This window comes from Scyliorhinus torazame, chromosome 5, assembly GCF_047496885.1.
Source record: "Scyliorhinus torazame isolate Kashiwa2021f chromosome 5, sScyTor2.1, whole genome shotgun sequence".
Lineage (NCBI taxonomy): Eukaryota > Metazoa > Chordata > Chondrichthyes > Carcharhiniformes > Scyliorhinidae > Scyliorhinus > Scyliorhinus torazame.
The window spans coordinates 68,790,303-68,856,645 of NC_092711.1; the positions used below are offsets into that span (position 1 = coordinate 68,790,303).

At 49.2% G+C, this 66,343-nt stretch overlaps 2 protein-coding genes across 7 annotated transcripts; both read left to right on the plus strand.

The window, feature by feature from the left end:
- Positions 1-2,238: 2,238 nt before the first annotated feature.
- LOC140418258 (uncharacterized) lies at positions 2,239-35,280 on the plus strand. 6 transcript variants are annotated; one of them, XM_072501709.1, is made up of 2 exons: positions 2,239-2,274; positions 31,606-35,280. In XM_072501709.1, the coding sequence occupies exon 2, from the start codon at positions 32,197-32,199 to the stop codon at positions 33,208-33,210; it is 1,014 nt and encodes a 337-aa protein (XP_072357810.1). In that variant the 5' UTR covers positions 2,239-2,274; positions 31,606-32,196; the 3' UTR covers positions 33,211-35,280. The 6 variants fall into 6 exon arrangements, with proteins under 6 accessions (XP_072357810.1, XP_072357809.1, XP_072357807.1 ...); XM_072501708.1 differs by lacking the exon at positions 2,239-2,274 and adding an exon at positions 5,672-5,769; XM_072501706.1 differs by lacking the exon at positions 2,239-2,274 and adding an exon at positions 16,920-17,013.
- Positions 35,281-54,243: 18,963 nt separating this feature from the next.
- LOC140418277 (uncharacterized) lies at positions 54,244-62,090 on the plus strand. The gene is made up of 2 exons (XM_072501738.1): positions 54,244-54,363; positions 60,962-62,090. Exon 2 carries the CDS (start codon positions 61,078-61,080, stop codon positions 61,945-61,947), a length of 870 nt encoding a protein of 289 aa, XP_072357839.1. The 5' UTR covers positions 54,244-54,363; positions 60,962-61,077; the 3' UTR covers positions 61,948-62,090.
- Positions 62,091-66,343: the final 4,253 nt, after the last annotated feature.

The following is a 66,343-nucleotide window of genomic DNA, read 5'->3' on the forward strand; positions in this document are numbered from 1 at the left end:
ACCAGTTCCCGAGAACTTTTAAAGCACTTCCCGCATTTTCTGCATTTAAAAGGTCTCTCATCATTGTGAATCGGCTGGTGTGTCAGCAGTTGGGATGACTGAGTGAATCCATGCCCACACTCTGGACAAGTGAAAGGCCTTTCCCCAGTTTGAACTCACTGGTGCATCAACAGGCTGTATGACTGAGTGAATCCACGCCCACACTCGGGGCAGGTGAAAGGCTTCTCCCCAGTGTGAATGTGTCGATGGGGTGCCAGGTCAGATGGGTAATTGAACGCTTTGCCACAGTCCCCATATTTCCATGGTTTCTCCCAACTGTGAACTGTGCTTTTTCCTTCCATGTTCAAAATCTGATGATATTTAGGTTACGATCAGTTACACGACTGTCAGATTTTGATGTGGTGCTTGGTTGGAGTTTCCCAATTGCACATCCTTCCCTGCTGATACCCTGTGAAATTGAGTTAAAACAAACAAAAGGGAGAGAGAGATCCCACAAAAACACAAAGGCAGGTTGTGAAATTGTGCTGAATCAATCTGGTAACTTGTGGGGCCGGCACTGGGAAAAAGTGACCACGAAAACTGTTGAACCTTTTGTGAAAAGTGAACTAGTTTGTTAATGTCCTTCAGGGAAGGGAACCTGCCACCCGGTCTGAGCCCACACAAGATTTGGGCCTCTGCAAGAACACAAGAAATAGGAGCAGAAGTAGACCATTTGGCCCTTCAAACCTGCTCTGCCATTGAACACATTTGTGGCTGATCTCAGTCTTCAATTCCACTTTCCCGTTAGCTCTCTATGTCCTTTGACTTCCTGAGAGACCAAAAATCTCACCATCTCAGCCTTATATATATTCACTGATGGTCACAGTAACTTCATTGCAATGTTAATGTAAGCTTACTTGTGACAATAATGATTATTATTAACATCCACAACCCTCTGGGCTAGAGAATTTAATATGAGAAACAGAGTGAGAGAAAGAGGGTGAGTAGTGGGGGAGAGAGAAAATCAAAAAGATTGATGGAAAGGGAGAGAGTGAGAAAGGAGTGAGGGTAACAGCAAGCAATGGACCAACAACTGAATCACAATTTGACAGAATCTCCTGAACCCTTAACCTCCACCACCTGGATGGAGCAGGGCAGCAGATGTATGTGAACATCACCACCTGCAAGTTCCTTTCCAAGACACACACTGTTGAACTTGTCTGACATCCAGGGCCGGATGAGCAGAACTTTCCTCCATTTAAATATTGACAAGACTGAACCCATTCCCTTTCAACCCCGCTACAAACTCCACTCCCTTGCCACCAATTCCATCCCTGTCCAATGTCTGAGGCTGAAGCGGACTGTTCACAACCATAGTGAAATATTTCACCCCTCGATGAGCTCTTGACCACATATCCACACTGTCACCAAGATTGCCGATTTCCACCTCAGGAACACAGCTCGACTCCACCTTAGTCTCTGTTCATCTGCTGCAGAAACCATCATCCATTCTTCTGTTACCACTTAACCAAATTATTCCAACGCACTCGCAGCCGGACTGCAACATTAAACAACCCCCTCCATCCCATCCCAAACTCTGCTACCCATGTGCTTACTCACACCAGCCCCTGTGCTCACTGGTCTGCAAATGCTTCCTTTTAAAAGGCACACAGAAGTTTACATTTCTCATTCTTTTACTCCATGGTAATGATCATCCTGATCACTGTAATCTCCTCCACACACACCCCTTTGAGATCGCTGCACTCATTTAATTCCAGCCACTTGAGAATTCTTGATTTTAATCTCTCCACCATTACTGAGTTGCCAAGGCCTCAATTTCAGGAATTTCCTCCTTAAAACTCTCCGACTCTCTGACTCAATTTCTTCCATTAAGATTCTCCTTCAAATCTAATATCTCCTCATGCGGCTCAGTGTCAATTGTTATTTTGTAACATTTCTCTGAAAGTCTTAAAAGTTATATTCTGTTCAAGTCACAATATAAATTCGAGTTATTGTCACTGCCCTCGGCATATATTCTGCCCCATAAATAAGAATTTGTAACTCCGAGTGAAAGTCTGTCATGAAGACATTACAAAAATGTTGCCCCCAACAATGATGGCGACTGAGCCTGCGCTCTGCTGCTCGTGCCCCAATAAAGATGGTGGGTGCGCGTGCGCACCTCTGCCAGTGAGCCAAATAACGAGGGCGCATGCGCACCGCTGCCAGTACCAAATAAAGATGGCGGGTGCACAGGCTCGTATGTAACAAAGCTGCAGCCTCCGCCCAGATCCCCAGGTACCGGTGGTTTATTTTGTCAGATGTTCAGTTCATATAACATGTTTACGAAGCGTGCCTAACAACCCGCATGATCCAGCTCGCCCTCCGTCCCGCCATTCCCACCTTCACGGATTGTGGATCCGAGAAAGAAACTTTTCTGCGTCACCATTAATCACACTGCGCATGCTTCACTCGGCCCAGTCCCGCCCCTGATTCACTCCGATTGGCTGGAGGACCTGTCACTTCCAACCCCCCCCCCCTCCAGGACCCGTCCACTCTTCTATTGGTCGCGCGATGCCGTCAATCATTGTCCGGGAATTATGAGGGGTCAGGTGAGAGGTCAGTGTTGGGGGCGGGGTTTACAAATCCCGAGTGCGGCCCCAGAGCTGAACAATGAACATTCTCCACTCTCACTGTCCACCACTTCCGGCTTCTCTCCACAAACAACCTCATGGAGACCAGGGGGGAGACACTGACCCAGTGACAATGTCACTTCATTAGTCACCCAGAGAGACAGGAGAATGTTCTGGGGACATTAAATTAATAAAATCTGGAATTTAAAGTTCGTTTCAGTGATGGTGACTGAGGGTCACTGAGAAAATCTCCAATGTCATTGGATTAGGTCAAAAAGGCAGAACGTAGGAAACTAGTTATTTTAAAGCCTGTTGTTGGGAAACTGTTGGAATCCATGATTGAGGAAGTAATAACTGGACATTTGGAAAGTCAAACTGCAATCCATCAGAGTCAGCGTGGTTTTGTGAAGGGTATATCGTGCTTGACTCATTTCTTGCAGTTCTTGGAAGATGTAACAAGCCAAGTGGATAATGGGGTCCTGTCGATGTATTTTGACTCCCAGAATACATTTGATAAAGTGTCACATAAAAGGTAATAATAAAGGTAAAATCCCACGGGGTTGAGAGATATTAGCTTGGATAGAGGATTGGCTAACCAACAGACAACAGAGAGTGGGGTTAGATTTATTGACACATGTACTGAAGAAAAATGTTTTTACCCAGAGGGTGGCGAGGGTCTGGAATGCACTGCCGAGGAGGGTGGGAGAGACGGTTGTCTCACATCCTCTAAAAAAGTACCTGGATGAAGACTGGCATGTCATACCATTAAAGGCTATGAGCCAAGTGCTGGCAAATGGGATTAGGTAGGTGGGTCAAGTTTATCATGTGTTAGTGCAAACTCGATGGACCGAAGGGCCTCTCCTGCACTGGGAAATAAATGAAATGAAAATTGCTTATTGTCACAAGTAGGCTTCAAATGAAGTTACTGTGAAAAGCCCCTAGTCGCCACATTCTGGCGCTTGTTCGGGGAGGCTGGTACGGAAATTGAACCGTGCTGCTGGCCTGCCCAGTGTGCTAAACCAGCCCCTCTGTGTTGCTGATGATACAAAGTTCGGTGGCATCATAGACAGCATAGTTGATTGCATTATATTGCAAGAAGATATTGACAGACAAGGTCAATGGGCAAGATTGTGGTAATGTAAACATGTGTGAGGTTATCTGTTTGGAACCAAAAAAGGATAGAACTGAGTACTTTCTAAATGGAAAGATGTTAAGTATAGTGGATGTCCAAAGAGATTTGGGGTTCATAGAATCTATGGCACGGAGACCGGCCCTTCAGCCCAAACCGGTCCATGCCAACCAAAAAGCTCATCTAGGTCAATCCCATTTGCCTGCATTTGGTCCATATCCCTCTGAACCTTTCCTAACCATGTATCTGTCCAAATGCCTTTACAATCTTGTCAATGTCCCTGCCTCAACTACTTCCTCCGGCAGCTCATTCCGTACCATCCTCTGTGTAAAACCATTGCTCCTTAGGTTCCCATTAATTCTTTCCCCTCTGAACTTAAACCAAAGGCCTCTAGTTCTCGATTCCCCAACCCTGAGAAAAAGACTGAGTGTATTCACCCTGTCCACGCCTCTCATGATCTTATACATCTCGATAAGATCACCCCTCAGTCTCCTACGCTCCAAAGATAAAGGTCCTGGCCTGTCCAATCTCTCCCTTTCACTCAGTCTCTTGAGTCCTGGCAACATCCTTGTAAATCTCTTCTTCACTCTCTCCAGTTTAATAACATCTTTCCCATAGCAAAGCAGCCAAAACTGAACACAATACTCCAGGTGCGACCTCACCAACGTCCTGTACAACTGCAACATAACTTCCCAACTTGTATACTCAGTGCCCTGACTGATGAAGGTCAGCACGCCAAAAGCCTTCTTCAGAGAATTTATAGTGCAGAAGGAGGCTATTCGGCCCATCGAGCCTGCACCGGCCCTTACAAAAAGCACCCTACTCAAGCCCACTTATCTACCCTATCCCCGTAACCCAGTAACTCCCACTTAACCTTTTTTTTGGACACTAAGGGCAATTTAGCATGGCCAGTCCACCGAACCCGCACATCTTTAGACTGTGGTAGGAAACCAGGGAACACACGCAGACACGGGGAGAACGTGCATACTCCGCACAGACAGTGACCCAGCTGGGAATTGAACGGGGGTCCCTGGAGCTGTGAAGCAACTGTGGTAACCACTGTGCTACCGTGCTGCCCTATCGACCTGTGACTCCACCTTTAGAGAACCGTGCACCTGAACTCCAAGATCCTTCTGTTCCATGATACACCCTCAGGCCTTACCATTCACTGTGAAAGTCCTACCTTGATTTCTGAAATGCAACTCCTCACACTGATCTGTATTGAATTCCATTTGCCATTTCTCGGCCCACTTCCCCAGCTGATCAAGTGCCCGCTGCAATTTTTGATAACCTTCCTCACTGCCGACAATACCACCTATTTTAGTGTCATCTGCAAACTTACTGATCATGTCTTGTACATTCTCATCCAAATCGTTGATTATAGATATAAACAGCAATCTCCTAGTTACTGATCTCTGAGTTACTCCCTATTTAGTTAATTACTCCAGTTTCTCAAATTTAGAACAGATTCCCAATCAGCCAATCAGCTTTACTCTGAGGTAAGTTATTTATATTTACTGTTCAAAGCTTCTCCTCCCCGGATTCGGGCCAAATCCGCTCCCTGCTGAATAGGCCGTGAATCCCTGAGGTAAGTTATTTATATTTACTGTTCCGAAGCTGCTCCTGCCTGAGTTCGCACCAATTCCACTCCCTGCGTTGGTGAGGTTCATCCCTGGGTGTCTGGAAAATCATTAGGACAGTAACTGTCCTGTTAGGTAATGAGTCATTTTGCTTCCCAATTGGCCGAGGAAGGCAGTGTGTCACAAGGATGGATGTGTTGACCGATTAATGGATGGAGGATGGGGGCTGGGTCATGTGATCAAACCTCCAGGAATACATTTAATCAAAGTTGGCGAGGAGAGAATGTTCTGAATTTCTATCCTAAACTGACAGTGAGGTTTCTGTAAATTTACAGGACACTGGAAGTAGAGGTTTAACAGGCGGGAACTGCAAACCAAACGTCATATCGCAATCTGACAGAGTCACTTGATTCATTAGAAACTGAATTTCAGCAGCATCTGGGTGTGGAAGGTAAAAGGTGTGTCTGTTCTGTCTGTGAGGGAAGATTTCAGGTCTCAGTGTGACTGGAAAAGCCCCAAGATTCACAAACCCTGGTTCGACCAAACCTGGAGAACTGTGTTCAGTCCTGGGCAATAAACCTGAGGAAGGATAGAATGGCCTGGGGGGAGTGTAGCACAGATTTACCTGAGTGATATCTGAACCCCCTGGGGTTAAATTACAAAACTAGATTACACAAAGGAGTCAGAGACATGATGGCACAAAGGGCATTCGGCCCATTGAGACCATGCTAGCTCACTGGGGCAATCCAGTCAGTGCCATTCTCCTGCTCGATCCCTGTATCCTCGCAGTTTTATTTCCCTCAGATGTCTATCCAATTTCCTTTTGAAATCAAATCATTCATTGTTTCTATTTTCAAACTCCCTCATAGGCAGCAGGTTTCAGGTCATTGCCACTCGCTGTGTAAAAACATAAATCTCATATCACCTCATATCTCCTGTACCTTTGACATACAAACTCGGAACAGGCCACTCGGCCCCTCGAGCCTGCTCAGTATTAAATAAGATTGCAGCTGATCTCATTCTAACGTTAACTCCACATTCCTGCCTACCCCTGATGACCTTTCACCTCCTTGCTCATCAAGAATCTATCCAGCTCTGCCTTAAAAATATTCAAGGACTCTGCTTCCGCTGCCTTTTAAGGACGTGAGTTCCAAAGTCTTCCAACCCTCAAGAGAATAAAAAATCCTCATCTCCATCTGAAATGGGTGACCCCTTATTTTGCAACAGTGATGCCCTCGTTCTCGATTCCCCCACAAGAGGAAACATCCTCTCCACATCCACCCTGTCAAAACCCCTCAGGATCTTATATAGATCAATCCAGGTTTTACCCAAAACTTTACATCTTTGTCCCTAGTTCTTGGACGATCAGTGAATGGAAACAGAGTTTCTTTGTACACCTGATAGAAATCTGGCATAATCTTGAGTTCCTGAATCAAATCTCCCCTCAACCTCCTTTGCTGGAACTATTCTGGTAAATCTCCTCTGCACCTTCTCCAAGAACCTTCAGATCCTTCCTGAAGAGTGGTGACCAGAGCTTTATAAAGATTCATCGAATAGAATTGGAATCATAGAATTCCTACAGTGCAGGAGGCCACTCGGCCCATCGAGTCTGCACTGATTCTCTGAAAGGGCACCCTGCCTCGGCCCACACTCCTACCCTGTCCCTGTAACCCCATAGCCCCACCTAACCTGCACATCCCTGGACACTAAGGGGCAATTTATCAAGGCCAATCCACCTAACTTTCCCTTCATTGGACTGTTAGAGGAAACCTGAGCACCAGGTGGAAACCCACGCAGATACTGGGAGGAAGTGCAGACCCCACACAGACAGTCACCAAGGCCGGAATTGAACCCGGGTCCCTGGCGCTGAGAGGCAGCAGTGCTAATCACCATGCCACCAGAAGCATAGTTTTGGTGTCAATATTACTCTTTATGAAGCTCAAGGTCGAATTTGCATTGCCAACTATTCTCTTTAGTATGACTTGTAGATATACTAAATCCCTCTTCACCTCTTTCTCTCTCCTCCCAAAGAGGACAGTTGGGTTTTTATGACAATCCAGCAGTTTTCATGGTCACTTTTTCCCAGTGCCGGCCCCACAAATGACCAGCTCAATCATTCAGCTCAATTTCACAACCTGCCTTTGTGTTTTTGTGGGTTCTCTCACTCCCTATTTTCTGTTTTAAATCAGTTTCACAGGGTGTTCGAAGGGGAGACTTCAAAGTCCGGAAACTCAAACCAAGCATCACATCAGGATCTGACAGAATCCTCAACTTATCATATCCTGAATATCAGCAGATTTTGAACATGGAAGGAAAAAGCATCATTCACACTGCGGGGAAACTGTACACGTGTTGTGTGTGTTGTCGAGGATTCAGTCAATCATCAGGCCTCACAAGCCACAAATGCAGTCACACTGAGGAGAAACCGTGGAAATGTGCGGACTGTGGGAAAGGATTCACTTCCCCATCCCAGCTGGAAACTCATCGACGCAGTCACACTGGGGAGAGACCATTCCCCTGCTCCAAATGTGGGAAGAGATTCACTCGTCATCCGCTCTGTCCACACACCAGCAGGTTCACACTGGGGAGAGACCATTCACCTGCTCCAAGTGTGGGAAGGGATTCACTCGGTCATCCGCTCTGTCCAGACACCAGCAAATTCACACTGGGGAGAGACCATTCACCTGCTCAGAGTGTGAGAAGGGATTCAGTGATTCATCCAACCTGCAGAATCACCAGCGAGTTCACACTGGGGAGAGGCCGTTCACCTGCTCAGAGTGTGGGAAGGGATTTGCTATTTCAGCCCACTTGCTGAGACACCAGCGAGTTCACACTGATGAGAGACCGTTTAAATGTCCAGACTGCGGGAAGCGCTGTAAAAGTTCTGGGGATCTGATGTACCATCAACGTGTTCACACTGACGAGAGACCGTTCAGGTGCTCTCACTGCGGGACTGGGTTCAGACGATCATGTGACCTCACTGTACATCAGCGAATTCACACTGAGGAGAGGCCATTCACCTGCGCCGAGTGTGGGAAGGGATTCATTCGGTCATCCGCTCTGTCCACACACCAGCGAGTTCACACAGGGGAGAGACCATTCACCTGCTCCGAGTGTGGGAAGGGATTCACTACTTCACCCAACCTGCTGAAACACAAACGAGGCCACAAGTAACCATAGTGATTGGATTTTGCTGATCCTCACATTCAGGACTGAACCATATTCATTTGGGTCTCTTTCTGCTTATGACTCCGGCCCATTTACAGGGGCTAATATTCTGGCTTATAAAGTCAAATAAATTGACTGAAGACCATAAGACATAGGAGTGGAAGTAAGGCCATTCGGCCCATCGAGTCCACTCCACCATTCAATCATGGCTGATTTCAACTCCATTTACCCGCTCTCTCTCCATCGCCCTTAATTCCTTGAGAAATCAAGAATTTATCAACTTCTGTCTTAAAGACACTCAATGTCCCGGCCTCCACTGCCCTCTGTGGCAATGAATTCCATAGCCCCACCACTCTCTGGCTGAAGAAATTTCTCCTCATCTCTGTTCTAAAGTGACTCCCTTTTATTCTGAGGCTGTGCCCCCGGGTCCTAGTCTCCCCTGCTATTGGAAACAACTTCCCTACGTCCACCCTATCTAAGCCATTCATTATCTTGTAAGTTTCTATTAGATCTCCCCTCAACCTCCTAAACTCCAATGAATATAATCCCAGGATCCTCAGACGTTCATCGTATGTTAGGCCTACCATTCCTGGGATCATCCGTGTGAATCTCTGCTGTACCCGCTCCAGTGCCAGTATGTCCTTCGGAGATGTGGGGCCCAAAATTGCTCACAGTATTCTAAATGGGGCCTAACTAATGCTTTATAAAGCTTCAGAAGTACATCCCTGCTTTTATATTCCAAGCCTCTTGAGATAAATGACAACATTGCATTTGCTTTCTTAATTACGGACTCAACCTGCAAGTTTACCTTTAGAGAATCCTGGACTAGGACTCCCAAGTCCCTTTGCACTTCAGCATTATGAATTTTGTCACCGTTTAGAAAATAGTCCATGCCTCTATTCTTTTTTCCAAAGTGCAAGACCTCACACTTGCCCACGTTGAATTTCATCAGCCATTTCTCCATCCCAGCTGGAAACTCATCGACGCAGTCACACTGGGCAGAGACCATTCACCTGCTCCAAGTGTGGGAAGAGATTCACCAGTCATCCGCTCTGTCCACACACCAGCGAATTCACACTGGGGAGAGACCATTCACCTGCTCAGTGTGAGAAGGGATTCAGTGATTCATCCAACCTGCGGAAACACCAGCGAATTCACACAGGGAGAGACGGTGGCGTTCGCGAGCGGAGCGGCCGCGATGAGGAGAAGCTCCTGCTGGTCCACGATATCGCGGTCTTTTTCGGGGGGCTCCCCGCTGTTTAAAATAAAATTAAACTTCTCCGGGGTCGGCCCTGCCTCCCTCGCCCGTCAAAGCTCCGTTTCAGGGAGCCGGAGGGTTGGAAGGGTGGGGGGGGGGGGGGGGGAGACTGGTCCCGGCGGGTTCGGTGGAGCGGCTGCACGTGGAGGAGGAGCGGGACAACCTGAAAGCCGGACCTGAAAATTTGAAAGGAGCAGCGGGGGCGGAGCCAAACAGGCCGAGGCGGCAGGCCCGAAGCCAGGGCGTGATGTAGGTGAGATGTCCCACATCGGATGTCCCGCCTAGAATGTAATAAGAGGACTGAAGCCCGGTCCCAGGGAAATTCTGGAGGAATACAAAAAAGAAGAGAAAGATGTTTTAAAGAAATTTGGTTGAAAAAAATGTTTTCTCCCTTTTTTTATGAAGGAAGAAATGTTTTTGTTTTTTCGATTTATAAAAAACAAAAAGGATTGAAGAAGGAAAGAAGGTGGGAAAAAAAAGGAAAAATAATAAGCCGTTAAAGGATGTGAAAAGCAGCGTTGAGAAAGGTTGGAAACGCGGGCTCGTCGTTGAATGAGAAGACGAGCAAAAGTGCTGACAAGATGGCGGATGCCGGACCGCGTGGTGGGTCAGCACTACTTACGGTGGAGAAGATGACCGAGGTGATGGTGGTGGAGCTGGAAAAGCAGTTTGTGAGGCACATGGAGGCGTTGAGGAAGGAGACGGCGATCGCATTGAAGTCATTGGTGGAGGAGGCAATCGCCCCGGTGAGGATAGCTGTGGCAATGACATCGGCCGAGGTGAGAGCAGGGCGAGAAGATGAAGGAAGTGGAGGAGGCCGTGTCGCAGCACAGCGACCAGCTCACCTCGATGGGGGACGAGCTGCGGAGGATGGTGGAGGTCAACAGAGAACTCCGAGCAAAGCTCGAGGACTTGGAGAACCGCTCGAGGCGGCACAATCTGAGAATTGTGGGCTTGCCCGAAGGGACAGAGGGTCCAAGGCCAGCAGAGTACTTCGCTAAGAAGCTGGCGGAGTTGATGGGGGTGGGTGAGAACCCCTCCCGGTATGAGCTGGACCGAGCTCATCGGTCATTAAGGCTGAAGCCCAAAGTGAATGAGCCGCCAAGAGCAGTAATTATCTGCTTCCATAAGTACTGCATGAAGGAGAAGGTGTTAAGCTGGGCGAAGGAGAAGCGCAAGGTGCAGTGGGATGCTGCTGGAGTTTGGATCTACCAGGACGTGACGGTGGAGTTGGCAAAAAGACGAGCGGCGTTCTGGCGAGTGAAAGCGGCACCGTACAAAAAGGGGGTGCGAAGCTGAGGGTGACGTATGATGCCAAAGACTTTTATTTCGAGACAGCGGAGGCGGCTGAGGCATTCGTGCGGGCAGAAGGCTTGGGACAGACGTGAGGAGCGGAGCTGGAAGAGGGACTGGGCTGTGATTGGGGAGCTGGAAAATGTATCAATGCTATAACTTTCTTTTTACTGACGTGTATTGTAATTTAATTCTCTTCACATTGTTGCAGAGTTCAGGTTATTGGTTGGGTTGATTGGCATTCTGTGTTGCGACGGTTATATCTCAGTTTAGTGAATTGTGTGGGTTGGATTGTTGTTCTTGCTTTTTCTTTCTCTGGGACTGGGTAGGAGGGGACGGTATTTCTTGGCGGGGGAGCCACTCGCGCTAGCTAATTAAAGTCAGCTAGTGAACGGAGGTGAGGTGCGAGGAGGGCTGCGGACATTGGAGCCTGGTTAGCAGGTTTCGATGGGCCTACGAGGCAAGCGGGGGGAGGGGGGGAGAGATTGATGCTGGGAGATGTTTTTTCGAGAGGAAATGTTGGGGGGGATTTGTGGGGGGGGGGGAGGGGTTTGATGTTAATGGATCGGGGCAGGTCAGGCTCATGGGGCAGGGCCCGGTGGTATGATGATGGCGGATAAGAAGGGTGGGGCGGGGTGAGAGACCCCCAGTTGGGATAGTCATATGGAATGTGAGGGGGTTAGAAGGTCCGGTCAAGAGGTCAAGGGTGCTTGCGCATCTTAAAAGTTTGAAAGCAATGTAAAAGATGTAGCAATGCTGCAGAAGACTCACTTGAGGGTGAAGGATCAGGTGAGACTTAAAAAGGGCTGGGTTAGTCAGGTGTTTCACTCTGGATTTGACGGAAGGGCTCGAGGGGTAGCGGTGCTGGTCAGCAAAAGGGTACGCTTCCAGATGGAGAAGGTGGTGGCAGATCAGGGGGGTAGATATGTGATTGTGACAGGGACACTGGAGAGGAGGTTTGTGGCGCTGTTCAGTGTATATGGCCCCAATTGGGACGATGTGGGATTCGCAAAGAAGGTGCTTGGGGCCATCTCCGACTTGGACACACACAAACTGTTGGTGGGGGGGACTGGAACTTGGTGCAGGAGCCTAGGTTGGACAGGTCACGGCCGCGCTTGCTTGTCCCATCAGGGGGGGCGGGGGCAAAGGCGCTGGCTGGGCTAATGGTGGAAATGGGAGGGGTGGACTCTTGGAGGTTTCTGCACCCAAGGGAATGGGAGTACTCGTTTTTCTCAGCAGTCCATAAGGTCTCGCAGATCGACTTTTTCATGGTGGGAAAGGCTTTGCTGGCTGGGGTTAAGGGGTCGGAATACTCGACAATTGCAGTGTCAGATCACGCTCCACATTGGATGGATATGGTACTGGAGAAGGGGGCAGCGCAGAGACCGGGGTGGAAATTAGATGTGGGACTTTTGGGGAACGAAGTGTTCTGTGACAAAATTGAAAAGGTAATTAAGGAATATGTAAGTTTCAACTGATGAGATGTTGGAGGTAGATAGGAGTTATGCCGAAGATGGGGACTAAGCAAAGCTGGAAAAGAGGAAGGAACTACAGGCGAGCTTTGACCAACTATCTACCAGGAAGGCAATGCACCAGCTGAGACGAGCAAGGGATGCAGTTTACGAACATATGTTAGCAGGTCACCTCCGGAGGGAAGCAGCAGCAAGGGAAATAGTTCAAGTGAGGGATAGGGCGGGGAAGTTGGTGGTAGCTCTGCAACTGATTAACAAGGTTTTTGAGGAATTTTATGAGGGGTTGTCCAGGTCAGAGCCACCTGGGGGAGACCGTGAGATGCAGGAATTTCTAGATGGGTTGGAGTACCCGAGGTTAGGGGAGGGGAACAGGACTACATGCGAGGGAGCGATAGTGGAGCAGGAGATAAAGGATGCGATTGGGAGGATGCAATCGGGGAAGGTGGCAGGGCCGGATGGGTTTCCGATGGAATATTATAAAAAATTTAAGGATAGGCTGGTACCCCTGATGGTGGGGATGTTTGAGGAGGCGATAGGGAAGGGGGTGTTGCCACAAACTTTGGGGCTGGCATCGATTTCACTGTTGCTAAAAAAAGATAATCCGATGGAGTATGGGTCGTATAGGCTCGTATCGCTTCTGAATGTGGACGCAAAAGTATTGGCGAAGGTACTGGCCGGTAGGCTGGGGGAGTGCCTCCCGAAGCTGATATGTGAAGATCAGACGGGGCTCGTGATAGGGAAGCAGCTCTTTTCAAATGTTAGAAGTGTATTGAACGTCGTTATGGCGCCGGCAGAGGGGAAGGAAACAGAGGTGGTTGTGGCATTGGACGCTGAGAAAGCGTTTGACCAAGTAGAATGGGGGGACTTGATGGCAGTTCTGCACCGATTTGGGATTGGACCAAAATTTGTGGACTGGGTAAAGCAACTGTATAAGGAGCCGGGGCCAGTGTCCGCACAAACAACATCAGCTCGAGATACTTTTCTCTCCACCGTGGGACTAGGCAGGGATGTCCTATGTCCCCCCTGCTGTTTGCACTTGCAATTGAGCCGTTGGACATCACATGAAGAGTTTTGGGGGGTATGGAAAGGAATAGTGTGGGGGTTGGGGGGGGGGGGGGGTGAATAGAGCCGATGACTTGCTGTTACACGTGTCGGAACCGAGTGTGTCGATAGGGGGAATATTGGAGCTGCTTCGGGGGTTTGGGTCTTTCTCGTGGTCTAAACTAAATCTAGACAAGAGTGAGTATTTTGTGGTGTCTTGGCGGTGGGTGGGGGCCGGTGTGTCGGGGCTGCCATTCCGTAGGGCAGGGACTCACTTTAGATACCTGGGGGTGCAGGTTGCACCGGAGTGGGGGGGAGGGGGGCTCCGCAAGTACAACATTTCTAGTTTGGTGGAGAGAGTGAAAGCTGACCTGGCAAGGTGGGATGGTCTCTGTCGCTGGCGGGCCGGGTACAGCCGGTTAAAATGAACGTGTTGCTACGATTTCTGTTTATTTTCCAATGCCTGCCGATTTTCCTACCAAAGGCTTTTTTCAGAGAGATTGAGGGAAGGATTACTTCATTTTAATGGAGGGAAGGTGGCCAGAGTTAGAAAGGTGCTTCTACAGAGGGGAAGGCAGGCCTTCCGAACCTGATGTATTACTACTGGGCAGCGAATGTGGAGGAGGTGCGGAGGTGGGCCAGAGGGATTGATTCCCAGTGGGTCAGAATGGAGGAGAGTTTGTGTAGGGGGTCAAGATTGAAAGCACTAGCAACAGCGCCGCTCCCGATGGCCCCGGGGAAATACTCAGGGAGTCTGGTAATAATAGCTTCTTGTAAATCTGGAGGCAGTTTCGCCAACACTTCGGGTTGGGGCACGGTCAAGGGAAATGCCGATTCGGGGGAACCACAGATTTGAGCCAGCAAAGTGGGATGGAAATTTTCAGAAATGGGAGGAGAAGGGGATTAAGTCACTAAAAGATTTGTTTCTTAGGGGTCGGTTTGCAGGATTGAAGGAGCTGGAAGCGATGTATGGGCTGGAGCAGGGGGAAATGTTTAAATACATGCATTTTCGAGATTTTGCCAGAAAGGAGAATCAGAGCTTCCCGGTGGAGCTGGCCTCCACATTGCTGGAGGAGGTAGTGTCAGCAATGTAAGGAGCTATTTTGGAAGAGGAGAAGGCACCACAGGAAGGGATGAAAGCAAAGTGGGAGGAAGAGTTGGGAGAGGATATGGAGGAGGGGTTCTGGTGTGAGGTGCTCCGGAGAGTGAATGCCTCCACCTCGTGCACGAGGTTGGGGCTGATGCAGCTGAAGGTGGTATACAGAGCACACCTCACGAGGGCGATTCTTTGAAGGAGTAGAAGATGTATGGGAACGTTGTGGAGGAGGTGTGGGGGGGGGATCACATTCATATGTTTTGGTCCTGTCCAAAGCTAGAGGATTACTGGAAGGAGGTTTTTAGGATAATTTCTAAAATGGTGCACGTGAAACTGGACCCGGGTCCCCGGGAGGCCATATTCGGGGTGACGGACCAGCCACGGGTGGAAACGGGTGCGGAGGCAGATGTTGTAGCCTTCGCCTTGTTGATCGCCCAAAGGCGGATCCTGATAGGTTGGAGAGCAACCACTCCACCCTGTGCCCTGGCGTGGTGGGGGGACCTGTTGGAATTCTTGACTCTTGAGAAGGTTACGTTTGAACTGAGGGGAAGGATGGAGGGGTTCTACAATTCATGGGCATTATTCATTATGCACTTTCAAGAACTCAATAACATTGCACATGGGTTGGGGGGAGGGGGCTGTGTGTTAATGGCGACTATGGGTGATCCCTAATATCTTTTTGTCATTTGTTTGTGTGAACATGGTTTGGTGGGAGGATGGGATTGTTGTTATTGATATGGGGATTTACATATTTGTTACTGATTATTGTTTATTGTTGGTGGGTGTAAATTTGGGAGAAAATGTGAAAAAGGAGGAGAATAAAAACCCCTAGTCGCCACATTCCGGTGCCTGTTTGAGTACACAGAGGGAGAATTCAGAAAGTCCATATTACCTAACCGCACATTTCGGGACTTGTGGGAGGAAACCGGAGCACCCGGAGGAAAACCGATGCAGGCATGGGGAGAACGTGCAGACTCCACACAGACAGTGACCCAAGCTGGGAATCGAACCTGGGACCCTGGAGATGTGAAGCAACAGTGCTATACACTGTGCTACCGTGCCGTCCATCCCACCCAGCAACAATGCACTGTTTTATCCAGACCCAAGAGTAGATTCAAGATGTCACGTTCGGCACAAGGATACTAGATATTACAGACTGTAAGATCCACAAACTCTGCCAAGACGGCTGCAACTTAGCATGTTATTGTGACATTAAACTGTGGGCAACATTCGATTCTGTGACCAATATTTAGTTAAACATGGACCTAAATAAGGAAACTTTGCAGCCACCTGTGAAGTTTAAATGTCTCGTTGTGTCAGGATGAACCAGCATTTTAGGAATATGGAATCTCTGGACTGTTGGTCTCCAAGTGCCGTATTGAACACAGGAGAATGAGCTCGAATTGGGGCAGAGATAAGCGTGAGTGAGCATCGTAAACTGCTATTGTATCGGGGTGTTCTGGGTCTGAGTTTTAACCCTGCAGTTAATTGTCAGGGATGCAGTTTAATAAACCCTGAACAAAGCAAATGTGTGTGTGAGAAGCATCTGAAGCACCAGGAACCAGCTGAAACAGCAGAGCTGAATGTTTTCCAGTGCAGCCACAGTACTGAACTTATTCCATCTTCCAAGTCCACCTGAGAACCAACCTCCTGGCGATTCATCTACAGAAAGCTTCAGAACCTCGTGAGAATTATTTGTTTCTAAAAATGCTTCACTCCAACTAAAGGATTAGTTCAACAAGAAGACAACAGACCTGCAGCAATATAAAGATTGCAGTCTACATTCCATTTCCATCATTACAGCTTCAACTTGATCTGTACCTAATTTCTGTGTATGTGTCAGTCAGTGTGAAAGAGATGAGGAGCTGAGATGTTCAAACATCCAGGGAAATAGTGTGATAATAAATAAACTTTATTCCTTTAAAAACCACCAGTCAGCCTGCTGCTGAAATGTATTTTAAATAAAGAAATATCACACTGAGGGTAAGAAAATATCACATAAACATCCTGATAATGAACAGGAAAGGACCACTAAATGTAATCAAACGCTGTATAACCCCCTTAGATAGAGGCTGCAGCCTCTCACACTGAATGTCTACGTGATCCATAGGCACCTCCAGGCCACAAACATCAGCGTCAGCCTGGGAGTGGGTGAAACATTTAAAAAACCTGTTGCTGCCTAACAGTTCGACGGGCACTAGGACCCGGCTGGGAACAGAAACGTTCAGGCCCCGCCCACTCGCTGTTGCAGCACCAATACGCCAGCGCATGCGCTCTGCTTCCCCAAGATGGCGGCTGTGAACCGGGGCCTGGTCCCGGGAGAGAGCTGACCGGCGGTGATGTGACCTGAGGATCACCGCACCTCAGGCAAGGGGCCAGGTTGGGAAGGCGGTGCCTTCAGGAATAACTGGGAAGGTGATGTTTGGTCAGTTGCTGCAGTCTGTGTAGTGAAGGTGCTGTCACAGTGGTGTGAGGTCAGGAAGTACAGGATTATCACCCAGCAATGATCAATTAAGGGGAATGTAAATCCAGCTCAGGCTGCTTTCAGATTGGAAAGGGAGCTAAGGTGTGTCCTCAGAGCTGGTGAATGTTGTGGCTTTGGCACTTTCTCTATAAATTCATTCCCTCCCTCCCTCTACCTTTAAAGTCGTAGAATTTTACAGCACGTAAAGGGGCCCTTCGGCCCATTCACAATCTTTATTATTGTCACAAGAAGGCTTACATTAACACTGTAATGAAGTTACTATCAAAATCCCTGAGTTGCCACATTCCGACACCAGTTCGGATGCACTGAGGAATAATTCAGAATGTCCAATTCACCTAAGAAGCTCGTCTTTCGGTACTTGTGGGAGGAAACCCACACAGACACGGGCAGAATGTGCAGACTCCGCACAGACAGTGACCCAAGCCAGGAATCAAACCCAGGTCCCTGGCGTTGTGAAGCAGCAGTGCTAACCACTATATTACTGTGCCGCCCATAAGATTATTAGATTACTAGGTCTGCATGAATTGTGTCCCAAGATGCTGTGGGAGGCAAGGGAGGAGATTTCAGGAGCTCTGACCCAAACTTTTAATTTCTGGCCACGAGGGGAGTTGCCAGGTGACTTGAGAACAGCTAATGTGGTCCTATAATTTAAGAAAGGTTGTAGAGATAAGCCAGGGAACTGCAGCCCAGTGAGTCTTACATCAGTGGTAGGGAAACTATTGGAGAAAGTTCTGATGGACTTATGGGCAGCACGGTAGCACAAGTGGATAGCACTGTGGCTTCACAGCGCCAGGGTCCCAGGTTCGATTCCCCGCTGGGTCACTGTCTGTGCGGAGTCTGCACGTTCTCCCCGTGTCTGCGTGGGTTTCCTCCGGGTGCTCCGGTTTCCTCCCACAGTCCAAAGACGTGCAGGTTAGGTGGATTGGCCATGATAAATTGCCCTTAGTGAACAAAAAGGTTAGGAGGGGTTATTGGGTTATGGGGATAGGGTAGAAGTGAGGGCTTAAGTGGGTCGGTGCAGACTCGATGGGCCGAATGGCCTCCTTCTGCACTGTATGTTCTATGTTCTATGACTCTATTTCCACTTGGAGAGGTTTGATCAGGAATAGTCAGCATGACTTTGTCAGAGGGAGGTCATGCCTAACAAATTTGATTGCATTTTTTGAGCATGTGACCAGGTGTGTAGATGGGGGTTGTGCAGTTGATGTAGTATACATGGATTTCAATAAAGCTTTTGACAAGATCCCACATGGAAGACTTGCAGATAACTCAAAGATTGGCCAGATGGTTAACAGTGAGGTTGAGTGTCTTGGGTTACAGAAAGATATAGACGGATTGGTCAAATGGGCAGAAAAGTGGCAAATGGAATTGAACCCTAAAAAGTGAGGTGACACACTTTGGAAGGGGTAATGTGACAAGGAATTATTCAATGAACAGTGTGACACTGAGAAGTTCTGAGCAACAAAGGGACCTTGGCGTGTTTGTCCAGAGATCTCTGAAGGGAAAGGACATGTTAATAGGGTGGTGAAAAAGACATATGGGACATTACTGTTCGCATTTCTGGTTGCTACATTATAAGAACTAGAACTAGAAGCAGGAGTAGGCCATCTGGCCCCTCGAGCCTGCTCCACCATTCAATGAGATCATGGCTGATCTTTTGTGGACTCAGCTCCACTTTCCGGCCCGAACACCACAACCCTTAATCCCTCTATTCTTCAAAAAACTATTTATCTTTATCTTAAAAGCATTTAATGAAGGAGCCTCTACTGCTTCACTGGGTAAGGAATTCCATAGACTCACAACCCTTTGGGTGAAGAAGTTCCTCCTAAACTCAGTCCTAAATCTACTTCCCCTTATTTTGAGGCTATGCCCCCTAGTTCTGCTTTCACCCGCCAGTGGAAACAACCTGCCTGCATCTATCCTATCTATTCCCTTCATAATTTTATATGTTTCTATAAGAGCCCCCCTCATCCTTCTAAATTCCAACGAGTACAGTCCCAGTCTACTCAAACTCTCCTTGTAATCCAACACCTTCAGCTCTGGGATTAACCTCGTGAATCTCCTCTGCACACCCTCCAGTGCCAGTGCGTCCTTTCTCAAGTAAGGAGACCAAAACTGAACACAATACTCCAGGTGTGGCCTCACTAACACCTTAGACAATTGCAGCATAACCTCCCTAGTCTTAAACTCCATCCGTCTAGCAATGAAGGACAAAATTCCATTTGCCTTCTTTTTTTTTTTTTTTTATAAATGTTTTATTGAAAATTTTTTCCCAAACAACAATTTTTCCCCTCTTACAAAGCAAACGCAACAATAACAATACAGAAATTTTAAACAATACACAAGTAACAAAACCCCTTTATCTTTGACCTAAACTAAACCCCCCCTCCCCCACCCCCCCCCCCCGCCCCCCTCCCCCTGGGTTGCTGCTGCTGGTCATCTGTCTTCCCTCTAACGTTCCCCTAGGTAGTCGAGAAATGGCTGCCACCGCCTGGTGAACCCTTGAGCCGATCCTCTCAGGGCAAACTTTATCTGCTCCAGTTTAATGAACCCCGCCATATCATTTACCCAGGCCTCCAGTCCGGGGGGTTTCGCCTCCTTCCACATGAGTAGGATCCTGCGCCGGGCTACTAGGGACGCAAAGGCCACAACGTCGGCCTCTTTCGCCTCCTGCACTCCCGGCTCTTCCGCAACTCCAAATAGAGCTAACCCCCAGCCTGGTTTGACCCGGGCCTTCACCACCCGCGAAATCACTCCCGTCACTCCCTTCCAATACCCTTCCAGTGCCGGGCATGCCCAAAACATATGTGCGTGGTTTGCCGGGCTCCCGCCACACCTCCCACATTTGTCCTCCACTCCAAAGAACCTGCTCAATCTTGCCCCATTTGCCTTCTTAATCACCTGTTACACCTGTAAACCAACTTTTTGCGACTTATGCACTAGCACACCCAGGTCTCTCTGCACAGCAGCATGTTTTAATATTTTATCATTTAAATAATAATCCCTTTTGCTGTTATTCCTACCAAAATGGATAACCTCACATTTGTCAACATTGTATTCCATCTGCCAGACCCTAGCCCATTCTCTTAGCCTATCCAAATCCCTATACAGACTTCCAGTATCCTCTGCACTTTTTGCTTTCCCACTTATCTTAGTGTCGTCTGCAAACTTGGACACATTGCCCTTGGTCCCCAACTCCAAATCATCTATGTAAATTGTGAACAGTTGTGGGCCCAACACTGATCCCTGAGGGACACCACTAGCTACTGATTGCCAACCAGAGAAACACCCATAATCCCCACTCTTTGCTTTCTATTAATTAACCAATCCTCTATCCATGCTACTACTTTCCCTTTAATGCCATGCATCTTTATCTTATGCAGCAAACTTTTGTGTGGCACCTTGTCAAAGGCTTTCTGGAAATCCAGATATACCACATCCATTGGCTCCCCATTATCTACCGCACTGGTAATGTCCTCAAAAAATTCCACTAAATTAGTTAGGCACGACCTGCCCTTTATGAACCCATGCTGCGTCTGCCCAATGGGACAATTATAGGAAGGATATGATTGGAGACGGTGCAGAGGAGATTCACCAGGATGTTGCACGGGATGGAACATTTATGAAGAGAGGTAGGATAGAACAAACAAAGAAAGTTACAGCACAGGAACAGGCCCTTCGTCCTTCTAAACCATGCTGCCCGTCTAATCTAAAACTTTCTACTCTTCTGGGGTCCCCCATCCTATTCATCTATTTGTCAAGGCGTCCCTTAAATGCCACTTATACCTGCTTCCACCACCACCTCTGGCAGTGAGTTCCAGGCACGCACTACCCTCTGTGTAAAAGAATTTCCCTTGTACATCTCCTCTAAACTTTGCCCCTCTCACCTGAAACCTGTGTCTCCAAGTAATTGACTCTTCCACCCTGGAAAAATGTTTCTGACCATCCTCTCTGTCCATGCCCCTCATAATTTTGTCGACTTCTGTCAGGTCACCCCTCAACCTCCGTCGTTACAGTGAGATCAAACCAAGTTTAGACCATAAGACCATAAGACATAGGAGTGGAAGTAAGGCCATTCGGCCCATCGAGTCCACTCCACCATTCAATCATGGCTGATTTCAACTCCATTTACCCGCTCTCTCTCCATAGCCCTTAATTCCTCGAGAAATCAAGAAATTATCAACTTCTGTCTTAAAGACACTCAACGTCCCGGCCTCCACTGCCCTCTGTGGCAATGAATTCCATATACCCACCACTCTCTGACTGAAGAAATTTTCTCCAACTTTCTCGAACTTTCTGAAATAAAGTTTCTCCAACCTCTCCTCACAGCTAATGCCCTCCATACAAGGCAACATCCTGGTAAATCTTTTCTGTACTCTCTCCAAAGCCTCCACGTCCTTCTGGTAGTGTGGCGACCAGAATTGAACACTATATTCCAAGTGTGGCCTAACTAAGGTTCTGTAAAGCTGCAACATGACTTTTCAATTTTTAAACTCAATGCCCCGGCTGATGAAGGCAAGCATGCCGTATGCCTTCTTGATTACCTTCTCCACTTGCGATGCCATACTCTTAATGGTTCTGCCATTTGCTGTATCTTTCCCTACTGTATTAGACCTTCCAGAATGCGTTACCTCACATTTGACTGGATTAAACTCCATCTGCCATCTCTCTGCCCAAGTCTCTGACCGATTTCTATCCTGCTGCATCCTCAGACGGTCCACATCACTATCCGCAATTCCACTAACCTTTGTGTTGTCTGCAAACTTACCATCAAACCAGTTACATTTTCCTCCAAATCACTTATATATACTACAAACAGCACAAGTCACAGCAGTGATCCCCACGAAACACCACTAGTCACAGCCTTCCACTGCTACCCTCAGTCTTCTATGACCGAGCCAATTCTGTAACTATCTTACCAGTTCAGCTCTGATCCTGTGTGACTTCACCTTCTGTACCAGTCTGCCAAGGGGCTTACTACCTTCATCAATCATCTTCGTCACTCCCTCGAAAAACTCTTATCAAGTTAATGAGACACTACCTCCTCTTCACAAAACCATGCTGCCTATCACTAATAAGTCCACATGCTTCGAAATGGTAGCAAATCCTGTCTCGAAGAATCCTCTCCAATAATTTCCCTACCACTGACGTAAAGTTCACCGGCTTGTAATTTTCTGGATTATCCTGCATTTTCCTTTTAATTTTCTGGGTTATCCTTAGGCTTGGATGGTTTTCATTGGAGCCGAGAAGGGGGCCCGTGTGTGTGTGTGTTTGGGGGGGGGGGGGAGCTGATTGAGGTGTACAAGATTATTAGGGGCTTGGACAGGATGGATAGGGAGCAGCTGTTCCCCTCAGGGGGTGGGGGGGGGGTGGGGGGTGGGGGGGGGGGTGGGGGGTGGGGGGGGGGGGGGTGGGGGGGGTGGGGGGGTGGGGGGTGGGGGTGGGGGTGGGTGGGGGGGTGGGGGGGGGGGGTGGGGGTGGGGGGGGGTGGGGGGGGGTGGGGGGGGGGGTGTGGGGGTGGGGTGGGGTGGGGGGGTGTGGGGGTGGGGGGGGGGGGGGGGTGGGGGGGGTGGGGGGGGTGGGTGGGGGGGGGGTGGGGGGGTGTGGGGTGTGGGGGGGTGGGGTGTGGGGGGGTGTGGGGGGGTGTGGGGTGTGGGGGGGGGGTGTGGGGGGGGGGGGGGTGTGGGGGGGGGTGGGGGGGGGGGTGGGGGGGGGTGGGGGTGGGGGGGGGGGTGTGGGGGGGGGGGGGTGGGGGGGGGTGTGGGGGGGGGGTGGGGGTGGGGGGGGGTGGGGGTGGGGGTGGGGGGGGGGGTGGGGGGGGGGTGGGTGTGGGGGGGGGGGGGTGTGGGGGGGGTGTGGGGGGGGGTGTGGGGGGGGGTGGGGGGGGTGTGGGGGGTGGGGGGTGTGGGGTGTGGGGGGTGGGGGGGTGTGGGGGGGTGTGGGGTGTGGGGGGGGGGGTGTGGGGGGGGGGGGGTGTGGGGGGGGGGGTGTGGGTGTGGGGGGGGGGGTGTGGGGGGGGGGGGGTGTGGGGGGGGGGGGTGTGGGGGGGGGGGGTGTGGGGGGGGGTGTGGGGGGGGGGTGTGGGGGGGGTGGGGGGGTGGGGGGGGGGTGGGGGGGGGGTGTGGGGTGGGGGGGTGTGGGGGGGTGTGGGGTGTGGGGGGGGGGGTGTGGGGGGGGGGGGGGTGTGGGGGGGGGTGTGGGGGGGGGTGGGGGTGGGGGGGGGTGTGGGGGGTGGGGGTGGGGGTGGGGGGGGGGTGTGGGTGTGGGGGGGGGTGTGGGGGGGGGGTGTGGGGGGGGGTGGGGGGGGGGGTGTGGGGGGGGGGGGTGGGGGGGGGGGGGTGTGGGTGTGGGGGGGGGGTGTGGGGGGGGGTGTGGGGGGGGGTGGGGGGGGTGGTGGGTGGGGTGGGGGGGGGGGTGGGGGGGGGTGGGGGGGGGGGGGGGGGGGGGGTGGGGTGGGGGGGGGTGGGGGGGGGGGGGGGTGTGGGGGGGGGGGTGTGGGGGGGGTGGGGGGTGGGTGGGGGTGGGGGTGTGGGGGGGGTGGGGGTGTGGGGGGGGTGGGGGGTGGGGGGGGGTGGTGGGGGGGGGGTGGGGGGGGGGTGTGGGTGTGGGGGGGGGGTGTGGGGGGGGGTGGGGGGGGGGGGGGTGGGGGGGGGGGGGTGTGGGTGGGGGGTGTGGGGGGGGGTGGGGGGGGGTGTGGGGGGGGTGGGGGGGGGTGGGGGGGGGTGGTGGGGTGGGGTGGTGGGGGGGGGGGGTGGGGTGGGGGGGGGTGGGGGGGGGGGGGGTGTGGGGGGGGGTGGGGGGGGGGGGGTGTGGGGGGGGTGGGGGGTGGGTGGGGGTGGGGGTGTGGGGGGGGGTGGGGGTGTGGGGGGGGGTGGGGGGTGGGGGGGGTGGTGGGGGGGGGTGGGTGGGGTGGGGGGGGGGGTGGGGGGGGGGGGGTGGGTGGGGTGGGGGGGGTGGGGGGTGGGGTGGGGTGGGGGGGGTGGGTGGGGGGGGTGGGGGGTGGGGTGGGTGGGTGGGGTGGGGGGGGTGGGTGGGGGTGGGGGGGGTGGGTGGGGTGGGGGGGGGGGGGGGTGGGGTGGGTGGGGTGGGGGGGTGGGGTGGGGGGGTGTGGGGGGGTGTGTGGGGGGGTGTGGGGGGGGTGTGTGGGGGGGGGTGGGGGGTGTGTGGGGGTGGGGGTGGGTGGGGGGGTGTGGGGGGGGGGGGGGTGGGTGGGGGGGGGGGTGGGGGGGGGGGTGGGGGGGGGGGGGTTGGGGGTGGGGGGGGGGGGGGTGGGGGGGGGGGGTGGGGGGGGGGGGGGGTGGGGGTGGGGGGGGGGGGGTGGGGGGGGGGGGGGTGGGGGGGGGGGGGGGTGGGGGGGGGGGGGGGGTGGGGGGGGGGGGTGGGGGGGGGGGGGGTGGGGGTGGGGGGGGGGGGGGTGGGGGGGGGGGGGGGTGGGGGGGGGGGGGGGGGGGGGGGGGGTGGGGTGGGGGGGGTGGGGGGGGTGGGGGGGGGGGGTGGGGGGGGGGTGGGGGGGGGGGGGTGGGGGTGGGGGGGGTGGGGGGGTGGGGGTGGGGGGGGTGGGGGGGGGGGTGGGGGGGGGTGGGGGTGGGGTGGGGGGGGTGGGGGGGGGGTGTGGGGGGGGGGTGTGGGGTGTGGGGGGGGGTGTGGGGTGGGGGGGGGGGGTGGGGGGGGTGGGGGGTGGGTGTGTGGGGGGGGTGTGTGGGGGGGGTGTGTGGGGGGGGGGGTGGGGTGGGGGGTGGGGGGGGGGGGGTGGGGGGGTGGGGGGGGGGGGGGGGGGGGGTGGGGGTGGGGGGTGGGGGGGGGGGGTGGGGGGGTGTGTGGGGGGGTGTGTGGGGGGGGGGTGGGGGGGGGGGGGTGGGGGTGGGGGGTGGGGGGGGGGGTGGGGGGGGGGGGGGGTGGGGGGGTGGGGGGGGGGGGTGGGGGGGGGGGGGGGTGGGGGGTGGGGGGGTGTGGGGGGGGGGGGTGGGGGGTGGGGGTGGTGGGGGGGGGTGGTGTGGGGGGGGGGGGTGGGGGGTGGGGGTGGGGGGGGGGGGTGGGGGGGGGTGGTGTGGGGGGGGGGGGGTGGTGGGGTGGGGGGGTGGGGGGGGGGGGGTGGGGGGGTGGGGGGGTGGGGGGTGGGGTGGGGGTGGGGGGGGGGGGTGGGGGGTGGGGGGTGTGGGGTGGGGTGGGGTGGGGGGGTGGGGGGGTGGGGGGTGGTGGGGGTGGGGTGGGGGTGGTGGGGTGGGGGGGGGGGGGGGTGGGGGGTGGGGGTGGGGGGTGGGGGGGGTGGGGGGGGGTGGGGGGTGGGGTGGGGTGGGGGGGGTGGGGTGGGGTGGGGGGGGTGGGGGGGGTGGGGGGTGGGGGGTGGGGGGGGGGGGTGGTGGGGGGTGGGGGGTGGGGGGGGGTGGGGGGGGGGGTGGTGGGGGGTGGGGGGGGGTGGGGGGGGGGGGTGGTGGGGGGTGGGGGGGGGGTGGGGGGGGACTTAACAGGGGTAAGCCATGGGGTACGGGCCTCTGGCACGGAGTCTGTCCCTGTTGCTCAGAAGGGAAGGGGGGTGAGGAGCAGAGCATTAGTTATTAGGGACTCGATAGTCAGGGGCACAGATAGGAGATTTTGTGGGAGCGAGAGAGACTCACGTTTGGTATGTTGCCTCCCAAGTGCAAGGGTACGTGATGTCTCGGATCGTGTTTACCGGGTCCTTAGGGGGAGGGGGAGCAGCCCCAAGTCATGGTCCACATTGGCACTAACGACATAGGGAGGAAAGGGGACAAGGATGTCAGGCAGGCTTTCAGGGAGCTAGGATGGAAGCTCAGAACTAGAACAAACAGAGTTGTTATCTCTGGGTTGTTGCCCGTGACACGCAATAATGAGATGAGGAATAGGGAGAGAGAGCAATTAAACACGTGGCTACAGGGATGGTGCAGGCGGGAGGGATTCAGATTTCTGGGTAACTGGGGCTCTTTCTGGGGAAGGTGGGACCTCTACAGACAGGATGGCCTACATCTGAACCTGAGGGGCACAAATATCCTGGGGGGGAGATTTGTTAGTGCTCTTTGGGGGGGTTTAAACTAATGCAGCAGGGGCATGGGAACCTGGATTGTAGCTTTAGGGTACGAGAGATTGAGAGTATAGAGGTCAGGAGCACAGATTTGACTTTGCAGGAAGGGGCCAGTGTTCAGGTAGGTGGTTAGAAGTGTGTCTACTTCAATTCCAGGAGTATACGAAATAAGGTAGGGGAACTGGCAGCATGGGTTGGTACCTGGGACTTCGATGTTGTGGCCATTTCGGAGACATGGAGCAGGGACAGGAATGGTTGTTGCAGGTTCCAGGGTTTAGGTGTTTTAGTAAGCTCAGAGAAGGAGGCAAAAGAGGGGGAGGTGTGGCGCTGCTAGTCAAAAACAGTATTACGGTGGCGGAGAGGCAGCTAGATGGGGACTCTTCTTCCGAGGTAGTATGGGCTGTGGTTAGAAACAGGAAAGGAGAAGTCGCCCTGTTGGGAGTTTTCTATAGGCCTCCAAATAGTTCTAGGGATGTAGAGGAAAGGATGGCGAAGATGATTCTGGATAAGAGCGAAAGTAACAAGGTAGTTATTATGGGAGACTTTAACTTTCCAAATATTGACTGGAAAAGATATAGTTTGAGTACATTAGATGGGTCGTTTTTTGTACAATGTGTGCAGGAGGGTTTCCTGACACACTATGTTGACAGGCCAACAAGAGGAGAGGCCACGTTGGATTTGGTTTTGGATAATGAACCAGGCCAGGTGTTAGATTTGGAGGTAGGTGAGCACTTTGGGGACAGTGACCACAAGTCGGTGACGTTTACGTTAGTGATGGAAAGGGATAAGTATACCCCGCAGGGCAAGAGTTATAGCTGGGGAAAGGGCAATTATGATACCATTAGACATGACTTGGGGGTGGGGGGGGGGGGGGGGTGGGGGGGGGGATAGGTTGGAGAAGTAGGCTGCAAGCGTTGGGCACACTGGATATGTGGAGCTTGTTCAAGGAACAGCTACTGCGAGTTCTTGATAAGTACGTACCGGTCAGGCAGGGAGGAAGGCGTCGAGTGAGGGAACCGTGGTTTACCAAAGAAGTGGAATCTCTTGTTAAGAGGAAGAAGGAGGCCTATGTGAAGATGAGGTGTGAAGTTTCAGTTGGGGTGCTTGATAGTTACAAGGTAGAGAGGAAGGATCTAAAGAGAGAGCTAAGACGGGCAAGGAGGTGACATGAGAAGTATTTGGCAGGTAGGATCAAGGAAAACCCAAAAGCTTTCGATAGGTATGTGAGGAATAAAAGAATGACTAGGGTAAGAGTAGGGCCAGTCAAGGACAGGGATGGGAAGTTGTGTGTGGAGTCTGAAGAGATAGGCGAGATACTAAATGAATATTTTTCGTCAGTATTCACTCAGAAAAAAGTTAATGTTGTGGAGGAGAATGCTGAGACCCAGGCTATTAGAATAGATGGCATTGAATACGTAGGGAAGAGGTGTTGGCAATTCTGGACAGGCTGAAAATAGATAAGTCCCCGGGGCCTGATGGGATTTATCCTAGGATTCTCTGGGAAGCCAGGGAAGAGATTGCTGGGCCTTTGGCTTTGATTTTTATGTCATCATTGGCTACAGGAATAATGCCAGAGGACTGGAGGATAGCAAATGTGGTCCCTTTGTTCAAGAAGGGGGGGTAGAGACAACCCCGGCAGCTATAGACCGGTGAGCCTCACGTCTGTAGTGGGTAAAGTCTTGGAGGGGATTATAAGAGACAAGATTTATAATCATCTAGATAGGAATAATATGATTAGGGATAGTCAGCATGGCTTTGTGAAGGGTAGGTCATGCCTCACAATCCTTATCGAGTTCTTTGAGAAGGTGACTGAACAGGTAGATGAGGGTAGAGCAGTTGATGTGGTGTATATGGATTTCAGTAAAGCGTTTGATAAGGTTCCCCACAGTAGGCTATTGCAGAAAATACGGATGCTGGGGATTGAGGGTGATTTAGAGATGTGGATCAGAAATTGGCTAGCTGAAAGAAGACAGAGGGTGGTGGTTGATGGGAAATGTTCAGAATGGAGTTCAGTTACAAGTGGCGTACCACAAGGATCTGTTCTGGGCCGTTGCTGTTTGTCATTTTTATCAATGACCGAGAGGAGGGCGCAGAAGGGTGGGTGAGTAAATTTGCAGACGACACTAAAGTCGGTGGTGTTGTCGACAGTGCGGAAGGATGTAGCAGGTTACAGAGGGACATAGATAAGCTGCAGAGCTGGGCTGAGAGGTGGCAAATGGAGTTTAATGTAGAGAAGTGTGATGTGATTCTCTTTGGAAGGAATAACAGGATTGCGGAATATTTGGCTAATGGTAAAGTTCTTGGAAGTGTGGATGAGCAGAGGGATCTAGGTGTCCATGTACATAGATCCTTGAAAGTTGCCACCCAGGTTGATAGGGTTGTGAAGAAGGCCTATGGAGTGTTGGCCTTTATTGGTTGAGGGATTAAGTTCCGGAGTCAGGAGGTCATGTTGCAGCTGTACAAAACTCTGGTACGGCCGCATTTGGAGTATTGCGTACAGTTCTGGTTACCGCATTATAGGAAGGACGTGGAGGCTTTGGAGCGGGTGCAGAGGAGATTTACCAGGATGTTGCCTGGTATGGAGGGAAAATCTTATGAGGAAAGGCTGATGGACTTGAGGTTGTTTTCGTCAGAGAGAAAAAGGTTAAGAGGAGACTTAATAGAGGCATACAAAATGAGCAGGGGGTTAGATAGGGTGGACAGTGAGAGCCTTCGCCCGCGGATGGAAATGGCTGGCACGAGGGGACATAGCCTTAAACTGAGGGGTAATATATATAGGTCAGAGGTCGGTTCTTTACACAAAGAGTGGTGAGGCCGTGGAATGCCCTGCCTGCAACAGTAGTGAACTCGCCAACATTGAGGGCATTTAAAAGTTTATTGGATAAGCATATGGATGATAATCTCATAGTGTAGGTTAGATGGCTTTTGTTTTTTGTCTTCCCATGTCGGTGCAACATCGTGGGCCGAAGGGCCTGTACTGCGCTGTATCGTTCTATGTTCTATGTTCACTGTTGCTGTTGATACAACGTTTGGTGGCATCGCCGACAGACTAGATAATGGCATAAAATTGCAAGAAGATATTGACAGACTCGGTGAATAGGCAAATTTGTGGCAAATGAAATTCAAAGTAAACAAGTGTGAGGTTATACATTTTGGACCAAAAAAGAATAGAAAAGAGTACTTTCTAAATGGAAAGAGGTTCGGTCCAGTGGATGTCCAAGCTGCAAACCATTCCTCCAGATCCTTGCCCTTCATGGATTTAATGAAGGCCAAGGCAATCATTGGATTATTGAAAGACTTGACGGAGTTGTTGGATACTATTTTTCGGGTTGCAGGATAAAGCCTGACGTAATTCACTCTCCACAGTCTTGAGCTGCATTTGAACTTCATCGAAGTCTCGAAACTTCGTTTGTGTTGCTGCCGAAAAGTCCTGAATCCTCACTCCCTCCTGGGGCCAGGTGCCATCTCACCGTACCCGTCTCCAGGACCTTCTTTCACGTTGTGGAAGCGAATGATTACAGGCCTGGGATGAAAACTATCCCTCAGTCTCAGAGACAGGACACGATGCACCCTTTCTAATTTGAAACGCCCAGGCTTCAAATCCAGTTGCGAAAACGTGGCAGTCGGTCCTTAAAGAACCTCACAAGAGCCTTACCCTCCACACTAAATGGACAGAAAATAACAATTTATGGGCGGCATGGTAGCATAGTGGTTAGCACAGTTGCTTCACAGTACCAGGGTCCCGGGTTTGATTCCCAGCTGGGGTCACTGTCTGTGCGGAGTCTGCACGTTCTCCCCGTGTGTGCGTGGGTTTCCTCCGGGTGCTCCGGTTTCCTCCCACAGTCCAAAGATGTGCAGGTTAGGTGGATTGGCCATGATAAATTGCCCTTAGTGTCCAAATAAAAGGTTAGGTGGGGTTACTGGGTTCCGGGGATGGGGTGGAGGTATGGGCTTGGTTGGGGTGCTGCTTCCAAGGCACAGACTCGATGGGCCGAGTGGCCTCCTTCTGCACTGTAAATTCTATGATGACCATCTGACAGACCAATGACTCGGATGTTCTTTCTGTGACCCTCGGTTCTCCAAATCCTCCGGGACCTCCGCCAGCCACTCGGCTGGTTTTCAAAGGATTGAATTCTTGTCTCCGTCGAGGAGGCATCTTGCTGAACGTTCAGGATTCTCTCCTCCGGATCATCGAGCCTCTCATGGCGTTTTGCAGCTGGTGCTCACAGATATTGAGTCAGCACACTCAGCCTCTGGTCAGTAACACTGATAATGTCGGCAGTCATCATTTTCACCGCCTCCCAGAGCCCCAGAGTGCGCGGGGTCGAGACACCTCCTGAGGGTCAGGCCGCCATGTTGAAAAGGCGGCTCCATTTCCACTGAATCCACCTACGCTGTTTTATCGCCGCATTTCTTGACACTTTTTGGCATAATCCTACCAAACTGAACCCTGGTGTCTTCCAGGGACACGAACACAATATTAATTCAAGGATTAGGTAGATGGGTGCCGGGCAATCAGGTAAGTGACAGATTGTAGGTGAGTGGTGCCAGAACATGCGGAAAAACAGCTACTCCAGCTCCCATATCACAAACCCGACATCCCCCCCCCCCCCCCCCCCCCACAGACTTCTGATTGATGAGGGTTATGTGGAACTGGCAGGTAAATGGAGAGAAAGCTGAGATGAGGAGGGATTTCTTTACTCGAGGATGTGGTGAAGCTTTGGAATTCTGTACCCCAGAGGATTTACAGTGCAGAAGGGGGCCATTCGGCCCATTGACTCTGCACCACCCTTGGAAAGAGCACCCTACTTAAGCCCACACCTCCACCTATCCCCGTAACCCAATAACCCCATCTAACCTTTTTGGACACTAAGGGCAATTTATCATGGCCAATCCACCTGACCTGCACATCTTTGGACCATGGGAGCAAACCGGAGCACCCGGAGGAAACCCATGCAGACACAGAGAGAACATGCAGACTCCGCACAGACAGTGACCCAAGCCGGGAATCTAACCTGCGACCCTGGAGCTGTGAAGCTACAGTGCTAACCACCGTGATATGGGGGATAGTGTGGGAAAACAGTGCTGAAGTTGGTCAGCCAATGATCCCATTGAATGGTTCAGGCTCGATGGGCCGAATGGCCGATTGCAGCTCATATTTGTTGTGATCTCCTGGATAGGAAGTTGTGATCTCCTGGATAGGAAGCTGTGAGCTGAGCTTGGATCTGTCAATCAGCCTGAATTTGCACAATCAGGAGAATTAGGAGGGTCAATATTGGATACAGCAGAGTGAGGATGGAGGGAGAGTGTATAGGATGGAGATTTACAGCTTTCGGGGAATAAGAGAGAGGAAAAAATGTTCCATAGAAACGAGAATTGTTGTTCTACGTTTCTGTCCTGTACTGACAGTGATGAATTTTGTAAATTGTTTTTACAGGATATTCCAGGAGGAGGAATTACAGACAGAAATCTCAAACATTACGTCTCGATCCGACAGTCACTCGATTCCCTGGAACCTGAATATCATCGGCCTTTGAATCTAGAAGGAGAAATGTTTGCCCGAACTGTCAACTAAAGATTTCAAACATCAGTGTCACTGGAAAAGCACCGAGACCCACACAACACACACCCGAGTGAGAGAGTTCATAGACTCCCAGAATTTACAGCGCAGAAGGAGACCGTTTGGCCCATCAAGTCTGCACCATCCCTTGGAAAGATCACCCTGCCTAAGCCCACACCTCCATCCTATCACCGTAACCCAATAACCCCATCCAACCTTTTTCAACACAAAGGGCAATTTAGCATGGCCAATCCACCTAACCCGCACATCTTTGGACTGTGGGAGGAAACCGGAGCACCCGGAGCAAACCCATGCAGACACGGGGAGAACGTGCAGACTCCACACAGACAGTTCCAGTGAACTGTCTGAGGAAACCAGTTACACAGCCTGAATAAACATAACATTCACAGCAGGGAGAGACCATACACGTGTTGTGTCTGTGGAAGAGGCTTCAATTGATCATCCAACATGGAGAGACACGAGGCAACCCAAATCATGGGGAATCCGTGGAAATGTGGGGACTGTGGGAAGGGATTCCAAGTCCCATCTCAGCTGGAGATTCATCGACGCAGTCACACTGGGGAGAGGCCATTCACCTGCTCTCAGTGTGGGAAGGGATTCATTGATTCATCCACCCTGCGGAAACATAGGCGAGTTCACACTGGGGAGAGGCCGTTCACCTGCTCTCAGTGTGGGAAGGGATTCAGTCAATTATCTAACCTTCAGGCACACCAGCGAGTTCACACTGGGGAGAGGCCATTCACCTGCTCTCAGTGTGGGCAAAGATTCACTCACTTATCCCACCTGCGCACTCACCAGCGAGTTCACATTGGAGAGAGGCCATTCATCTGCTCTCAGTGTGGGAAAGGATTTACTGAGTTATCCGCCCTGCAGAGACACCAACGAATTCACACTGGGGAGAGGCCATTCACCTGCTCCCAGTGTGGGAAGGGATTCATTGATTCATCCACCCTGCGGATCCATCAGCGAATTCACACTGGGGACAGGCCATTCACTTGTCCCCAGTGTGGGAAGGGATTCCGTGATTCATCCACCCTGCAGAAACATCAGCAATTTCACACTGGGGAGAGGCCATTCACCTGCTCTCAGTGTGGGAAGGGATTCACTCAGTCATCCGGCTTGCAGTCACACCAGCGAATTCACACTGGGGAGAGGCCATTCACCTGCTCTCAGTGTGGGAAGGGATTCACTCAGTTATCCACCCTGCAGAAACACCAGAGAGTTCACACTGGGGAGAGACCGTTCACCTGCTCTCAGTGTGGGAAGGGATTTACTCAGTTATCCAACCTGCATTCACACCAGCGAGTTCACACTGGAGAGAAGCCATTCATCTGCCCTCAGTGTGGGAAGGGACTCACTCGGTTATCTCACTTGCGGACACACCAGCGAGTTCACGCTGGGGAGAGGCCCTTCACTTCTCAATGTGCGATGGGATTGCATACTTCATCGCACCAGCTGTGACGCCAACAATCTCACAATTGAGTACAGTGGTTGGATTCTGCTGTTACTGTTTCTGCTCTACACCCAGGACTGCATTTTGTTCATTCTGACAGGTGGTCAGTGGGGATGGTCGGAGAGTTTCTTTCTGCTGGACTGACCGGTCTCACCACTTTGCCTCCAGTGGGCTGATGCTCTTTGAGCCTTGTTGCTAATACCTGGCTCCAAATTGCACAAGAATCACCGAGTGAAAGGATGTTGGGAAGTGTGAAGATATTTAGTTGCTATTTCTGTTTGGAACCCCCAAAGCATGCCACGTTGCCATGGAGATGGGCCCTGGTGGTTACATGATTCTTTTTAATTTATCTGGGCGTTCCTCACAGAAGAAAACTATCAGGGTGTGAGGGGTATGTTGTCAGAGGTGGTCTGGGAAACTGATTGGTACAGGGAATACCTAATATTTAAGGAATTATTACATATTTATCAGGGGTCAGTTTGCTTAGTTGGTTGGACGACTCTTTGTGATGCAGAACAAGGCCAACAGTGAGGATTCAACTCCTGTACAGGCTGAGTTTATTCATGAAGGCCCCGCCTTCTCAACCAGGCCCCTCGCCTGAGGTGTGCTGACCCTCGGGTTAAATCACCTCCAGTCAGCTCTCTCTCTGTCAAAGGTCCTATGGTCCTCTGGGATTTTTGTGACTTTTAATTTGCATATATACAACAAATATAGATTCTTTTAAGGAACAAAAATCCAACCGGAAAAGTGATGTAACCGTGGCGAACAAGAAAAGTTAAAGATTCCATGAGCTCCATTAGAATTCAGCAAAGGGGGACCAAGAAACTGATGAGAGCAAACTGGTGAGAAACTTAAAAAACGACTGGAAAAGCTTCTACAGGAATGTGAAAAGGAAAAGATTCGCAAAGACCAATGTGGGTCCATTCCAGGCAGAGACAGAAGAGTTTATAATTGGGAGTAAGGAAATGGCAGAGAAACTAAACGACGTGTGTCTGTCTTCACAGAGGAAGATACAGAAATTGTCCCCAAAACACCAGAGAATCAAGGGACTGGCAGAGATTAGAATTGGTGAAAAAGTAGTACTGGAGAAATTAATGGGACTGAAAGTGAATAAATCCCCAAAAGCTGATGATCTACATCCCAAAGTGTTGAACGAGGTGGCTGTAGAGATCTCTATTCCTCATTCTAAACTCTCCTGACTCTATCTGGAATGGACAAACCTTTGTCTGAGCCAAACATTTCCTTTTTACGTAGCCACAGAAGCTTTAACAGTTCATTTTTATGTATTTTGCGAGTTCACATTCTATTCTATTCTCCCTTTTTTACCTCGGTGTCTTGGTCGAAGAACGGAAGTAAATCCTCGGGAATGAATCATCACTTTGGACAGGTTCTGAGATAATTAAGTTTCGACTTCTAGGACAGAGTTACTAAAATCGTGGAGTGTGATTTTAGATTGTGCAAAAGGGCAAAGTTCTAGTTTATAGTTTACTGTGTAGGTTTCCGAGTTAAAGTAGCTTCTAGTTTGTTTGTTGCATTAAAAGTCAGGAAACTTGAAGTCCCGTCATGTGATCCTTTAATTTGTGGACTGGGAATTTGATTGTTTCCAAGAAATTGCTGACCTTTATGGGGGTCCTAATCCACAAGTTTTGTCTTCCTATTTGACCCTCGGGCACCTTTCTGTCTCTATTGCTCGTGTCAATGACAGCCAGTTGATGGAGCTGAGGGCTGAATTTATCTGAGAATAACGGGGCTTGTTCCCCAGTTGGGAAACTGCCATGGGCGTCGCTAATAGAGACAGGAAGGTGCTGGTGGACTGAGTGTGAACTGCACCTCCAACCAATCAGGGGTGAGGGTGACCGAGGCTGATGGTGATGTGACCCCCAGGGTTCAGTGCCCCTGTGTCCAAAGCGGGGAGTCATGGGAACAGGGTACAGAGGAGCCGAAGGGAAACCATTTGGGACCAGAACATTGTGAACATCCTGTTACTCTGGTTGTCTTTGATCCTCAAGTAATTTTCTGTTAGTTTTTTTAACCATGTTCTGTTTCGTCAATAAACTTTTAACAGGAAAATATTTGAATTTGTTGAACTTTTCCTGATTAAATTTGTTCACTTTCGGGAAAGTGGGTGAGAGGGTTTGACAGGCTCTTTAACAGAAAGTGAGTCCCTCTAAGGTAATTGGCAAAGGAGCCAGAGGGGTAGAGGAGATTTGATTTTTCTTTTGACAGTGTTTGAAAATGGGTTTAAGGAATCAATCGTGACTGACTAATTTATCAAGGTTCTCTGAGGAAGTGACAAGGGATGTCAATAAAGGGGAAGCTGTAGATGTGCTTTATCTGGATTTCCAGAAGGTATTTCCCAAGGTGCCACATCAAAGGTTATTGCACAAAATAAGAGCTCATGGTGTGGAGGCAACATATCAGCATGGATAGAGGATTGGTTAACTGACAGGAAGCAGCCAGTAGGTATAAATGGGTCATTTCTGGGTTGATAAAATGTGACAAGTGGAATGTCACCAGGATCAGTGCTGGGCTCTCAACCATTTACAATCTGTATGAATGTGTTGGATGATGGGATTGAATGTCTGGCGGCGAAATTTTCTGAAGCCTCGACGACAGGTAGGAAAGTAATTTGTGAAGTGGATTTAAGGAGTCGGCAAAGGACTACATAGGTTAAGTGAGTGGACAAAAACCTGACAGATGGAGCATAATTTGGGAAAATGTGAATTGTCCACTTTGTCAGGAAGTATTAAGTAAAACAATATTATTTAAATGGAGAGAGATGCAGAACTCTGAGTTGCAGAGGGATCGGTGTGCCCGATCCCAAGTTAGTCTGCAGGTACAGCAAGTGATTAGGAAGGTCCATGGAATATTATTGTTTATTGCAAAGGAAATCTAATATAAATGTAGGGATGTTTTGCTGCAGTTGTATAGAGTCAGAGAGGTTTACAGCATGAAAACAGGCCCTTCGGCCCAACTTGTCCATACCGCCCAGTTTTTACCACTGAGCTAGTCCCAGTTGCCCATATTTGGCCCGTAACCCTCTATACCCAGCTTTCCCATATAACTGTCTAAATGCTTTTTAAAAGACAAAATTATACCCGTCTCTGCTACTGCCACTGGCAACTCGTTCCAGATACACGCCACCCTCTGTGTGAAAGAATTGCCCCTTTGAGCCCTTTTGTATCTCCTCTCTTACCGTAAACGTACAGACTTATATAAGATCACTTCTAAGCCTCCTGCACTCCAGGGAAAAAGTCCCAGCTTCTCCTTATAAATCAAACCATCAAGTCCCGGTAGCATCCGAATAAATATTTTCTGCACTATTTCTAGTTTAATAATATCCTCTCGAAAATAGGTTGACCAGAACTGTACACAGTACTCCAAGTGTGGCCTTACTAATGTCTTATACAACTTCAGCAAGACGGCCCAACTCCTGTATTCAATGTTCCAGCAAAGATCAGTGGGAGACTAGAGGACTGGGAAATCTTTAGGGGGCAACAGAAAGCTACTAAAAAAGCTATAAAGAAGAGTAAGATAGATTATGAGAGTAAACTTGCTCAGAATATAAAAACAGATAGTAAAAGTTTCTACAAATATATAAAACAAAAAAGAGTGGCTGAGGTAAATATTGGTCCTTTAGAGGATGAGAAAGGAGATTTAATAATGGGAGATGAGGAAATGGCTGAGGAACTGAACAGGTTTTTTGGGTCGGTCTTCACAGTGGAAGACACAAATAACATGCCGGTGACTGATGGAAATAAGGCTATGACTGGTGAGGACCTTGAGAGGATTGTTATCACCAAGGAGGTAGTGATGGGCAAGCTAATGGGGCTAAAGGTAGACAAGTCTCCTGGACCTGATGGAATGCATCCCAGAGTGCTAAAAGAGATGGCTAGGGAAATTGCAAATGCACTCGTGATGATTTACCAAAATTCACTAGACTCTGGGATGGTCCCGGCGGATTGGAAATGAGCAAGTGTGACACCACTGTTTAAAAAAGGAGGTAGGCTGGAGATGGCGTCCTGTAAGGGAATGAGCCTAAAAGCGCTGGCGACGGCGCCGCTACCGTTCTCCCCGAAAAGGTACACCACAAACCCAGTGGTGGTGGCGACCGTGAAGATCTGGGGGCAGTGGAGACGACATAGGGGAGTGACGGGTGCCTCGGTGTGGTCCCCGATAAGGAATAACCATAGGTTCGTCCCGGGGAGGATAGATGGGGGATTTCGATGTTGGCAGCAAGCAGGAATTAGGAAGCTGAAGGACCTGTTTGTGGACGGGACATTTGCGAGTTTGGGAGCATTGGAAGAAAAATATAACTTGCCACCAGGGAATGCTTTCCGATACATGCAAGTGAGGGCATTTACGAGGCAACAAATAAGGGGATTTCCACGGCTCGTGACGCAAAGGGTCCAGGATAGAGTGATTTCGGGGGCATGGGTTGGAGAAGGTAAAGTGTATGAAATATACAGGGAGATGAGAGACGAGGGGGAGGCGATGGTAGAGGAGCTGAAGGGAAAATGGGAAGAGGAGCTAGAGGAAGAGATTGAGGAGGGGCTGTGGGCAGATGCCTTAAGTAGGGTAAATTCCTCGTCCTCGTGTGCCAAGCTTAGCCTGATTCAATTTAAGGTTCTACACAGAGCGCATATGACGGGAGCAAGACTGAGCAGGTTTTTTGGGGTGGAGGACAGGTGTGGGAGGTGCTCGGGAAGCTCGGCGAACCACACTCACATGTTCTGGTCATGTCCGGCACTGCATGAGTTCTGGGAAGGTGTGGCAAGAGTGAGTTCAAAGGTGGTGGGGGTCCGGTTCAAACCAAGCTGGGGGTTGGCTATATTTGGGGTTGCAGAAGAACCGGGAGTGCAGGAGGCGAAAGAGGCCGACGTTTTGGCCTTTGCACCCCTAGTAGCTCGGCGAAGGAGTCTACTTATGTGGAAAGAAGCGAAGCCCCTGGGCGTGGAGGCCTGGATAAACGACATGGCAGGGTTCATAAGACTGGAACGAATAAAATATGCGTTAAGAGGATCGGCTCAGGGGTTCACCAGGCGGTGGCAATTTTGTTTATTTTTTTTCCATCTGTTGTTAGTTTAATATATTATTTAAATAACGTTTAATGTATATTCCTTTATTAAGTTGTAAAAACGGAAAATCTTTGTTTGAAAAACTTCAATAAAATATATATATATTTTTTAAAAAGGTGGTAGGCAGAAAGCGGGTAATTATAGACCAGTGAGCTTAACTTCGGTAGTAGGGAAGATGCTGGAATCTATCATCAAGGAAGAAATAGCGAGGCACCCGGATGGAAATTGTCCCATTGGGCAGATTCAGCATGGGTTCATAAAGGGCAGGTCGTGCCTAACTAATTTAGTGGAATTTTTTGAGGGTATTAACAGTGCAGTAGATAACGGGGAGCCAAAGGATGTGGTATATATGGATTCCCAGAAAGCCTTTGACAAGGTGCCACACAAAAGGTTACTGCATAAGATAAAGATGCATGGCATTAAGGGGAAAGTAGTAGCATGGATAGAGGATTGGTTAATTAATAGAAACCAAAGAGTGGGGATTAATGGGTGTTTCTCTGGTTGGCAATCAGTAGCAAGTGGTGTCCGTCAGGGATCAGTGTTGGGCCCACAACTGTTCAAATTTTACATAGATGATTTGGAGTTGGGGACCAAGGGCAATGTGTCCCAAGTTTGCAGACGACACTAAGAGAAGTGGTAAAGCAAAAAGTGCAGAGGATACTGGAAGTCTGCAGAGGGATTTGGATAGGCTAAGTGAATGGGCTAGGGTCTGGCATATGGAATACAATGTTGACAAATGTGAGATTATCCATTTTGGTAGGAATAACAGCAAAAGGGATTATTATTTAAATGATAAAATATTAAAACATGCTGCTGTGCAGCGAGACCTGGGTGTGCTAGTGCATGAGTCGCAAAAAGTTGGTTTACAGTTGCAACAGGTGATTAAGAAGGCAAATGGAATTTTGTCCTTCATTGCTAGAGGGATGGAGTTTAAGACTAGGGAGGTTATGCTGCAATTGTATAAGGTGTGAGTGAGGCCACACCTGGAGTATTGTGTTCAGTTTTGGTCTCCTTACTTGAGAAAGGACGTACTGGCACTGGAGGGTGTGCAGAGGAAATTCACTAGGTTAATCCCAGAGCTGAAGGGGTTGGATTACGAGGAGAGGTTGAGTAGACTGGGACTGTACGCGTTGGAATTTAGAAGGATGAGGGGGGATCTTATAGAAACATATAAGATTATGAAGGGAATAGATAGGATAGATGCAGGCAGGTTGTTTCCACTGGCGGGTGAAAGCAGAACTAGGGGGCATAGCCTCAAAATAAGGGGAAGTAGATTTAGGACTGAGTTTCGGAGGAACTTCTTCACCCAAAGGGTTGTGAATGGGCTAGGGTCTGTGAATCTATGGAATTCCTTGCCCAGTGAAGCAGTAGAGGCTCCTTCATTAAATGTTTTTACGATAAAGATAGATAGTTTTTTGAAGAATAAAGGGATTATGGGTTATGGTGTTCGGGCCGGAAAGGAGCTGAGTCCACAAAAGATCAGCCATGATCTCATTGAATGGTGGAGCAGGCTCGAGGGGCCAGATGGCCTACTCCTGCTCCGAGTTCTTATGTTCTTATGTTCAATGAAACCAAATATGCCGAATGCCATCTTCACCACCCTGTCCACCCGTGACTCCACTTTCAAGGAGCTATGAACCTGTACTTGGAGATCTCTTTGTTCTATAACTCTCCCCAACTCCCGACCATTAACTGAGTAGGTCCTGCCCCGATTCGATCAACCAAAATGTATCACCTGACATTTATCTAAATTAAACTCCATCTGCCATTCATTGGCCCACTGGCACAAATGATCAAGATCCCGTTGCAATCCTAGATAACCTTCTTCACTGTCCACTATGCCACAAACCTTGGTGTCATCTGCAAACTTACTAACCATGCCTCCTACATTCTCATCCAAATCATTAATATAAACAACAAATAACAGTGGACCCAGCACCGATCACTGAGGCACACCGCTGGTCCCAGGCCTCCAGTTTGAAAAAAACCCTCTACAACCACCCTGTGTCTCCTGTCGCCAAGCCAATTTTGTATCCAATTGGCAACCTCACCCTGGATTCCGTGAGATTTAACCTTGTGCAAAAAACTACCATGCTGTACCTTGTCAAAGGCCTTGCTAAAGTTGACAACGTCAACTGCACTGCCCTAATCTACCATCAAAAAATTCAATCAAATTCGTGAGACATGGGGCAGGATTCTCCGAGCCCCGGGCCGGAGAATCGCCGCAACTGCGCCACGCCACCCCGAGGAGCGGAGAATCGGTGCCATTTGCGCCGGCGCGTTTGGCGCGCAGCTGGTCGCGGGCCGCTGTCCACACCTGGGCCACCGATTCTGCGGCCCGGATAGGCCGAGCGGCAACGACAGAGTCCCACCGGCGCTGTCCACACCTGCTCACAGCCAGCGGGAACTCTGGTCGCAGGGTTGGGAGGGGGGGTGCTCTGTTCACGGGGAGGGCCTCCGATGGGGTCTGGCCCGCAATCGGGGCCCACCGATCAGCGGGCTGGCCTCTCCCTCCCCAGGCCTACTTTGTTGCGCACCGGCCCCTGAACCCCTGCACCATGTTATGTAGTGGGCCGGCGCGTTCAGTAAGGCCACTGCACTGCACCGCGTGGTGCCACTGCGCATGCGCGGGTTGGCGTGGTGCCCAGTTGGCGCCGGGAAGGGAGGCTGGAGCGGCATGAACCACTCCAGCGCCTTGCTGGCCTCCTGTGGGGGCCAGAATCGGTAGTCTCTGCGGCCAGTTCACGCCATTGTGAAACACGACGGCTTTTCCGACGGCGTGAACACTCTGCCACCATCTGGGAGAATCCCGCCCATGATTTTCCACTCACAAAGCCATGCTGACTGTCCCTAATCAGTCCTTGCCTCTCTAAATGCCTGTAGATCCTGTCTCTCAGAATACCTTCTGACAACGTATCCACCACAGATGCAAGGCTCACAGGTCTGTAGTTCCCAGGCTTTTCCCTCTGGCCTTTCTTAAAAAAAGACACAAGATTTGCTACCCTCCAATCTTCAAGCACCTCACCTGTGGCTGTCGATGATTCAAATATCTCTGCCAGGGGACCCACAATTTCCCCCCTCGCCTCCCACAATGTCCCAGAATACATTTTTTCAGGTCCCGGGGATTTATCTAACTGGATGTGCTTGAAGCTTTATCTAATCCCATTTCCCCCCCCCCCCCCCGCCCCGCCCCCCCCCCTCCACTTTGTGGGTAATCTGCAATCCCAAAACCAAATTTTAACAGTCCCAGCTCCCCATACCTTCCATTCTGTCTCTCCTAGCCTTGGCATCCAGGGATGGTTTTGCGAACCTGCCTGTGTATCTGCCCTGGCAGTGTTTGATGATAGAGTGTAACTGGAGCTTTACTCTGTATCTAACCCCGTGTTGTACCTGTCGTGGGAGTGTTTGATGGGGACAGTGCAGAGGAGGATATACGTTGTATCTAATCTTATGCAAGACCTATCGTGAGAGTGTTTGATGGGGACAGCATCGAGGGAGATTTACTCTGTATCTAACACCATTTTTTATTAGCCTTGGGAGTCTTTCATGGGGCAATGTAGAGGGAGCTGTGCTGTAACTGATTGGAGAATGGTTTAAGCTGGCACTTGGTACTCAGATTTTCCAGTACCCCCCCCCCCCCCCCCCAAGGCCCAGAGGGACAGTGAGAGTCCTGAACATTGTTGTATAGTCTGCTTGATATTTCATATGAGCCTTTTTCAGTTCCATAGAATCCCTTCAGTGCAGAAGGAGGCCATTCGGCCCATCGAGTCTGCACCGGCCCTCCAATACGGCACCCCACTCAGGGCCACTCCTCCACCCTATCCCCGTAACCCCACCTAACCTTTGGACACTCAGGGGAAATCTTTTAGAATGGCCAATCCACCTAACCTGTGCATCGTTGGACTGTGGGAGGAAACCGGAGCACCCGGAAGGAACCCACTTGGACATGCAGAGGAAGTGCAAACTCTACACAGTCACCCAAGGGCGGAATCGAACCCCCTCCCTCTGATCTCCAGTCAGCCTTTGTTCGAATGAAAAGAGCCCCAGTTTCTCTTATCTCTCCTGGTAACTAAAGCCTCTCTTCCCTGGGATCATCTCAGTGAATCTCTTCTGCACCCTCTCCATGGCCTTGACATCCTTCCTGGTGTAAGATCCCCAAAACCTGATCTAATATTCTAACTGCAGAATAACCAATGATTTGTACAGGTTTACATGACCTCTGTTCTTTTGTGCTCCACACCCAGAATTATAAAACCTTGGATCACTTTTTCAACTTGTCCTCCCACATTTAAAAGTTTGTGTATCTGAACTTCTTTTAGGGTTTGGGAGATACTAACATAACATGGCTGAAATAATGTGTGTTATGGGAGAAAGAAGTTTAGTCTGAGTTAGAAACTCAAGCAGGCGCTTCACTGTTCCCGTAACAGCCTCCCCGAACAGGCGCCGGAATGTGGTGACTAGGGGCTTTTCACAGTAACTTCATTTGAAGCCTACTTGTGACAATAAGCGATTTTCATTTTTTTTCATTGCATTTTCACTGCAGACAGGTCGCCATGGAAACGCTGATCAGACATTCCTTCACTGCAGACAGGTCGCCGTGGAAACACTGATAAGACATTCCTTCACTGCAGACAGATCGCCATGGAAACGCTGATAAGACATGCCTTTCCACAGAATCGACTCATTGGAAACTCAAATCGGATCGGGGAGAATTAAATTCTAATGTGTGATGTTTATAGCTACAGTAATGGAATTATCAGAAATAATCGAATTAACAGGCAGGGTAGTTTCGGGAAAATGAGGAAATTACTGAAGAAACGTAACTGCTGGGAATCAAGAATGTGTCCTTGTCAATCACAGATTAGAGAAATTCCTGCTGTCTTTTCCTCACTTGCTGTATGAACTGTGTTCCGTACTGGGCACCAAACCTCAGGCAAGATATAATGCACTTGGTAACTGTCCAGTACAGATTGACCATGATGAAGTGAGGCTGGTGACCTGAGTGAGTCCCTTCCCACACACGGAGAACATTAATGGTCACTCCTCAGTGTGAACAGGTCGATGAATCTCCAGCTCTGATTAAATCTGTTCCACAATCCCCAGATTTCCAAGGTTTTTTCCAGCGTGACTATATCGTTCGAAAGGTCAGACCATCGGCTAAAACGTCATCCACATTCCGAACACGTGAACTGTTTCTCCCACATTGAACAGGGTCTTTGAACAAAGAACAATACAGCACAGGAACAGGCCCTTCGCCCTCCAAGCCTGAACCGGTCATGATACCAACCTTTCCCAAAACCCTTAGATCTTCTTTGTGCCGTATCCCTCTATACCCATCCTATCCATGTGTTTGTCAAGTTGCCTTTTGAACGCTGTTAATGTATCTACTTCCACAACCTCCCCTGGCAATGCGTTCCGGGCACTCACCACCCTCTGCAAAACAAAAAAGACCTGGCTCGCACATCTCTAAACTTTGCCCCATGGACCTTAAACCTATGCCCCCTGGTGACTGGCCCCTCCACACTGGGAAAGAGTGCCTGCCCATGCATCTATCCATGCCCCTCACAATTTTGTCGACCTCTATCAGGTCACCCCTCAACATCTGTCTTTCTAATAAAAACAGTCCGAGTCTCTTCAGCCTCTCCACATAGCTAACACCCTCCAGACTAGGCAATATCCTGATAAACCTCCTCTGCACCCTCTACAAAGCCTCCACGTCCTTCTGGTACTGTGGCGACCAGAATTGTGGACAATATTCCAAGTGTCACCTGAACAAGGTTCGATACAACTGTAGTATGACTTGCCAGTTTTTATACTTGATGCCCCGTCCAATGAAGGCAAGCATTCCGTATGCTTTCTTGAGTACCTTGTCCATTTGTGCTGCGAACTTCCAACATCTGTGCACATGCACACACAGATCTCTCTGACTTTCTATATTCCCAGGAGTTTTGCCATTTACGGTATATTTCCCCTCATAATATAATATTCTCCTTAACCAGTAATGCTACTCCCCCACCCCTTTTACATTCCTCTCTATCTCTCCTGGAGCATCTATATCCTCCAACGTTATGGGGCTGGTTTAGCACACTGGGCTAAATCGCTGGCTTTGAAAGCAGACCAAGGCAGGCCAGCAGCACGGTTCAATTCCCGTATTAGCCTCCCCGAACAGGCGCCGGAATGTGGCGACTAGGGGCTTTTCACAGTAACTTCATTGAAGTCTACTTGTGACAATAAGCGATTATTAGGGGCTGGTTCAGCACACTGGGCTAAATCGCTGGCTTTTAAAGCAGACCAAGGCAAGCCAGCAGCACGGTTCAATTCCCGTACCAGCCTCCCTGAACAGGCGGCGGAATGTGGCGACTAGGGGCTTTTCACAGTAACTTCATTAGAAGCCTACTTGTGACAATAAGCGATTTTCATTTTTCATTTCAGTTACCAATCCTGCCCTTCCTTTAAACATGTTTCTGTGATAGCCACAACATCGTAATTCCAAGTACTTAAGTGCTCTAAGTTCATCTGCCTTCCCGCTACACTTCTGGCATTGAAACAAATACACTTCAAACCACTGTTTGTGCAGACAGGGTGATGTTGTTCTCTTATTTTTGTTCTTCAATTCCCCTTCAGTTATTACACCTTATACCCCAGCGCTCTGGTTCCCACCCCCCTGCCATACTAGTTTAAATCCTCCCGAGTGACTCTGGCAAATCTCGCAAATTGGTGCCCCTCCAGTTTTGATGCAACACGTCCTTCTTGTACAGGTCACACCTGCCTCAGAAGAGATCTCAGTGGCTGTTCACCCTCCCCCTTCAGGATGTCCTGTGTTCGTTCAGGGACATCCTGGACCGTGACACCAGGGAGGCAACATACCATTCCGGAGTCTCTTTCCCATCCACAGAAGCGCCCACCTGTGCCCCTTACTATAAAGTCCTCTATGACTATTGATCTCCTGCATTTTGCCCTCCCCTGCTGAGTAACAGAGCCTGTTGCGGTGCCACTGTTCAGGCTGCTGTTGATGTTTTCCCCACTGGGCTATCTCCCCAAACAGTATCCACAACGGTATACCTGTTAGAGAGAGGGACAGCCATAGAGGATTCCTGCACTGCCTGCCTGCCCTTTCTCGCAGTCACCCATCCGTCTGATCCAGTGAACAGACTGTGGACATAACTTTAACCAGTCACACAGCCTGAAAACATCAGCATACCATTCACAGCAGGGACACACCGTGCACGTGTCCTGTGTGGACGAGGCATCAACTGATCGTCCAACCTGGAGAGACACAAGGACCATGGAGAAAGTGTGGAAATGTGAGGACTGTGCAAAATGGTTCAATGTTCATCTCAGCTGGAAAATCATCAACGCAGTCACACTGGGGAGAAGCCAATCATCTGTTCTGTGAGTGGGAAGGGATTCAGTAGGTCAGCCAGCCTCATGTCACACCAGCAAATTCCCACTGACGAGAGGCCATTCAGCTGCACTCACTGTGAAAAGAGGTTCAGGCAGTCATCTAACTTCAATGTATACCAGCATGTTCAGACTGTGGAAAGACCGTTCACTTGCTCTCGGTGTGGGAAGGGATTCGTTCATTCATCCAGCTTTCTGATACACAAGCAAATACACACCGAGGAGAATCCACTTACTTGTACTCAGTGTAGGAAGAATTTCAGGCAGTCATCCACTCATTGCACTCCACCATATTCACACTGGGGAAAGACCATTCATCTCCTCTGTATGTGGGAAGAGATGCTATCAATCCTGCAGCCTGCTGTTTGTTACAGACACACACTCACACGGGAGAAGCCGCTCATCTGCTCTGTGTGTGGAAAGTGATTCACTCAGTCATTTAACCTCTTGCTACGTCAACAGCTTCATAAGTGACTGAAGAGACTGGATTCTGCTGTTATTGCTGCTGTTAATCACAGACAAGATCGACAGTCTTACCATATCTGGTTTATTTCTGCTGATGTCAACAACCCTATAACTGGCTGCAGTTTAATATTCTGGATTCGTCACTGAATTTGGGGCTGCAGAGTCTCTTTTTAAAAACATCTTTCCTCTTTATTCAAGGTCTCTCCCAGGAACACACTTGCTATAGCGTTATGAACTTTTACTTTAATCCTAAATAGTTTTTTGTGCAAAATCTATAATTCAGTTTCTGAACCATTCCACTGATCTCCAAGTGGAAAATGCTGATTAATCCTTGCTGACAATTCTTTCTGACTTACACATTCTTCACTGTGACACCACCATTATGAAATTAAATTATCAACATGAAATAAAACCATAAAATATTTCACAGACTCATCAATAGAAACTTAATCAATCAACATTATTATTGATGAAGTTTGGAAGTTGCTGAGTTGAATAATTTCTGACACAGCAGCAGCAACATTTGGTAAAGGTGGAACCCACAATAAAGACTGGTTTGAGACCCTCTCAGCAGAGATTACATCTGTCATTGAAGCATAAGGCAAAGCCTACCTGATGCCCAACATAAAGCCAAGAGCTAAAACAGTGCATCACTTGGGACTTGAACATTGCCAAGACCTTTCCGTAAAAGATGGAGATGCTGTGCAAATAAACACTGGAGCAGCCTACGTCAAGGAATCTGAAACAAAAGATAGTTTCATATTTCTTTTGGTTTCAGATTCCAGCATCTGCAGTAATTTGCTTTTATCAAGGAATCTGAAATGCCTTTGATTATGGATTTTTTTTTTTTAATTTAGAGCACCCAATTAATTTTATCCAATTAAGGGGCTATTTAGCACAGCCAGTCCATTTGCCCTGCACGTTTTGGGGTTGTGGGAACGAAACGCATGCAAACACGGGGAGAATGCCGGATGGGATTTATCCTAGGATTCTCTGGGAAGCTAGGGAGGAGATTGCTGAGCCTTTGGCTTTGACCTTTAAGTCATCTTTGTCTACAGGAATAGTGCCAGAAGACTGGAGGATAGCAAATGTTGTCCCCTTGTTCAAGAAGGGGAGTAGAGACAACCCCGGTAACTATAGACCAGTGAGCCTTACTTCTGTTGTGGGCAAAATCTTGGAAAGGTTTGTAAGAGATAGGATGTATAATCATCTGGAAAGGAATAATTTGATTAGAGATAGTGAACACGGTTTTGTGAAGGGTAGGTCGTGCCTCACAAACCTTATTGAGTTCTTTGAGAAGGTGACCAAACAGGTGGATGAGGGTAAAGCAGTTGATGTGGTGTATATGGATTTTAATAAAGCGTTTGATAAGGTTCCCCACGGTAGGCTACTGCAGAAAATACGGAAGAATGGGATTCAGGGAGATTTAGCAGTTTGGATCAGAAATTGGCTAGCTGGAAGAAGACAAAGGGTGGTGGTTGATGGGAAGTGTTCAGACTGGAGTCCAGTTACTAGTGGTGTGCCACTAGGATCTGTTTTGGGGCACTGCTGTTTGCCATTTTTATAAATGACCTGGAGGAGGGCATAGAAGGATGGGTGAGTAAATTTGCAGACGACACTAAAGTCGTTGGCGTTGTGGATACTGCGGAAGGATGTTACAAGTTACAGAGGGACATAGATAAGCTTCAGCGCTGGGCTGAGAGGTGGCAAATGGAGTTTAATGCAGAAAAGTGTGAGGTGATTCATTTTGGAAGGAATAACAGGAAGACAGAGTACTGGGCTAATGGTAAGATTCTTGGCAGTGTGGATGAGCAGAGAGATCTAGGTGTCCATGTACATAGATCCCTGAAAGTTGCCATTCAGGTTGAGAGGGTTGTTAAGAAGGCGTACGGTGTGTAAGCTTTTATTGGCAGAGGGATTGAGTTTCGGAGCCATCAAGTCATGTTGCAGCCGTACAAAACTCTGGTGCGCCCGCATTTGGAGTGTTGCATGCAATTCTGGTCGCCGCATTATAGGAAGGATGTGGAAGCATTGGAAAGGGTGCAGAGGGGATTTACCAGAATGTTGCCTGGTATGGAGGGAAGATCTTATGAGGAAAGGCTGAGGGACTTGAGGCTGTTTTCGTTAGAGAGAAGAAGGTTAAGAAGTGACTTAATTGAGGCATACAAGATGATCAGAGGATTGGATAGGGAGGACAGTGAGAGCCTTTTTCCTCTGATGATGATATCTTGCACGAGGGGACATAGCTTTAAATTGAGGGGAGATAGATATAAGACAGATGTCAGAGCTAGGTTCTTTATTCAGAGAGTAGTAAGGGCGTGGAATGCCTGTCTGCAACAGTAGTGGACTCGCCAACACTAAGGGCATTCAAATGGTCATTGGGTAGACATATGGACGACAAGGGAATAGTGTAGATGGGCTTTAGAATGGTTTCACAGGTCGGCGCAACATCGAGGGCTGAAGGGCCAGTACTGTGCTGTAATGTTCTATGTTCTAATGTGCAAACTCCACACGGAGATTGACTCGGAGCCAGGATCGAACCAGGGACCGGTGCCGTGAGGCAGCGGTGCTAACCACTGCGCCGCCGTGCTGCCCTGATTATGGATTTGGGTGAAGTTCTCACCAACAGATGTACACATATCCCGCTGGGTTGAACAAGACTGTGAGCTGTACCCCTGTGAGAAGGACTCCTCCCAGTCTCTTTGACTGCAGCTTCCTGTCATGGTTGAGTTGGACAAGAAATCCTCATCACTTGAACTGGGAAAGGCCATTGATTGTTGAGCAAGCAGAAAGGCACCTAGCAAGGATGGCATTCCAGCTGAACTGTTCAAACACACAGTCCCATCGACTGTCACACCTTCATGACCTGCTCCTCCTCTGTTGTTGGCTGTTCCTCATTTCGAGGATGACGTCTCCTCAGAGTCATGTGTTTTCTCTTGTGGTCTTTTTGCGATCGGAGAAGGTGTTTCTCGACCCGCACATCTTTGGCAGAGATCCCTCTCTGTTACTCTCTGCCTCTTCATTGAGGCATTGGAACTCAAAAGTAATAATAATAATCTTTATTATTGTCATACGTAGGCTTACATTATCACTGTAATGAAGTTACTGTGAAAATCCCCCAGTCGCCACACTCTGGCGCCTGTTCGGGTGACTAATTCACCTAACAAGCAGGTCTTTTGGGGAGAATGCACAGACTCCGCACAGAAAGTGACCCAAGTGGGAATCGAACATGGGAACCTGGGACTCTGAAGCAACGGTGCTAACCACTGTGCTACCATGGTGCCCTAATGATGCAGTTTGGTGGGCATGTTGTCACTATAGTGACTGATTGGCCGTCTTGCAGCAAACTACCCAGTCTTCAGAACAGTGACCACGACACCACACAACCCTGTCATGGTAATCTCTGCAAGACGTGCCAGATCATCAACATGGATACCACTATTACACGTGAGAACACCACCCACCAGGTACGCGGTACATACTCGTGCGACTCGGCCAACGTTGTCTACCTCATACGCTGCAGGAAAGGATGTCCCGAAGCGTGGTACATTGGCGAGACCATGCAGACGTGGCGACAACGAATGAACGGACATCGCGCAACAATCACCAGGCAGGAATGTTCCCTTCCAGTCGGGGAACACTTCAGCAGTCAAGGGCATTCAGCCTCTGATCTCCGGGTAAGCGTTCTCCAAGGCGGCCTTCAGGACCCGCGACAACGCAGAATCGCCGAGCAGAAACTTATAGCCAAGTTCTGCACACATGAGTGCAGCCTCAACCGGGACCTGGGATTCATGTCACATTACATTCATCCCCCACCATCTGGCCTGCGAAATCCTACCAACTGTCCTGGCTTGAGACAATTCACACCTCTTTAACCTGGGGTTACCCCATCTCTGGATCTGTAAAGATTTAATCACCTGCTAATGGTCGCATTCCTAGCATTGTTTGGCATCTTTGAATTTGCCTATATATGTGTTTCTGGAACAGACCTCTTCATTCACCTGAGGAAGGAGCAGCGCTCCGAAAGCTAGTGACATCGAAACAAACCTGTTGGACTTTAACCTGGTGTTGTAAGACTTCGTACTGTGCTCACCCCAGTCCAACGCCGGCATCTCCACATCATTATTATTGGACAATCAGCGAGTCAGCCTGAGCCTGTGGCCGCATTCACCATCTGAAACTGTCACAATGCCCGAGTGATTGACGGCAGCTCCTGACCAATAGGAAGAGGAGTGGCGGTCTGGAGGACCGAGTCAGGGCGGCTGGTCCTCCAAACAATCGGAGTGAATGAGGGGCGGGACACGCTGTGATTGAAGCATGCGCAGTGTGGGTAATGGCGATGTCGAAGGGCATCTTCATTGAATTTACAGTGCTGAAGGAGGCCATTTGGCCCACCGGCCCTTAGAAAGAGAACCCCACTCAAGGCCACGCCTCCACCCTAACCCCAGAAGCTTGGACACTCAGGGTAATTGATCATGACCAATCCACCTAAACTGCGCATCTTTTGACTGGGAGGAAACGGGAGCACCCGGACGAAACTCACGGAGACAAGTGGAGGACGTACAGACACCGCACAGACAGTGACCTAAGCCGGGAATCAAACCTGGAACCCTGGAGCTGTGAAGCAACTGTGCTACTCACTGTGCTCCCATGCTGCCCTAACTTTTAATACTAAGAATCAAAGAAAAATTAACTATATTATACTGGAGAAAGAAGGTTGGAAAGATCTCAATACAAACACAAAAGTACAATTCAAATTCTTTCTTTTCTTTTACCCCAGTAATAGCCTTACAGAAACAACGGCCGTAATTCTCCGTTCACATGGCTACCATGAATGGAGTTTTGGATGAGTGCCAAATTCTCCGTTCTTCGTGAATTCCAAAATTGGTAAGATGTGCTTAACAATATGGAGGAAGCAAGAGATTGCAGGGGTGGGCGAAAACGTTGTGAAAAGCTGTTGTGAGCTGCAATCCTCGGAAAAGAGTTTCCGGGTCCCCATTTGTACCGAGCGGAGCTGCAGCTCCTCATGTTTGGCGCGGGTTAACGGCCGCCATCTTTATTGGATGTACATCAGGGCGCATGCGCGTTTGTCATCTTTGTCAGGGGCGATGTTTCAATGAGTGGGAGGAGTTTGTTCCCCATTGTTCAGAATGGAGACAACTTGTCCATCAACCTGGATTAGTCCTTGAGTCTCAATGTCTTATTGATGATGCAAAGCGGTGGCAGAGATGGAAAGAAAAGGAAGCAAATCCTGCTCTCCGGATTTCACTGTCTTGTTAGACATCCTGTCCCATGTGTCCCAGCTCTGTTCAGCCACATGAAGACCCAGGGTAGAAATTCATAACCCTGAGTAGATGTCACCCTCAAATCAGGGGACTGCTGATGACAAGAGGGTCACTGTGCAGCGGGGTGGGGGGGGGGGGGGGGTGGGGGCGGGGGGGGGGGGGGGTGGGGGCGGGGGGGGGGGGTGGGGGCGGGGGGGGGGGAGCGGTCATCCTGGACCAGGAAGCAGGAGGGGAGAATGTTGTGGATTTCTATCCTGGACTGATAGTGATTAATTTTGGAAACTCCTTTTACAGGGGATTAGTAGGGGAGGATTTACACACAGCAAACTCAAACCAGGAGAAATGTTTATCTTTCCTGAATTTCATTTCTGGACTGACAGTGATGCCTTTGTAAACTTCTTTCACAGTGGCTTAGAAAGGGATATGCAGACAGGAAACTCACAACCAATCCTCACATCAAATTCTGACAGCACCATTCGGTGCTGCGATCCTCGGAAAAGAGTTTCCGGGACCCCATTTGTACCGAGCGGAGCTGCAACTCCTCATGTTCGGCTCAGGTTAACGGCCGCCATCTTTATTGGATGTGCACCAGGACGCATGCGCATTTGTCATCTTTGTCGGGAGACGTTTCAATGAGTGGGAGGATCTGGATCTGGAGATTATCGACCTTTGTGTGTAAGCATTGAGTTCCATATCATTATCACTCACTGTATAAAATGACTACCTCCTTTCTCCCCTGTAGATCTTGTTCACAATCTTAAATCTGTGTCCCGTAATCCTTTTACAATCTACTGATGGGAACAGTTTTAAAAACTCTTTTGCTGGGTTTGCTGTTGTCGTTTCTGGTGTCAGGGTCGATGCCGGGTGTCTGTCTGCTTTCATTCCTTTTTCATGTTTTTGTAATGGTTGAATCAGCTTGGACCAGTCCATTTAGGATCCAGAATACAATTGAAGTCTCCTCCAAGAATCAATTGATTTGTATCCAGGTCTGGGATGGATACCAACAATTTTTTTACAAATGTTTCTATGAGATCCCCTCATTAAAAAAAAGATAAAGAAGCAGAATTAGACCATTCAGCCCATCGAGTTTTCGAGTTTGCTCTGCCATTCGATCATGGCTGATATGTTTCTCATCCCCATTCGCCCTGTATTGTAGCTCTCTTGAAATGAATGCGAACATTGCATTTGCCTTTCTAACTGCTGACTTTCCTTTATGTGTTCTTGGGATGAGGGTGTCGCTGGCTGAGCCGGCATTTGCTGCCCATCCCTAATTGCCCTTGAACTGAGTGGCTTGCTGGGCCATTTCAGAGGGGGCAGTTTGGGAGGATGTGAGGCTGAAGTGAATAAATGACAAAGGGGATAATGGTGCAAGACACTGGTTAACACTCCAACTTTAAAAGCTCAAACTATTTGATCCAATTTCAGCTCATTGTTATTGGCGAGGGGCAGTTTAACTTTGGTGGAGGGCCCATACTATTTAGGTGCTGTATTAATTGATTTAATGCATTTGTTCCCTTGGTCCAATGTTACTAATCGTAATCAGTTAGCAAAACATAATTTCCTTCAAAAATATCCATTTTAATGGCGGGTTTATAACCCAACATGCGTTGCAGCTGAGAATGTGCTCTATCCACATGACAGAAGCTCCTCGCCTATGTGCAGAGTCCGGCTGTGACTGGAGCATGCGCAGTTCGGGCTGTGATCGGCGCATGCACAGTTCAGGTTGTCGCTGACGGTGCGAGGAGCGGGGAAGAAACAACCGATCGACTTTCAGGATTGGAGCCGGTGGGTGGCCGGGGAGCGATAGAAGCTGCGGAGTGAGCCGGGAGGCTTCATAAATACCCCGTGGAGGCTTCAACTCCCAAGTAAAATGTTAACGGTCCCGTCTTAAACAGCACCGAACAGAGTGAGAGCTGAGCGGTGACAGGCCCGGGTTACCGGCCACCATCTTTACAGAGGACAAGGTGCTGCAGGGCGCATGTGCTGCCAGCCTGGACCGGATGCCAACTCTCCCGGATTGACTGACTGGAGTCTCCAGCATTTTATTTTATTCATTTGTGGGAGTCAACATTTATTGCCCATTCCTAATTTTCCTGGAACCGGTTTGCTCGGCCATCTCGGAGGGCATTTAAAGTGTCAACCACATTGCTGTGGTTTGGAATTGTGTAGGCCAGGTAAGGATGGCAGATTTTCTTTTCTGTTCATTCACGGGATGTGGGTGTCGCTGGCTGGGCCAGCATTCACTGCCCATCCCTAATTGCCCTTGAACTGAGGGCATCTCAGAGAGCATTTTAAGAGTCAACAAGCTGACTGTAGATCTGGAGTCACATGTAGGCCAGACCAGGTAAGGATAGAAGATTTCCTTCACTGAAGGACATCAGTGAACTAGGTGGGTCTTTGCAACAATTGACAATGGTTTCAGGGTCTTCAGAAGACTTTAAATGAATTCAAATTTAACCTTCTGTCTTGGTGAGATTCGTGCCTGGGAAATCATTAGGACAGTAAAGAAGATTTTAATGTATTTTTCTTTCAACATTTCTCTTAAGCGGAGATACAAATATTGAAAATGGGATAAATGTTGTTTGGCTGACGGTCAATCACTGTCCTGTAAGGTAATGAGTCATTTTGCTTCCCAATTGACCGAGGAAGGCAGTGTGTCACAAGGATGGATGTGTTGACCGATTAATGGCTGGAGGATGGGGGCAGGTCATGTGATCAAAGCTCCAGGAATACATTTAATCAAAGTTGGCGAGGAGAGAATGTTGTGAATTTCTATCCTAAACAGACAGTGAGGTTTCTGTAAATTTACAGGATACTGGAAGTGGAGGTTTAACAGACGGGAAACGCAAACCAAACGTCACATCGCGATCTGACAGTCACTCGGTTAATCAGAAACTGAATATCAGCAGCATCTGGGTGTGGAAGGTAAAAGGTTTGTCTGTTCTGTCTGTGAGGGAAGATTTCAGGTCTCAGTGTGACTGGAAAAGCCCCGACATTCACAAACGCTGGTTAGGCCAAACCTGGAGAACTGTGTTCAGTTCTGGGCAACAAACCTGAGGAAGGGTAGAATGACCTCGGAGGGAGTGTAGCACAGATTTACCTGAGTGATATCTGAACACCCACTGGGGTTAAATTACAAAACTAGATTACACAAACAAATCATACAGAGAAAAGCATTAGGTCCATTGAGTCCATGCCAGCTCTCTAATCGGCACGATAGCACAGTGGTTAGCACCATTGTATCACAGCGCCAGGGACCCGGGTTTGTTTCCCGGATTGGGTCACTGAATGGGCGGAGTCTGCACATTCTTCATGTGTCTGCGTGGGTTTCCTCCAGGTGCTCCGGTTTCCTCCCACAAGTCCCGAAACATGTGCTTGCGAGGTGAATTGGACGTTCTGAATTCTCGCTCAGTGTACCTGAACAGAAGCTGGAGTGTGGCGACTAGGGGCTTTTCACAGGAACTTTATTGCAGTGTTAATGTAAGCCTACTTGTGACAGTCGATCATTTTCCCTCCGATAAGGACACCAAGGTGTGGTCTCACCAAGGCCCTGTATAATTGCAGCAAGACATCCCTGCTCTTCGACTCAACCCCTCTTGCTATGAAGGCCAACAAACCATTTGCCTTCTTTACCGCCTGCTGTACCTGCATGTTTCCATACAAAGTAGAAGCAGGCCACTTGGCCCCTCGACCCTGCTCCTTACATACACATCAGGAGTCGGTCTCTCGAACCTGCTCCTTGCATACAGAGTAGGAGTCGCCCCTTGAGCCTGCTCCTAACACACAAACTAGGAGTTGGCCCCTTGAGCCTGCTCCATCATTCAATAATTTTAACCTCAACTCCACATTCCTGCCGACCCCGATAATCTTTCACCCCTTTGCTTATCAAGAAGCTATCCATCTCTGCCTTAAAAATATTCAAGAGCTTGACTTCCACTGCATTTTAAGGACACAAGTTCTAAGTCACAGAATCCCTACAATGCAGAAGGAGCCCAAGTCAGCACTAACCCTCTGAAAAAACACCCCACCCATCCCACCCTACCCCATCCACATATCCCACCCAACGTGCACATCGTTGGAGATGAAGGGGCAATTTAGCACCTAACCTGCAAATCTTTGAACTGTGTGAGGAAACCGGAGCACCCCGAGGATACCCACACAGACACGATGAGAACGTGCAAACTCCACAGAGTCACCCAGGGTCGGACGTGAACCTGTGTCCCTGGTGCTGTGAGGCAGCAGTGCTAACCACTGTGCCACCCCCTGTCTTCCATCCCTCAAGAGAAAAAAATTGTTATCCCCATCTGAAATGGGTGCCCCATTATTTTGCAACCTTGACCCCCTTGTTCCAGATTCTCCCACAAGAGGAAACATCCTCTCCACATCCACCCTGTCAAGACCCCTCAGGATCTTATTTAGTTCAATCCAGGTTTTACCCAAAACTTTAAATCTGTGTCCCAACTGCTTGTACGACCAGTGAATGGAAACAAGAGTTTCTTTGTCCACCCGATGGAAACCTGGCATAATCTTGTGTACCTGAATCAAATCTCCCCTCAACCTTCTCTGCTCGAACCATTCTGGGAAATCTCCTCTGCACTTTCTCCAAGAACCTTCAGATCCTTCCCGAAGAGTGGTGACCAGAGCTTTATAAAGATTCATAGAATAGAATTAGAACCATAGAATTCCTCCAGTGCAGAAGGGGGCCATTATGCCATCAGGTCGGCACTGATTCTCTGAAAGGGCACCCTGCCTAAGCCCACACCCCTACCCTGTCCCTGTAACCCCATAGCCCCACCTAACCTACACATCCCTGGACACTAAGGGGCAATTTATCAAGGCCAATCCACCTAACTTGCTCTTCTTTGGACTGTTGGAGGAAACCTGGGCACCAGGTGGAAACCCACGCAGACACGGTGAGAAAGTGCAAACTCCACACACACAGTCACCAAGGCCGGAATTGAACCCGGGTCCCTCGCGCTCTGAGGTAGCAGTGCTAACCTCCGTACCACCAGAAGTATAGCTTTTCTGTTGCGGTATCAATATTACTGTTTATGAAGCTCAAGATCGAAGTTACTTTGCCAACTACTCTCTTAATATGTCTTGTCAATATATAAAATCCCTCTTCACCTCGTTCTCTCTCCTCCCAAAGAGCTCCTGTTAGACCGCATGACAGCTCTGGAGCTGCAGATGTACTCATTTTGGAGCATCCGCGATGCTGAGGATGTCGTGGATAGCACGTTTAGTGAGTTCGTACTGAGGGAGATAGAAAATGGGTGACCAAAAGACAGCAAGAGTAGGAAGACAGTGCAGGTGTCCCCCGTGGTCATTTCCCTGCAAAACAGATATACCGCTTTGGATACTGTTGAGGGGGATGGCTCACCAGGGGAAGGCATCAGCAGCCAGGTTCATGGCACCGTGGCTGGCTCTGCTGTGCAGCGGGGCAGGACGAAAAATGGCAGGGCTATAGTGATAGGGGACTCAATCGTAAGGGGAACAGGCGGTTCTGCGGACGCAATCGAGACGCCAGGATGCTATGTTGCCTCCCTGGTGCAAGGGTCAAGGATGTCTCGGAGCGGCTGCAGGACATTCTTGGGTGGGGGGGGGGGGGGGGCGGTGGAGAGGTGAACAGCAAGTTGTCATGGTGCACATAGGCACCAACGATATAGGTAAAAAATGGGACGGGGTCCTACAAGCTGAATTAAGGGAGTTAGGAGTTAAACTAAAAAGTAGGACCTCAAAGGTAGTAATCTCAGGATTGCTACCAGTCCCACAAGATAGTCAGAGTAGGAATGTCAGGATAGATAGGATGAATGCGTGGCTCGAGAGATGGTGCACGAGGGAGGAATTCAAATTCCTGGGGTATTGGTACCGGTTCTGGGGGGGGGGGGGGGAACCGGTACAAACCAGACGGTCCGCTCCTGGACAGGACTGGAACTGATGTCCTAGGGGGACACCATTGTTAGAGCTGTTGGGGAGGGTTTAAACTAATGCGGCAGGGGGATGGGAACCGATGCAGGAAATCGGAAGGTAGTAAAACAGGGACAGAAACAAAATACAGTAAGGGGGAAAGTGTAAGGCAGAGAAGCCATAGTCAAAAATCAAAAAGGGCGACAGAAGGTACAGTGACTGAGGGGAGCTCAGTGAATAGGCCCAGTAATACTAAAAGGAATAAAACGGGAAGTAAAAACGTAAATGGTAAGCGACGCGGCAGGTTGTTACATGAAGATATGGGTTCAACGACAAGGAAAATTAGGAGAAAAGTTAAGAGGAAATATAACTTGGGAGAGGTTACTGATCGAGGTGTTAAGATTCAAAACAGGTATTAAAGGCAACATAAGTGTACTTTACCTGAATGCTCGTAGTATTCGGAAGAAGGTAAATAGCACAAATCATCGTGAATGACTATGATTTAGTGGCCATTACTGAAACATGGTTAAAGGATGGTCTTGACTGGGAGTTAAATATCTGAGGGTATCAAACTATTCGGAAGGACAGAGTGGATGGTAAAGGAGGTGGTGTAGCTCTGTTATTTAAGGATGACATCCGGGCAATAGTAAGGGATGATATCGGTGCTATGGAGGATAAGGTTAAATCCGTTTGGGTGGAAATCAGGAATAGTAAGGCGAAAAAGTCACTGATAGGAGTAGTCTTTCGGCCACCAAATAGTAACATTATGGTGGGGCAGGCAATAAACAAAGAAATAACTGATGCATGTAGACATGGTACAGCAGTTATCTTGGGAGATTTTAATCTACATGTCGATTGGTTTAACCAGGTTGGTCAAGGCAGCCTTGAGGAGGAGTTTATAGAATGTATCCGCGATAGTTTCCTAGAACAGTATGTAATGGAACCTGCGAGGGAACAAGCGATCCTAGATCTGGTCCTGTGTAATGAGACAAGATTGATTCAGGATCTCATAGTTAGGGATCCTCTCGGAAGGAGCGATCACAATATGGTGGAATTTAAAATATAGATGGAGGGTGAGAAGGTAAAATCAAACACTAGTGTTTTGTGCTTAAACAAAGGAGATTACAATGGGATGAGAGCTAAGGTAGACTGGGAGCAAAGACTTTATGGTGAAACAGTTGAGGAATAGTGGAGAACCTTCCAAGCAATTTTTCACAATGCCCAGCAAAGGTATATACCTACAAAAAGCAAGGATGGTAGAAAGAGGGAACATTGACCGTTGAGTTCTAAGGAAATAAGGGAGAGTATGAAATTGAAGGAAAAAGCATACAAAGCGGCAAAGATTAGTGGAAGTCTAGAGGACTGGGAAATCTTTACAGGGCAACAGAAAGCTACTAAAAAAGCTAGAAAGAAGAGTAAGATAGATTATGAGAGTAAACTTGCTCAGAATATAAAAACAGATAGTAAAAGTTTCTACAAATATATAAATCAAAAAAGAGTGGCTAAGATAAATACTGGTCCTTTAGAGGATGAGAAGGGAGATTTAATAATGGGAGATGAGGAAAAGGCTGAGGAACTGAACAGGTTTTTTTAGGTCGGTCTTCACAGTGGAAGACACAAATAACATGCCAGTGACTGATAGAAATGAAGTTATGACAGGTGAGGACCATGAGATGATTGTTATCACTCAGGAGGTAGTGATGGGCAAGCTAATGGGGCTAAAGGTAGACTAGTCTCCTGGCCCTGATGGGATGCATCCCAGAGTGCTAAAAGAGACAGCTAGGGAAATTGCAAATGCACTAGTGATAAGTTACCAAAATTCACTAGACTCTGAGATGGACCCGGCACATTGGAAATTAGCAAACGTGACACCACTGTTTTAAATAGGAGGTAGGCAGAAAGCGGGTAATTATAGGCCAGTGAGCTTAACTTCGGTAGCAGAGAAGATGCTGGAATCTACCATCAAGGAAGAAATAACAAGGCATCTGGATGGAAATTGTCCCATTGGGCAGACGCAGCATGGGTTCATAAAGGGCAGGCCGTGCCTAACTAATTTAGTGGAATCTTTTGAGGACATTACCAGTGCGGTAGATAACGGGGAGCCAATGGATGTGGTATATCTGGATTTCCAGAAAGTCTTTGACAAGGTGCCACACAAACGGTTGCTGCATAAGATAAAGATGCATGGCATTAAGGGTAAAGTAGGAGCATGGATAGAGGATTGGTTAATTAATAGAAAGCAAAGAGTGGGGATTAATGGGTGTTTCTCTGGTTGGCAATCTGTAGCTAGTGGTGTCCCTCAGGGATCAGTGTTGGGCCCACAATTGTTCACAATTTACATAGATGATTTGGACTTGGGGACGAAGGGCAATGTGTCCAAGTTTGCAGATGACACTAAGATGAGTGGTAAAGCAAAAAGTGCAGAGGATACTGGAAGTCTCCAGAGGGATTTGGATAGGTTAAGTGAATGGGCTAGGATCTGGCAGATGGAATACAATGTTGACCAATGTAAGGTTATCCATTTTTGTAGGAATATTCACCAAAAAGGATTATTATTTAAATGATAAAATATTAAAACATGCTGCTGTGCAGCGAGACCTGGGTGTGCTAGTGCATGAGTCGCAAAAAGTTGGTTTACAGGTGCAACAGGTGATTAAGAAGGCAAATGGAATTTTGTCCATCATTGTGAGAGGGATGGAGTTTAAGACTAGGGAGGTTATGCTGCAATTGTATAAGGTGTTAGTGAGGCCACACCTGGAGTATTGTGTTCAGTTTTGGTCTCCTTATCTGAGAAAGGACGTACTGGCACTGGAGGGTGTGCAGCGGAGATTCACTAGGTTAATCCCAGAGCTGAAGGGGTTGGATTACGAGGAGAGGTTGAGTAGATTGGGACTGTACTCATTGGAATTTAGAAGGATGAGGAGGGATCTTATAGAAACATATAAAATTATGAAGGGAATAGATAGGATAGATGTGGGCAGGTTGTTTCCACTGGCAGGTGAAAGCAGAACTAGGGGGCATAGCCTCAAAATAAGGGGAAGCAGATTTAGGACTGAGTTTAGGAGGAACTTCTTCACCCAAAGGGTTGTGAATCTATGGAATTCCTTGCCCAGTGAAGCAGTAGAGGCTCCTTCATTAAATGTTTTTAAGATAAAGATAGATAATTTTTTGAAGAATAAAGGGATTAAGGGTTTAGTACAGGGCTAAATCGCTGGCTTTGAAAGCAGACCAAGGCAGGCCAGCAGCACGGTTCAATTCCCGTACCAGCCTCCCCGAGCAGGCGCTGGAATGTGGTGACGAGGGGCTTTTCACAGTAACTTCATTTGAAGCCTACTTGTGACAATAAGCGATTTTCTATTTCTTATGGTGTTCGGGATGGAAAGTGGAGCTGAGTCCACAAAAGATCAGCCATGATCTCATTGAATGGTGGAGCAGGCTCGAGGGGCCAGATGGCCTATTCCTGCTCCTAGTTCTTATGTTCTTTTAACAATCCAGCCGTTTTCATGGTCACTTTTTCCTACTGCCAGCACCACAAATGACCAGATTCATTCGGCTCAATTTCACAACCTGCCTTTGTGTTTTTGTGGATTCTCTCTCAATCCCTATTTTCTGTTTTAAATCAGTTTCACAGGGTGTTCGAAGGGGAGGCTTAAAAGTTTGGAAACTCAAACCAAGCATCACATCAGGATCTGACAGAATCCTCAATTTATCATATCCTGAATATCAGCGGATTTTGAACATGGAAGGAAAAAGCATCGTTCACAGTGGGGAGAAACCGTACACGTGTTGTGTGTGTGGACGAGGATTCACTCAGTCATCAGGCCTCACAAGCCACAAATGCAGTCACACTGAGGAGAAACCGTGGAAATGTGCGGACTGTGGGAAAGGATTCACTTACCCATCCCAGCTGGAAACTCATCGACGCAGTCACACTGGGGATAGACCATTCACCTGCTCCAAGTGTGGGAAGGGATTCACTCAGCCATCCACTCTGTATAGACACCAGCGAGTTCACACTGATGAGAAAACGTTTCAATGTCCAGTCTGCGGGAAGTGCTATAAAAGATCTGGGGATCTGATGTGCCATCAACGTGTTCACACTGACGAGAGACCGTTCAGGTGCTCTCACTGCGGGACTGGGTTCAGACTATCATCTCACCTAACTGTACATCAGCGAGTTCACACTGGGGAGAGGCCATTCGTCTGCGCCAAGTGTGGGAAGAGATTCACTCAGCCATCCGCTCTGCAGATCCACCAGCGAGTTCACACTGATGAGAGACCGTTTCAATGTCCAGACTGCGGGAAGTGCTATAAAAGTTCTGGCGAACTGATGCACCATCAAAGTGTTCACACTGACGAGAGACCGTTCAGGTGCTCTCACTGCGGGACTGGGTTCAGGCGATCATCTCACTTCATTGCACATCAGCGAGTTCACACTGGGGAGAGGCCATTCATCTGCTCCAAGTGTGGGAAGGGATTCGCTCAGTCATCCACCCTGCAGAACCACTATCGAATTCATACTGGGGAGAGACCATTCGCCTGCTCCGAGTGTGGGAAGAGATTCACTCAGTCATCGGCCCTGCTGACACACCAACGAGGCCATAAGTAACTACAGTGATTGGATTTTGCTGTTGCTCACATTCAGGACTGAACCATGTTCATTTGGGTCTCTTTCTGCTGATAACAAACTCCAACCCATTTACAGTGGCTAATATTCTGGCTAAAAGTCAAATAAATGAGATTTGTGTTAAATGCGCAGTGTGTTGAAACTTTTTAATATCTCTGTCACAAGTTAGTTCCTTTTGAAGTACTCTCGCTCTCCCCTGTCTCTTCCATCCTCACCTCCAACAAGAAGTGTGAGGAGCTTGTGGAGCTTCTTTGTGACTGAGATTGAGTAAATCCGATCAGCTGCCTCTGCTGCTTCCCTCCCTTCCACGAGCCCACCGGACCAAACTGTCTCTAAATGTCATCCTTTCCCGAGCCCTGAACCTACATCTTTCTCTAGTTTCTCGCTCATCTCCCCTCATGCCCTCTCAGAGCTCATCTTGTCCATGAGGTCCAGCTCCTGCTCCATCGAATCTATTCCCACTGAGCTACTGATCAACCAACTACCCTGTGTCCATGGATATTGTCAACATTTCTCTCTCTTCAGGTACTGTCCCTCTGTCCTTCAAATCTGCCATCATCACCCCCTCAATAAAACAAACCCTTGACCCTGCCATCCTTACAAATTACTGCTCCATCTTCAACCTCCCTCTCCTCTCCAAACTCTTTGAACTTGTTGTCACCTCCCAAATCCTTGCCCATCTTTCCCAGAATTCCCATGTTTGACTCCCTTCAAGCAGGTCGCTGCCCTGTCACAGTGAAATACAAGAGACAAACAGAATCTTACCCGGAGAGAAAGACAGACAATCCGGGAGCTTGGATGCAAGGGCGGCAAGGTAGCACAGTGGGTAGCACTGTTGATTCACAGCACCAGGGACCCGGGTTCGATTCCCTGCTTGGGTCACTGTCTGTGCGGAGTCTGTAAGTTCTCCCCGTGTCTGCATGGGTTTCCTCCGGGTGCTCCGGTTTCCTCCCACACTCCAAAGATGTGCAGGTTAGGTGGATTGACTATGCTAAATTGCCCTTCATGTCCAAAAGGTTAGGTGGGGTTACTGGATTACTGGGATATGGTGGAGGGGTGGGCTTAAGTAGGATGCTCTTTCCCAGGGCTGGTACAGACTTGATGGGCCGAATGGCCTCCTTCTGCACTGTAAATTCTCTGATTCTATGAGGTGAGATTGTCCTTTCTGAGCTCCAGCCAGGTGATGTTAAACACTCAGGCGGGAAAGACAAAAATCTACAACGTGTTTAAAACAGCTGATTTATTTCACCAATATCTAGACTGTTAAACTCCAGTCCCTTAGAGGTTATTATCATCAGAAACAAACTCCAACTATCAGAGTAAAAACCTCCAAGTTCTGGTCAAGAGAGAGGCCATTTGGCCCACTGTATGTATGCTGGCTGGGAGCTATTCCACTTAATCCCATTTTGCAGATCTCAGTCGATTGCCCTATATGTCCCAGTCCTTCAATTGGATATCCAAGACATTTATTTTAAAGTGATCAGGATTTCTGCTTCTATGACCCTATCAGTCAGCGAGTTACAGACTCCCACCGCTGAAATGATGACCTCCTAGAAGCCATAGCTTTGCCAAACGAAGTATACATTCTAAAGTGTAAGGTCCATATTCAAGACAACGCTATAGAAGCACAAGGGAACTCCCTTGCAGACCGAGTAGCAAAGGAAGCTGCCTCCCAGTGGGATTTTTCAGCAGAACCAAGACACATCTGAAAATTGGGAGTGACCGATTTATTACAAGATCTATGTGAAATGCAACATGACTACACGAGAAGAGAAATGGTCATGATTAGACTCAGGCATCCAGTTGTATGATGATGATGTTTGGAGACAAGTTCAGACTGATAAACCAGTTGCACCACAGGCACTGATGCCATTTCTGGCCCAACAGATCCATTCATGGGGACATTTAGCCCCAGGACAGATGATGGCTCAATTGTTGGTGTGGCAAAGATTCAAAAAACATGCACAATTGGTATCAAACCGCTGTGTAACCTGTCAAAAGAACTTACGACCTATAACATCAATACCTCAGCTAAAAGCTCCTGCCCCTGCAGGACCATTCCAGAACATACAGGTCGATTACATCACCCTTCCTACATGTCAAAGATACACTGACATCCTTGTAATAGTGGATACGTTCTCTCCATGGGTCGAGGCTGCTCCAGCCAGGAGGGCTACAGCCACCCATACAGCCAAAGTTCTGTGCAAAGACTATATTCGCAGATAGGGAGTACCAGCTAGCATTGACTCAGACAACGGAACCCACTTTACAGGTGCTGTTTGCCAGGAGGTGTGCAGGTTACTGAACATCGATTGGAACCGACACTGCCCTGATCGTCCAGAATCATCAGGACAAGTGGAACGCATGAACCGGACTTTAAAAGAACGGCTGTCCAGATACAACCAAGAAGGCAGGAATTGGATTCAAGCCTTGCCACTAGTTTTGTGCAAACAGAACCACAGGCCTAAGCCCATTTGAGGTCATCACTGGCAGACCCATGTCCCTGCCAGGAACTATTGACTTAAGAAAGGTAGACTGCCATCTGATGAGTTGATGCTTTACTTAGTTATTGTCAAAACTTAACAAATGCTGTCAGGTGTTGGCGGCGTGGGGCGAGCCTCCTGAGGGGGGCCACAACTTGGTGCCCGGCGAATCCGTTTACAGAAAACAAATTCAGCGCGAACCGTTAGGAGGAAAGTGGGAAAGCCCCTACCAGACATTACTCTCAACCCAGTCAGCCGTGAAACTCCAAGGAAATAAATCATGGCTTCACGCGTCACATGTGAAGCGCATGTACCAAAATCAGAATCTGTAAAATTGTTTGCCATAATAATGATTTTCAGTTACATGTTTGGCCCAGCAGGCCTTACCCAGGAGTTCAATGTTAACACGTTCCTTTACATGTCCTATACCTATGCCAGAGACTTTAATGTCTCTAAGTACTGGGTATGTTCTTCTATCCCTACCAATTCCCAAGCAGGTATCCCACTGCAGCCTGTTCCTCTTACTTTATCCCAAATGGCAGAAGGGTACATTTTCCAAAATCCCGACTCTCCCCTTCCCCAATGTGGAGACACCAGAACCAAAGAAACGATAAACGATGAGGTTCAGAGATGGCGACCTACAGGCCGCCCATTAAACACTTTCAGGCGATGGTATCAACATGTCTATGATCGGAAACAGAAACCACCCCAAGTAACCTTCCCAACTGGGACCATATGTTTAATCGGCTAGAATCATAGAGCTTGGAATGCGGGACACAGTAAATGGGAATATTATTTGGATGTGAGTGCCAGTACACAGTGCACTCATGACACAAGAAAGGTCTATGGACATGAAAGGAATCCCATCGACTTTAAAGGGCTATCTAATCACACCGATGGGACAAATTGTACAGAACGTTGGTCCCCACAGGTGGTTGCCCAATATTCTACCTATCATGGCACCTATTACATCTGCGGTAATACTGCATACCCTTGGCTCCCAATGAGCTGGAGAGGAGCGTGCTATTTATGATTCATTGTCCCCTTCATCTGCCATTCCCTTTCCCTAGCCGATGCTATAATGCAGACTCAAAACATGGACCTCTCATCCCACAGTTTGAGAAATATCAACCTACCACTATCATCATGAGATCTAAACGCGAGATCACAGGGGCTGAGAAATTATTTTCTGCTCTCATCCCTGCCTATGGCGTCATTGTATTGACCAGAGAATACATTAAATTGGCCGCAGCCTTAGAGAAAATAGCCAATGACACTGCCCGAGCCTTAAGCAGCATTTCAGCCGAGATGCTAGCCATTTGAACTGTGGCTTTACAGAATCGGGTGGCACTTGACTATTTGCTATCCGAAAAAGGTGGAACCTGTGCCCTGATTGGTGCAATGGTGCACCTACACCCCAGTAATTCAGAAGAAATCAAAAGCTTGTCAGCACATATTCAAGAGGAAGTTGGGAAACTTTACCAACCCTCTGACACCTCTCTTTGGGGATGGCTCTCTGGATGGGTGGGTGGCACAGGAATTTCCATCATTCAGGGATTTCTCTTATTGTTCATTTTTGGACTTGTCATTTACATAGTGGGTCTTGCTGATCAGATGCATTGGCCAATGTATGGCTACCCATAATACCCCAACAATCAAAGTGGTTCATAGTGGTCCAACTGCACCACCAGCCCAAGACATTGAACAAGGCTCCTGACATTGAACAAGGCTCCTACTATTGAACTTTTATTACAGCATTATTACCCAATTATTACTGCAATCATATAATCAATTTCCATTATTACTGAATTGTTATTGCACTGTATAATTACTTTTTTGAATAAAATACTTTTGGAATGCTTGCAAAGCTTTGCCCGCTCCAGTGTTGAAGGTTG

Bases quoted from the DNA above. Each gene is read 5' to 3' on its own strand.
- LOC140418258 (XM_072501709.1), top strand. From the start codon at position 32,197: ATGGAGAGACACGAGGCAACCCAAATCATGGGGAATCCGTGGAAATGT.
- LOC140418277 (XM_072501738.1), top strand. From the start codon at position 61,078: ATGGAAGGAAAAAGCATCGTTCACAGTGGGGAGAAACCGTACACGTGT.